This window comes from Erpetoichthys calabaricus, chromosome 14, assembly GCF_900747795.2.
Source record: "Erpetoichthys calabaricus chromosome 14, fErpCal1.3, whole genome shotgun sequence".
Lineage (NCBI taxonomy): Eukaryota > Metazoa > Chordata > Cladistia > Polypteriformes > Polypteridae > Erpetoichthys > Erpetoichthys calabaricus.
This window is the reverse complement of record NC_041407.2, coordinates 111589181-111641500: the sequence shown is the minus strand read 5'-3', so window position 1 is coordinate 111641500 and position 52320 is coordinate 111589181. Positions and strand designations below refer to the sequence as shown.

At 49.9% G+C, this 52320-nt stretch overlaps 3 protein-coding genes across 3 annotated transcripts; 2 read left to right on the top strand and 1 right to left on the bottom strand.

Annotated features, from left to right (window-relative positions):
- The first annotated feature begins 9825 nt into the window (after positions 1 to 9825).
- Positions 9826 to 30800, top strand: moto (minamoto). The gene is made up of 8 exons (XM_028818488.2): positions 9826 to 9963; positions 12170 to 12277; positions 12759 to 12907; positions 26404 to 26508; positions 26592 to 28338; positions 29603 to 29737; positions 30199 to 30379; positions 30580 to 30800. Exons 1-8 carry the CDS (start codon positions 9958 to 9960, stop codon positions 30798 to 30800), a joined length of 2652 nt encoding a protein of 883 aa, XP_028674321.2. The 5' UTR covers positions 9826 to 9957.
- A 1348-nt stretch (positions 30801 to 32148) lies between these two features.
- ccdc43 (coiled-coil domain containing 43) lies at positions 32149 to 36288 on the bottom strand. The gene is made up of 6 exons (XM_051936221.1): positions 36109 to 36288; positions 35290 to 35383; positions 34725 to 34970; positions 34565 to 34623; positions 33113 to 33380; positions 32149 to 32586 (listed from the first exon to the last, which is right to left on the bottom strand). The coding sequence occupies exons 1-6, from the start codon at positions 36286 to 36288 to the stop codon at positions 32399 to 32401; spliced, it is 1035 nt and encodes a 344-aa protein (XP_051792181.1). The 3' UTR covers positions 32149 to 32398.
- dcakd (dephospho-CoA kinase domain containing) lies at positions 36239 to 41388 on the top strand. The gene is made up of 5 exons (XM_028818533.2): positions 36239 to 36373; positions 38502 to 38618; positions 39946 to 40149; positions 40354 to 40441; positions 40902 to 41388. The coding sequence occupies exons 2-5, from the start codon at positions 38507 to 38509 to the stop codon at positions 41185 to 41187; spliced, it is 690 nt and encodes a 229-aa protein (XP_028674366.1). The 5' UTR covers positions 36239 to 36373; positions 38502 to 38506; the 3' UTR covers positions 41188 to 41388.
- Positions 41389 to 52320: the final 10932 nt, after the last annotated feature.

The window sequence follows — 52320 nt, the reverse complement described above, 5'->3', positions numbered from 1 at the left end:
TGAACCATGTCTCATAAATGGTTATGTATTATCTTAGAATTTATATCTACAGTCATCTGAAACAGTTTGGGACCCCCTCTCAGCCTGCATAATAATTGACTCAACTCTCAACACAAAGATAACGTTGGTATGTCTGTCATTTCCTAGGAGTACTGCGGTGTTTTCCAAACAAAAATATTTTTAGTGCCGCAGTATTTAGTTGTATGAAATTAAATCAAATGTGAAAAACTGGCTGTGCACAAATGTGGGTCCCCTTGTCATTGTGCTGATTTGAATGCCTGTCACTGCTCAATGCTGATTGGTTGGTTGATGAGCTCGTTAAGCCTTCATAGACAGGTGTGTCCAATCATGAGATATAAAGGGATTTAAGGCGGTCAATTACAAGTTGTGCTTCCTTCCCTTTGACTCTCCTCTGACGAGTGACAGCATGGGATCCTCAAAGCAACTCTCCAAAGATCTGAAAACAAAGATTGTTGAGTCTCCTGGTTTAGGGGAAGGCTACAAAAAGCCATCTCAGAGGTTTAAACTGTCCGTTTCTGTAACTGTAAGTAATGGAATCAGGAAATGGAAGGCCACAGGCACAGTTGCTGTTAAACCCAGCAGGTCTGACAGGCCAAGAAAAATACAGGAGTGGCATATGGGCAGGATAGTGAGAATGGTGACAGACAACCCACAGATCATCTCCAAAGACCTGCAAGAACATCTGGCTGCAGATGGTGTATCTGGACATCGTTCTACAATTCAGCGCAATTTGCACAAAGAACAGGGTGATGAGAAAGAAGCCCTTTCTGCACTCACACCACAAACAGAGTCGCTTGTTGTATGCCAATGCTCATTTAGACAAGTCAGATTCATTTGGGAATAAAGTGCTTTGGACTGATGAGACACTAATGGAGTTATTTGGTCAGAACAAAAAGCACTTCGCATGGAGGAAGAAGAATACGGCATTCCATGACAAACGCCTGCTACCTACTGTCACATTTGATGGAGGTTCCATTACACTGTGGGGCTGTGTGGCCAGTTCAGGGACTGGGGCCCTTGTTAAAGTTGAGGGTCTGATGAATTCAACCCAATATCAACAATCTCTTCAGGGTAATGTTCAAGTATTAGTCACAAAGTTGAAGTTACACTGGGGTTGGATATTCCAACAAGACAACGAGCCAAAACACAGTTGGAAATCTACAAAGGCATTCATGCAGAGAGAGAAGTACAATGTTCTGGAATGGCCGTCACAGTCGCCTGATTTGAATATCATCGAAAATCTAGGGGATGATTTGAAGCAGGGTGTCCATCAAATTGAACTGAACTGGAGAGATTTTATATTGAAGAATAGTCAACAAGACCTCCATCCAGAATCAGACACTCATCAGAGACTATAGGTGGCTCAACTAAGTATTAATGTCATATTTCTGCTGGGGGGCCCAAATGTATACACCTGTCTAATGTTGTGATGATGCATATTGCATATTTTCTGTTAATCCAATAAACTTAATGTCCCTGCTGAAATCCTACTGTTTCCATAAGGCATGTCATACAGTTAGGTCCATTAATATTTGGACAGAGACAACTTTTTTCTCATTTTGGTTCTGTACATCACCACAATGAATTTGAAATGAAACAACTGATGCAGTTGAAGTGCAGACTTTCAGCTTTAATTCAGTGGGTGAACAAAACGATTACATAAAAATGTGAGGCAACTAAAGCATTTTTTGAACACAATCCCTTCATTTCAGGGGCTGAAAAGTAATTGGACAATTGACTCAAAGGCTATTTCATGGGCAGGTGTGGTCAAGTTCGTCATTATGTCATTATCAATTAAGCAGATAAAAGGCCTGGAGTTGATTTGAGGTGTGGTGCTTGCATGTGGAAGATTTTGCTGTGAACAGACAACATGCGGTCAAAGGAGCTCTCCATGCAGGTGAAAGAAGCCATCCTTAAGCTGCGAAAACAGAAAAAACCCATCAGAGAAATTGCTACAATATTACGAGTGTCAAAATCTACAGTTTGGTACATCCTGAGAAAGAAAGCAAGCACTGGTGAACTCAGCAATGCAAAAAGACCTGGACGTCTACAGAAGACAACAGTGGTGGATGATCGCAGAATCATTTCCATGGCTTCACAACAGCCAACAAAGTGAACAACACTCTCCAGCGGGTAGGCATATCGATATCCAAGTCTACCATAAAGAGAAGACTGCATGAAGGTAAATACAGAGGGTGCACTGCAAGGTGCAAGCCACTCATAAGCCTCAAGAATAGAAAGGCTAGATTGGACTTTGCTAAAGAACATCTAAAAAAGCCAGCACAGTTCTGGAAAAACATTCTTTGGACAGATGAAACCAAGATCAACCTCTACCAGAATGATGGCAAGAAAAAAGGATGGAGAAGGCGTGGAACAGCTCATTATCCAAAGCATAGCACATCATCTGTAAAACACGGTGGAGGGAGGCAGTGTGATGGCTTGGGCGTGCATGGCTGCCAGTGGCACTGGGACACTCGTGTTTATTGATGATGTGACACAGGACAGAAGCAGCCAAATGAATTCTGAGGTGTTCAGAGACATACTGTCTGCTCAAATCCAGCTAAATACAGCAGTCAAATTGATTCATGATACAGATGGACAATGACCCACAACATACAGCCAAAGCAACCCAGGAGTTTATTAAAGCAAAGAAGTGGATAATTCTTGAATGGCCAAGTCAGTCACCTGATCTTAACCCAACTGAGCAGGCATTTCACTTGTTGAAGACTAAACTTCAGACAGAAAGGCCCACAAACAAACGGCAACAGAAAGCCGCTGCAGTAAATGCCTGGCAGAGCATTCAAAAGGAGGAAACCCAACATCTGGTGATGTCCAGGAGTTCAAGACTTCAGGCTGTCATTGCCAGCAAAGGGTTTTCAACCAAGTGTTAGAAATGAACATTTGATTTCCAGTTATTTAATTTGTCCAATTACTTTTGAGCCCCTGAAATGAAGGGATTGTGTTCAAAAAATGCTTTAGTTGCCTCACATTTTTATGTAATCATTTTGTTCACCCCACTGAATTAAAGCTGACAGTTTGCACTTCAACTGCATCGGAGTTGTTTCATTTAAAATTCATTGTGGTAATTACAGAACCAAAATGAGAAAAAAGTTGTCTCTGTCCAAATATTGATGGACCTAACTGTGTATTAAAAGGAAGTTGCTACTTTGAAAGCTCAGCCAATGAGAAACAAAAAGCCAAACAATTAAGAGGGGGGTCCCAAACTTTTTCATTTGACTGTATATATACTGGGGGGGGGTAGAATATCTGCAAATGTACAAAAGAAAAATTATTCTTTATTGGCGTCAAAATCACAAAATTCTATAAATATGTATAAGAAAAATAAATTATTAAAAATCACAAAATGAGAGTAAAATCTTTCCTCTCTTACCGATTGGAGTATTCCCGTTAAACTGAGGTCCGCTATGCTCGATGACTAAATAAACGATCCACTCGTTTTAACTGACATTCTTCTACATAAAAAAATGACTCATTTAAATAACAGGAAGAATCACTAAAGTGGTGTGCAGTGTGTCATCGTAACTCGACCCTCAGCGGACTGAATCACCGACATACAAACGTTGGTGTTCTGAAGAGATCTTTTTTATTTTTTAATAGTTTGTTCCTGTAAAAGAACGTTTACTCGATCAAAAATAAAAACCACGACTTTCTTGATATTTTAGTTTATAATTTAAAAATGGAATAAGAATCTGAAAATCTAACAACATTTCATTAAAGTTTGATAAATTCTGAAACGAGTGATACCAAACATATAGATGTAGGTTTTAAAATAAGCCTGATTTTAAAGCGTGACATAAAACTGTCACATAAAATTGTTGCACTTTTAGGCTTAGGATTTTAAATCTAGAGAGAGAGAGAGTAGATGTGTGTACAGGGTGAGTCACAATGATGTTAACGCTGATGGATTCTTTCCAGTGGGTTGGCACCCTGCCCAGGATTGTTTCCTGCCTTGTGCCCTGTGTTGGCTGGGATTGGCTCCAGCAGACCCCCGTGACCCTGTGTTCGGATTCAGCGGGTTAGAAAATGGATGGATGGATTCTTTCCAGGTGGTGGTGGGCATTGCCCCCGATTTGACAGCCTGTGACTTCTGGCCACGGCATACGGTGAAGGAGCTCGCGTACAGCAGGAAGGTTCAATGAGCTGAAGGACAGAATACGGACTGTGGTATCGTCTAGTCCTTGTGAAATGGGTGTCCGCCCTTTAAATGGCGCCGTGTGTGCTGAACAGGATGGCAGACAGGTTGAGACATTCCTGTCAATCCTCTTGCACATATGAAGTAGTTTTGTGAGTGAATTGTTTCCGCCATTCAAATGTTGACATCATTTTAGCCCACCCTGCATGTACACAAATACAAAAACGCTTGATGTCACTCTAAAGTAACAAGTAAACAGCCTGTGAGTAGCTCCTATAACCATGTACTCTTTAAAAGCTTTACTCTCAAAGTGATTGTTCATTCCAGTCCTTAAAACAAACTGGTTAAGCGGAGGAAGCTGGTGCTTGATTGGGTTTTGGTGCTGCAGTTCAGCCATCTTCTCCCGGCTTCTTTTGTCAGTTGCCCAACAGCAGTCACTTTATGGCAGTGTGGCTCAGAGGTTAAGGCTTTGGACTTCACACCCTGGGGTTATGGGTTCAAATCCTGCCACTGTGTGACCCTGAGGACGTCACTTGACCTGCCTGCGCTCCAACTGGAAAGCCCAAAAAGAAATGGAACCAATTGGATCAGAAACACTGTAAGTCGCTGTCGGCCAAATAAATATGTGTATGGATTTGTCTTATTGTTGTTGCTTTTTTCTTCAGTTTCAGGTCTGGAATAAGCAAAGTACATACACAGACGTTCATACCAGCTTCTGCTGGTTCATGGGGTGGAGACAAGGTCTTTGCTCATAGCCCTGTGCACAGAGCAGGAAACGGGCAGCCGTAGCACAGGGCAAGTCCCTCGGACGCGGACACCTAAACCAGGGCTTCTCTTCCACTTCTGAGTCACAGATGCGACTCAATCGGAGAGGAGATGCACATGAAACTTCAAGAGGCACAAGTACCACATAACAGTGGCTCACCGGTACCCTGCCTGTACTCCGAGCTGAAACTGAAAGAGTAAACTGACAGCCTCTGTCTATGGAGTAACGTGTAGCTGTCAAGCTGCACTCCATGACCCCTCAAAGTTGTACGAAGCAGCACTTACAAATCAAGCACAGCCTCGAGGCCTTCATCAAACATGTCATTCTCAATAAAATCAAAATCTGACTCGAGCTTTGCGTGGACGGTGATGTTTAAAGGCGCACTGTTACACGTACAATATATTTGTTGCTGTCTGCGCACAGCTGTGACATGTAGTACTAATGACCAATCAGAGACAGCTACACCTCATTACAATAATCGGACCCTCAGCTATCCCTGTAGGCGGCTCGATGTAGGAGGGATGTTTGATAAGAGCAGATCAGCTCAGCTGTGACATGCTGCTCGGCTTAGGGGTATACAGGTACGTGTGCAAGTCACAAACATGAATGATGAAAGAGAGCAGACAATGTGGAATCATATCATTTATTTCAAAGAAGACCCCTTTGTGAATCTAAAAATATGGGTATTGCTTTTGATTGACGTGTAGGTTTATTGCATCACACACAAACGACTTAGACAGATGGTGGTGTCCTGCCGGCGGCTCACCCTGTGCTTAAGCAGTTAAATATAATTTGCAGCTTTTTTTTCGCTGTTGCTGCTCCATTGATCCAACAAGCACTGGTTGAACCTCAGGGCAGGGCCACACTCATTCATCTATCAGCCTTTGATAACCAAGTTCAGGAACCAGTGGCGAGCCTAGAATTTGAAATGCGAAATTAAAATACACCTAATTAAAGATTGACTACCAGCAATGAGATGTGTCAAGCCCATCTGCTACATCCAAAAGGCCAAAAGTCATAATTCAACTTTATGGAGTTGAGGGAAACACCATTACCTCTTCATTCTAATGTCAGGTAAGCAAACACATTAATATTAATAATAAATAATAATATGAAACCACAACAATGCAGTCACCATTGGACCTGGTGCATCTGACCAGGAGCACTGCCTATTGGTACACCACTGTCAGGACCTCTTACAGTACCCGAGGTTGCAGCTGTGGGTGGGATGCCAGTCCATCCACCAGCAACCTCACCCAGACCCCCACAGGAGGACAATGAAACCTTTAATTTCTGGAAGTATTCAGACCCTTTGCTGAGACACTCCACATGTTGTGCACATGTGCCTCATTCTGGACATGTGTGTAGAACTTGTTTGGAGTCCACCTGTGGCCAAGTGAATCGAATGGACATTGTTTAGAAGGGCACACACATACCTACTGTATATATTTATAAAGTGCTCCAAAAAATGAAAGGAACACTTTGAAAACACATCAGATCTCAATGAGGGAAAAAAAAATCCTGCTGGCCATCTCTGCTAATCTGAACTGATATGGTGACGTGAGGAACAAAAGGATGGATCAACCAACAGAGAGAGACCTGAATTCAAAGACAAAGGGAAAAAATGAGGTGGCAGCAGGCAAGTCCATTTGGCTGAAATGTCATTGCAGCAACTCCAAATCATACTCAGTAGTTTGTATGTCCCCTACCCGGCTTCCTCCAGATGAGATGACAGATGGTGTCCTGGGGGATCTCCTCCCAGATCTGGACCAGGGCATCACTGAGCTCCTAGACAGGCTGAGGCGTCGGATGGACCAAAACATAATGTCCCACCCAGAGGTGTCAGGCAAGTGAGTGTGGGTGGAGGACCAGTCAGTGGTGTCAAGTCCTTCATCCTCTTGTTACATGAGGCTAGGCATTGTCGGGCACCAGGAGGAACCAGCATAAGGTCTGTCAGTGGGTCCAAGGATTTCCTCCCATTACCCAATGGCAGTCAAGGTGCCCACCGTTGTCTTGCCTGTAGAGGTCTGTGTGTCCCCCCCATGGATATGCCTCCCCAGATATACCATCACTGACCCCCCACCAAACCGGTCATGCTGAACGATGTTACAGGCAGCATAACACTCTCCACGGCTTCTCCAGACCCTTTCATGACTGTCACACATGTTCAGTGAACCTGCTCTCATCTGTGAAAAGCACTGTGTGCCAATTCTGGTATTCTATGGCAAATGCCAATTGAGCTCTACAGTGCCCACTAGAGGACATCGGCCCCTCAGACCACCCTCATGAGGTCTGTTTCTGATTGTTTGAGATGTCAGAGACATTCACACCAGTGGCCTGCCGGAGGTCATTTTGTAAGCTCTGCCAGTGCTCATCCTGTTCCTCCTTGCCCAAAGGAGCAGATGGCAGTGGGTCCTGCTGATGGGTTAAAGACCTTCTACGAGGGGCCCTGTCCAGCTCTCCTAGAGGAACTGCCTGTCTGTCCCCTGGAATCTCCTCCATGCCCTTGAGACTGTGCTGGGAGACACAGCAAACCTTCTGGCAATGGCACATGGTATTGATGGAGAACTTGGACTAGCTGTGCCAGCTCTGTAGGGTCCAGGTATCGCCTGCCTCATGCTACCAGTAGTGACACTGACCACAGCCAAATGCAAAACGAGTGACAAAACAGATAAGGGGGGAAAAATGTCAGTGGCCTCCCTCCACCTGTTAAAACTGTTCATTCCTGTTTTGGGGGTCTTATCATTGTTGCCCCACCCCCCCCCCCCCTCTAGTGCACCAAAGCAGCTGAAACTGATGAACAAGCCCCTCTGCTATTTAAATGAGCAGATCAATAGCCCAGAAGTTTCATTGACTTGATGCTATACTCGGATTCAAAAGTGTTCCTTTGATTTTTTTGACCAGTTTATATATACTGTATATATATATGGAAGAGAAGGTCTGTGATACAGTTTGCATATTTGCAGCTGGAGATCCACAAAGGGAGAAAAATGAATCACGTATCATAAAGTAGTTTTTATTCCTGAGCTTTCAACCCCTGCCAGGGGTCTTCATTATCCTCTGATGAAGACCCCTGGCAGGGGTTGAAAGCTCAGGAATAAAAACTACTTTATGATACGTGATTCATTTTTCTCCCTTTGTGGATCTCCAGCTGCAAATATATATATATATATATAAAAGGTCCTAGAGTTCTTGAACTGTATGTCAGGACAAAAGCCAAGCCATGAAGTCCAAAGAACTCTCTGAAGACCTTCACAGCCAAACTGAGTTGAGTGTTCCCAAAAGTCCAGTAGCCCTCTACTTCTTAGAGTTAACTACCATCAGGCCAAACTGAGTAACCAGGCAAGAAGGGCCTTGGCCAATGAGGTGACCAAAGCCACAATGGTCTCTGCTGTGACGGGACAGCCTGTCGGAAGGACAGCTACTGTTATCTCATCAGCGCTCTGTCCATCAGGTATCAATGGTGGAGTGGCCAGGCCGAAGCCACTCTTGAGTAAAACGCATACGAGAGCCAACTTGGGCTCTGAAAGCTTGAGGACATACTGTAGATTCTCTTGTCTAGAAGACAAAAGTTGAACTCTTTGGGCTGAACTCCAAACACTATGTCCGGCCAAGACCAAACACTTCTCATCACCTGCCTAATCCCATCCCCATGGTGAAGCAGGGTGGTGGCAGCATCGTGCTAGGGGGGGTGCAGGGACAGGGTCAGAACTGAGCAAAAGATAAATGTGGCCAAATACTGAGAGGTCCTTGAAGAAAACCTGTCTGAGAGAGCATGTCACCTCAGGGTGGAGCGGCGGCTCACCGTCCATCACAACCAGGACCCAAACCTAGAGCCAAGTTAACGCTGGAGTGGCTTTGGGACAAGACTCCGAGTGTCCCTGAATGACCCGGCCAAAGCCCAGGCTTAAACCCCACCGAATGTCTGGGCAGACAGACGCTTCCCCTGCAGTTGAACTGAACTGGAGAGATCGGCGAGGGAAAGTGCCCGAATCCAGGGGTGCAAAGCTTGTAGGGACTGACCAAGAAGACTACAAAAGGGGCTTCTACAAACTGCTGAATACTTTTACGATGGAGAGATTTCAGTTTGAATTTTTAATAAATTTGCAAGTTTTGACTTTGTCATTATGAGTTATTAAGTGTAGATTGTGGAGAACATTTGAAAATAAATCCACAACACAACAAAGTGTGAATATGTCCTGTGTCTGCTGTCTGTATAATGTAATGCTATACTGGGAGATACATGCAACTCACCGATCAGGTCAAGCGATGTGGCAGACATCGGCTGGTCTCCAGTCTTCAGATCACCGTTGGGCAGGCTAACGTGGTGCCCACCCACATTCACCAAGAGGGGGCCTTTCTACAAGTCCCTTCCAAATGGTTTGCTCACTTGAAGTCACTGCCCCGCTTATTCAGCTTCCCTTATATGCACTTAGAAATCAGACGTAACACTGTGGCCATCTGATCCTTGGTTAAAGGCCACGCAAGCGGCCATCTTTGTCCATAAAGACACTTCGGCAAGATGGCCTGGGCCACGCGGTACGGAGAAGCTGTAGCTTAGCACGTCGCCATCGTTGGCATTGCGCCTGCCGTCCGTCTAAGCTTCGATGGCAGCTTGTCGGGGTGAGCGCCTGCGTCGTGGTGCTGCGGTAGTCGCGCGCCGGAGGGGCATCCTGTCACTTCGTCCCGCTATAAGCCGCCTTCTGGCTTAGACATCGCGGAGTGAAAAGTGCGCACCAGCCGCCCAAACTCCTCCTCGCGTCACCAGGCGCGAAGCTGCGGCCCGCGCGCGATATGGCCGCCAGGAGGGCGCCGCTTGCTCCCGCCTCACTCCCCCACCCCACCCCCCCGCCTTTTCTTGGCGTGGACCAATCACGAGGTGGGGGGCGGGCTTGAGCGGGGCAGTAAGCGGCGAGGGCACGAATCGAGCTGACCGCCGTCGCCTCCTGCCTGTTTACAGAGAGGATGGCACGCTGGTTTCGCTGACCCAGGAAAAGCGCTGTCGGCAGTCGGTACCATGGAGGTAGGTGTTGCGGTTATCGCTGTGCTACGAGTTCCGTTCGTTTTTTTTTCTTGTTGCTGCCCATGGAACATGGGAATTCGAAGGTGACGTGTAGACGCTGTTGGCCACGATCATTCTGATTATCCATGGGAGTTACGGGCCCTCTCGCACTCAAAGTTGTGTTTGTTCCGGGTGTTAACAGTTATGTCCCTCAGAGTTAAAGACAGTCGGGGCAACGAAGGACTCGGGTAAGAAACGATGAGCGACTTTTACGTCCCGATTTCGCGGAGAATTGTGTATCCCGTGTTAAGGGACCATCTTGGTCGGTTTTGCGTCGTGGTAGTCTGGGCGGATTAGCTTTTGGCCATACATGAACAAACACCAGCCGTTCTGGGGGCTGGAACGGCAAAATAAATGCGGCGTGAGTGATGATGGACCTGGTCAGTGGTGTACGAAGTGGTGTCTTAGAACCGAAAAACCTGAAAGGCGCGCATTCCTCGTTCGCCCGTTAGGACTGGGCACTACCATCCGGCAGAAGGGCCGGGGCAGGCACCTGCAACATGGGTGCCCGCTGCGGTTTGCCACATCTGTCTGTTACAAAACCCACTGGTTCTGTCGAGTCTTCTTTGATCGGAAGCGAGGGCCTTGAGTGAGCGCCGCTGTCGCAAGAAAAGCACACGTCTTGAGGTGAGCTCGAAGCGTTTGAAGGGCCAGCGGCTCAGAATAAATCTGGATGTTCTGCTGAAGCCGCCGCCAGTCCGAATTAAGTGAGGCGTTCTCCACCACTCCGAAGACGAAACACAGAGATAGATAAACAGATGGATGTTACTTTGTTTGTGTTGCACATTCATAAACATTCTCTTTATTCTCATGTTTCTTAATTTTTCTTTAATTTTAAAGGTTTTATTTTCTGTGAGAAAATGTTTGCAAAAGCCTTTCTCCGTATCTGCCCGTGTCATTCGTACAGTTGTCTGCCATTGGCATTCTTGGCATTCTCCTTGGGCAGCCATTTGAGCAGTTACTTGTACGATGTGATGCGGCTTATTTTTAGTGAATCTTCACTTTTACGCACAGCCTTGACACAGCGTTGCACCACGTCAGATCGTCTTTTTCCATGTCTTTTTAACGGGTTCCCTTTCCTGCCTCGACAAATTGAAGTTCAGTGCCACTGTCTGGTGCTGTGGAGGAAGCCAGCACACTTGTGAAAAGTCGAAAGAGGTCATTGACATTTTTTCCTTTTTCTACTGGTAATCCTATAAGAGCAGCTGCAGTACGGGCACTGTACTGTCTTGATTGACAGCCGATGGACTGCTTTGATGAGGGGCAGCAAGTTTAGGTTCAAGACGCAGAGAAAGATATATAAGAATGCTAATAAAATTAACTTGGATTAGTGACCTAATGAGAAAAGTTGTGTATTGACAAGCGTGGTGGAGTTCGTAATTGCTTTACTTGAATCTTAATTAATGTGATATACAATATTTGTTTATATGAACAAAAAAAATATGACTAACATTTTTTCTTTTAATATGAATGTGTTTTTGAACAGATAAATGATGTACATTTGGAGTGAGTTCAATATTTTATAAGCGTTTTGTTTTCATTTTGATCATTTTAAGAAGATTAAAAATGAAAGGGGTGGGGTTTCAGTTGCTGGTCTGGATAGTGTCAGTGTGGACTTTACACATTCTGCTCATGTCTGCTTGGCTTTTCTCGGGGTGTGCTCGTTTCTTAAAGGCGTGCAATGTAGTTTGATTTATTAATTCAAACAGACTTGGTGTAAATGAATTTGTGTGGTTATGCAAGTGTAAGTGCGCCCTGGCCCTGAACTGGCATCATTTACAGGGTTGGATTCCGCTTTACATCTGCTGCAGACGATATCAGCCCTGACCACCCGAGGCCGTGAACTGGAATAACCATTCTGGGAAAATAAATGAAGCAAATAAAACTTCCCTTTGTAATTTGTCAGAATAAATTGGTGCAGTGGCTGGAAAAAATATTTTTTGTTTAGAGAAAATTCTATTATATTTTTAATTGTATCTATCTGTTTTGTTCTAAAATGTCCACTGTACTCTCTGCAATTATATATCTTAATTTATCAATTTGTAGAATTCTAATTGAAATGTGTCTTATTTTTATCACAGCACCTGCTTCATCAGTTTGACGTGTCCTGCTATCTGGAACGTCGGAGGGTCTTAAATACATTTTTTTTTTTTTTTTCTTTTATCAGGCTGGCCCAGACGGTTACTATGCTGGTGTAAACATCGGAGGGATGTCTTTTGATATGTTTAATAATGGGGTCTCAAATTCAGACTTGTACTTCTCAAATTATAAGCAGGTAAGAGCATTTCATTGAAGCGTATACTTTGTGATATTTTAGTTTTCAGACACACTGCTGCCATAATTCAAGTTTAATTAAGACTGTGCAAGTACAAAGGTGGTAAGCACAACAGGAAGAAATGAGTGAGGGAAACATGGGGGTGTAAAGATTTTAACTACCAACACTTTAGACTTCAATGTGGACAAACTGTGGTGCAGTGCACAAGGGCGACAGGATTTTATTATGGGTGTTAGGGATTGATAGGGATGCTGGCCGTTTTACTCCACTATTCCTAAAATTACTCAGAAGGCCTTGCAAAGTAATACATTCTTCATTAGATTTTGTGTATGTCATCATTTTATTTGCTCCCCTTCCTTTCTTATTTGTAGATGTGTTGTAAATTAACTACTGTATTAGCCAGTGCAGCCATGTTTGACTTTGCTCCACTCAAGCAGACTCTTTTCACTGTTGGGTGAATCTGTGAAGCTTTTCTTTCCAGGTAAAGCAAGCAGGAGATAACACAGAGCCATGCCAGATCTACACATCTACCTTTGCTTCAGATCATTTCTCAGGCGCTTGTACTTCTTGGTCAACACATGAAGAAGAATCTCCCGAATATGCGTGTTTACAAAGCACTGTGAAGGACAGGTATTCTGTAGTCAATGCAGTTGTACTGATTGTATGTGCACGTGATAATGATACAAACAGTTAAGACACTTCACAAGCGATTCTCCGTACAGGGACTGGGATGTCTAGGTGAGTCGCAGGACTGACCTACTAAGTTTGTAGTAAAATGTATTTTTATAACACGTTTTCATACACAGGATGTAGCTCCTGCGGTGAGATGGCACCCTGCCCAGGATCGGTTCCTGCCTTGTGTGCCCTTTGTTGGCGGGGATTGGCTCCAGCAGACCTCCGTGACCCTTGTGTTCAGATTCAGCGGGCTGGAAAATAAATGGATGGATGGATGTAGCTCAAAGTGCTTTACATGATGTCAAAGCAATTGTTGCAAGAAAAGAAAAATAAACACAATTAACAAAAATAATTGAATGGAGACTTATATAAAATAGATACATAATTGGTAAGAAGTGTCACTCCTGATAGCAAATATGTTTATTATATTATTTCGGTACAAAAGAGGACAGTGCTTGTCTATATTTAGACATTCTTGAGTTTATAGCATATGATGATCCACTCGTCTATCCATCTCCTGACCCCCTTAATCTACTAGAGGGTCAGTGGTGCCCAGAGCCTGTTCTGACAGAATTGGCAACACGGCGGTGACCAACCCTGGGGGGAGAACAAGTCCATCGCTGCCTCACAACACTTGAACTCCACTTCAGTCACTGACTGGGGTAGCATCTGTGTGGCACTGGCGTGTGCTCCCAATCTTCATGTGCCATTCCATTGGTGAGTCCATTTAAAATAATAATACTAAACCGTGTACAAGATGTCCCGGACACAGACAGATGTCCACGACACACACGTTTATTTCTCTTTTCTGCAACACAGCACTCGCAATACACAAACCAGCACAATGGTGGCTCAGTTCTTGTCTCTGTCTTTTCTTCACCGCCTCCACTCCTCTCCTGCAACCTCCATCCTCTTCCACCCGACTCCGGCTCCTTGAGTGGAGTGTGGCAGCGTCCTTTATGCTGCGCCCGGGAGTGCTTCCTGATTAACATCCGGCAGTGGAAGTGATGCATGCCAAGGCTCCGGAGCTGCCCAGTAGTGCTGGGCGGTATGACCAAAATTCTATATCACGGTATTTTTCAAAATGATCCCGGTTTCACGGTATTGGACGGTATTTTTTTCCCATGCATGAGTGGATGTTACTCCGGGTGCTCCGGTTTCCTCCCACAGTCCAAAGACATGCAGGTTAGGTGGATTGGCGATTCTAAATTGTCCCTAGTGTGTGCTTGGTGTGTGGGTGTGTTTGTGTGTGTCCTGCGGTGGGTTGGCACCCTGCCCGGGATTGGTTCCTGCCTTGTGCCCTGTGTTGGCTGAGATTGGCTCCAGCAGACCCCCGTGACCCTGTGTTCGGATTCAGTGGGTTGGAAAATGGATGGATGGAGTGGATGTTAACCACATTTTCCACTGCAATTACTGGCTAAGAATGACCTGTGCCACTGTCATGAGAATCGTACATTTTAATGTGCACACAAGTATTAGTGCAGGTTTGCATGGCCGCATGAAGTGATGGGGTGGCACTAATGAAGAGAAGGATTCACACTACATGACAGATGCAGTCAAAATATAGATCCTTTTTATTGAACAAAGTTTGCAAACAACTTAAACTAAAATTTTGACAACATATAGAGGCATTTAGACTTAGTCAAATATCCAGAGGTGCTTGTCAAAAGTTGTATTGCACTGAACACTAGTAAATATAACAATACAATAAATAATAGTGCAACTTCCAGTAATAATAGTATTACTTCAAGACTTCAAAGCCCAGGTGCATTACACAGTATTCACCAAATAAAAATAAAATAAAACAAAACAAGTGCAACTTGGTGATGACGTCTTTACCAAATGAACCATCATTAAGGCAGACTGCACTAATATGGACCTTACTTCAAGCTAAGCCATATACATAAATAATAAAACTGCAACTTGCACTTCTATTTGTGGTGTAGCCCTACGGAATCGTATTAGGGCCACGGTGAAGAAGAAAAAAAACTATATGTCGAGAATAAAGTTGGCATGTTGACTTTATTCTCGACATTTCCACTTTATTCTCGCTGTTTATGTCGAGATTAAAGTCGACATTTCCACCTTATTCTTGTAGTTTATTTTGTCATTAAAGTAGAATGTCATAAACTAAACTTCATCCTAAAATCAATGTTTAATTTCCTAGATTTTCTCCAACCCAAGTTAAAAATCAAAGTTATGTAGCACATTAAACGCTTTGTGTTAAGTGTTCCCCGAGCCAGTTGTTAATCGCTACGCGTTTCTTAAGTTGACTTCCTCCGCACTAAGAGGAGGCGCCAGCAGCGATTGCCGCTTAGAATCCATTCACTTCATGATATTCCTGCTCTCTGAAAATGTAGAATGCTAAGATAAATTTTCAGGATGAAATGCATTAAAGCAGGTATTAAACATGCACGGTGGTGCTGCTCCCTCGCAGTGAGGGGTCCCCCAGGTCTACGTTCAGTGTAGAGAACTTTATGGCAGGTGTGACGAGGCTCCAAATAACTGGATGTATGAATGGGTATCGCACAGGTTTAACTGAAATTTTGTGTAAGTGTGGGGTTTGTGATCTGGTGGTCGGAGACACAAACACAGAATTCAGTGGATGTTCTTCTGAGCGGACTTTCTTTATTGCATGCATGCTGTCTCTGTCTGACATACCAAACCCCCAGTTCCTATCCTTACTTTTTCTTTCTCCACATAACCAATCACCACACGATAAACGTCTTTGTGAAATTAAACGTAGTTATAAACTTAGACCACGGAGTGTTCAGAACTTTAAAAAAATCTTTGTTATACATGTTTAATTATGCCATCCATTCAGGGTTGCGCTCATCCCAGTAAGCATTGTCTGCAAGGCAGGAGCAAATCCTGAACGTGGCACCAGCACATCGCAGGGTGAATACGAGCAACACACACACTAGCAGGGTTAATATAGCAGAACAAAACCCCACTGCCTACATGACTTTGAAAGAAAACTGAAGCACGCCGAGTAAACCCACCAGAAAAACATGCAAATTCAAAGCGGGGAACACCCAGGACCCCATTGCCGTGAGGCAGCAGTGCAACCTCCACGCCACTGTGCCCCCACTTGATTAATACATGCTTTAATGCATTTCATCATGAAAATGATATCAAGTATTTATCGTAGCATTCTAAATGTTCATGGAGCAGGAATGTCATGAAGTGAATGTGTTCTGTGAGCCTCTTAGTGCAGAGGACGTCAGTTTAAGAAGCGTGTAGCGATTAACAACTGGGCTCGTGGAACACTTAACACAAAGCATTTAATGTACTACATAACTGATGATGGGGTTTGAGAAGATCGAGTAAATTAAATATTCATTTTAAGATGAAGTTTAGTTTACGATTTTCTACTTTAATAACAAATTATGAGAATAAAGTCGACATGTCGTCACACTGTTACACAGTACCCAGGTACATTACACAGTATTGATAAAAATCAATGAAACAAGTACAACTTGGCTTGCAGTATTATCCAGTAGTATAGAAACAGTATTCACACATTTGAACATAATGGTCCACATCTGACCTTTAAATCCAAAGTACCTCCAGACAAGAAACGTGACTCCTTTTTTCCAGCAGAAGTTCTTCTGTGTCATCATGTTCAACTTTATCGTCTGCTACAGCTTCAGTATCGGAGTGTCAGTTCTCTGTCCATTTTCACCGCTCAGTACCTCCACTAATGCATGTACTCCGTTGCACGTGTTTAGCGGTATAGCAGTGAAAAAGGTCCCCCCTTAAACAGTTTCCCGCTGCGCCACGTTCTGAACGTTGTTTAGGCAATTTAAACCGGTGTTGCGGTATAAAAAAATCCATATCATAACAAAAATAAAAAACAGTTTTCAGTATGAACCGGTATGCCGCCCAGCACTACTGCCCAGGCACATCCTGGTGGTGGCCACAGACTCCAACAGGCTTTGGCTTCAAAGCCCCATGCCCATGGCCCCGATGCCACCCAGGGTGGCTGTCCTTTGACGTCCCCGAGAATGGCTTGCCCTTTTCTTGGTCCAGGCACGATCCCTGGCCATCCATCACAACAGGTATAAGGTGACATTTCATCTGGGCAGGCCCAGTGTCTCTCTCAGTAAAAGAATGTAAGAAATTGGGTAACTGGTCAGATAAACGGATGTTTTACAGAACATAAATACGCTGGAGTGCACATGCTGTGAGGTGGCAGTAATGCTTGTTGCATTTTGGACTGTGTAGGCCCAAATCATTTACCTTGTTAGAAAATAACAATTCTCAATTGCTTTGTGGAATTGTAAAAGAATATTAAATATTGTAAAGTTACATGTAAAGAAAACAAAACATGTTTGTGAGGATTTTAATATTTTTGTCTTTTTCAATTTGCAGAAGTAGTTCTGGCTAAGGTGCTTTTCTCAAAACCCTCAGTTTTCAAATGTATGAGCACAGCGTTACCCTCTGTGTAATAAACTGAGACTTTGGCAGCAAAGCCAGTGTTAGTGTAGAAATAATGATCAGGAAAACTGAGCAGTATCGTCAACTAGACTAGTTTTACTGTAAAATGGTGTTAGTGAGGGTCAGCGTCGGTGGGCCTCCTCAAACGTTAAAGGTTATTCCAGGTAAGAGTCCCAGTGTTTGGGCTGCATAGCCTTCATCAGGTTTTAAAATGTACTGTGCAAAGTACAAATGAATTGACAACACCTTTGTGTGTGTGTGCGTGAGAGAGAGAGTGAGTGAGTGAGTGAGTGGGGTTTGTAATGAAGTGGGGACCTTTCAAAGCTGCTTCCTGCCTTGTGTCCTGTGTTGCTGGGATAGGCTTGTGACCCCAGCAACCCTGAAGTGGGTTTAAGAATGTCAAGAACCATGTGGCAGCCTGTTACTGTACTTAACCGTATCACTTTTATTTCAGTTCTCTTGAGGCATCGTCTCGTAGTGGCTTGATTATAACGCCAGTTGTAGAGAATGTGCTGGTGGCCCCGAGCTTATAAAGTGCACTGAGGTGATGTTCTCAGCAGAAAGGAAATCCAATTACCAGCCTTGTGTTCATTCGCAGGCTCAGTATGTCCCATTTTGGTCCAATGTGCATTCTAAGGTGTCCTTGTGTGTTTGTGAGGTGGCGATTTGAAAAGACATTTGTGGTGTACAAACTGGTAGGAAGTAAGCCGAAAACAGTAAAGGACGTTTAATATCTATCTTACTAAACCACAGTTAATTTATGCACGGCGGACGCACCGAGGCGCATGCGTACTGCGCCGTGGTGCCCGCCCCAGAGTCAAACACAGCAGCTTCCCAAAACGCGGTGGCTTCCCAGAGTCAGTAGATCGCGCCCAAACGATACAACCTGTAGGGTCAAATGCAGCGGCTTCCCAAAACACGCAAACAACACATCCTGTAAGCGCCCAAACAACACCACCTGTAAAAAAGCCTTCCCAAAATGCGGCGGCTTCCCAGAGTCAGTAGGTGGTGCCCAAACAACACAATGTACTGCGCCATGGCACCCGCCCCAGAGTCAAACGCAGTGGCTTCCCAACATGCGGCGGCTTCCCAGAGTCAGTAGGTGGCACCCAAACAACACAACCTGTAGAGTCAAACATATCAAGCCACCACCTGGGAATGGCCGATACTGCTTTCGCGTGTGTGGACAAATATTGCATCGGATTGGAGCAGTGCACCCTCAGCCAAATCAACAACGCAAATTTGCCCAAATGTACGTGTTAGATTTAGATGACGCAGTTTATCAACGAATGCACCTTCCTGAAAACTAGCAATGCACAGAGCTCATAATGAGAAACGTGGCTGAAGTCATAAACAATCACCCATTAGCAAACTCTATAAAGATGCTACACGAGCTTGAAAAAGAAGCCAATACAAAAGCATTACTTTGAGAAACTAACCTTACTACAGAACATGCGGTGTGCTGATCCAGCATATACCAATTGGTTGTTGCAACTAGGAAATGGAAACCTTACCAATGTATCTCAGGTTCATCCAGATATTATTCAAATTCCTCACGCCTTTTTCTGCGACGACTTGGTAACGGAGGTATTTGGTGAATCCATATCATTAGACCAGATACCACATTTGACGCACCGAGCTATATTATGTCCAAAGAATAATGACTTAGACCACATAAATAACCAAGTGATTGCAGTACTTCCTGGAGAAACACACGTCTTCCTAAGTACTGACAGTATTGATTCTGACAATGAAACTGAGCATCTTCATTTCCCATTACAATATGTAAACAGTATTAACCCGGCCGGATTACCACAACACAATCTTAACCTTAAAGTGGGAACAATAGTCACGCTATTAAGAAACCTTAATACTAAACAAGGTTTATGCAATGGTACACGGTTAGTCGTAAACACCATGACAGAACATGTTATCGAGACACAGGTACTAACTGGATCCCATACTTCCAATACTGCTTTGATTCCCACAATTGACCTTACAAGTTCTGACCTGGAATTACCCCTTAAACTTAAACGACGGCAATTTCCCGTTAAGGCTGCATTTGCCATGACCATCAACAAATCCCAAGGACAAACTATGGACAGAGTAGGCATTTACCTTTCTGAGCCTGTATTTGCACATGGACAACTTTATGTTGCCTTTTCAAGAGTTCGTCGTTAGTGTGACGTTAAAGTAAAGGTTGTAACTACTCCATACCAGGGACAACTACTTCAAAAACAGCAAGCCATCTTTACTCAAAATGTTGTTTATAAAGAGATATTTGATTAAGTTTAGGAATGTTTACTTTCCAGAATACTTCATGTAAACCTTTCCACTCCGATATTGGTTTTACTTATAAGGGCAACAACTCAAACACATTTTCGACTTACATAATGTTACAATTACAATTCCATTTTTGATTTAATAAATTGGTTAATGTTAGTACAAATGTCTACATTTAATTCAATAAAAACTTTACCAGGACGCTCCCACCCACCATCGCTTTTCATTCCGGACGCACCGTGGCGCATGCGCACAGCCCCTCACCGCCCCAAACTCAAACCCAGCGGCTTCCCAGACTCAGTGGATGGCACACGAACAACACAGCCTATAAACTAAACTTGCTCTGCTCCACTCTACCAGCGATCGGCATCACGAAAGGCAAAGGAATCACGACTCCACAAAACAAAACCGCTTTAGTACAGATGTGCTTATTTAATTAAATGACATTTCCCCGGACGTACCCACGCTCCATGATATTTCATCCTTCCAGAGATCGGAGGAAACAGAAACTGATTGCCATTCTTAGATTTACGATTCTTTACAGAATCGCGGGCTTACTGGTTATACAATAAAAAGAACAACATCAGATCTTTGCGTGTGTTTGTTTCTTAGCAATAAAAGTATGGAGCATTAACAATGTTCTAATTAAGGAAGAAGACAATAGGATGACACAGCTGACCCCCACGGCCTGAGTTCAACCAAGCGGAGTAATGTAAGAGACAGCATAACTGAGTGTTAGCAGAAGGATTGTGAACGTGAAGCAGAGCAGCGGCATTTGTTATGTTAAAGGTGCCTGCTTCCCCTGAAATATTCTTTGTCAGCAGAGTGTAAAAACGGAACATGAAGCCTAACCTAACATTCTCAAGCTACCTCATCCCACTTCGGTTTGTGTAGAGCTATCCAGGCAACACTGGGCTCAACAGTGAAACGGACCCACTGACATGCACCCAGGGCTTATTGAGAGCTGACCTGCAGGGGCCTGGGAATGTGGGAGAACAACTCCAGAAACGTCAAGTAGACAACAAACGGGCCGAGGATTAGAAGCTCGGGCACTGGAATCATGAAACAGCAGGGCTGCCCCCTTGGATTAAGCTGCTGTTAGGGCGTCTCAAGAGAGATTTGCCATTTGTTGACTTCTTTCAGTGGATCAGGTGAAGTGTGGCAGATTTCGGGTAGTTAGTTTTTGATACCCATTTGGCGCGTCTCCTCGCTGCTTTAACATGACACTTGTGACTTCAGCAGCTTGTTATTTTGCATTTCTTTTGAGTTACGGTCACTTTCAGTATCTTTTGCTCTGCTGCCTTCAGTGTTGTGTTAACAGAGCCCCCTTTACGTAGTCTTTGTGTTTCTTATACCCACCCCCCCCCCAATCCTTGTATTCCCACCCAGCCCCAATGGTTTAAATGAAACATTTTTCTTTACCATCCGTCAGGAATATGCATATAAATGTGAGCCACCCCTCATCATCATCATGAAGAGGAAACAGCTTCTCTTTTCAGTGCTCGCCCATCATTCACCTCCTAAATGAAGTTCTTCCCACTGACCTTAAGACCTGATCATGTGCCTTGACATGGGCTTTTCATTCTCAGAGGGTTACTCTGCACCTTAATCAAAGGAGATAGAAGAAAAGTTGGAATGAACTTGACTTGAAGGTAAATCATTGAAACGGGTACGTCCAGTTAGAAGACAAAGATACAAATTGAAGGTACTTCGTCCATTCGGCCCTCCTTACCTGTTAATTGTGTCACAGTTTCAGGGAGGCAGACTCTAGTGCTCGAAATAATAACATCACTTTGTAGGGCTTGTTCTTGATTATCCTTTTGATTTCGTTAAGAGTAATGTTCCAGATCTGTCCACATTCTGCCAGGTTTTCTCAGGTTTTATGATGGGTCCCTTCATAGGGGCACAGCGTGGATCTGGACTGGTAGAGCGACGAGGTTCACAGCAGTGTTTGCTTTGTGCTGTACAGGTGGCTGACTGTGGCATTGTTTTATATTGTTTCCTTTTTTTAATTGATAAACTAGGGGGCTTCACCCCCTGCTTGCCAACCCCCCCGGCCTGCGTTACACGTCAGCCACTTCACGTCTCTGCTGCTCACATCTGTGGATTTCACTTTCAGCAAATAACAAATCATTTACTTCTCACAGATACGCCACTTCATTGGGAAGAAATACTACTTTTTTTTTTCCCTGATGGCAACACGAATTAGACGGAGACTTGCAGATCGTAAACTTCAAATCTGAACAATATAGTCGATCTCTTTTCGCTGTTTTCACCGTGTAATCATTTCCGTTTGTTTGCGCTCATGCAATCTTTATTATCCTTTTTTTGAGACTTTTGAATTTTCGTACTTCCATTATCTCTGACCTGCTTTGCATATGTATCACACCAATGTTTTTGAATTCTTTACAACGTTCTACTTTGTTGTCTACTCTTTGTCTTTTATTCTCTTGGCACAAAGTCTCGTCTCGCGTGACATGAAAGTGTCTCTCTGAAAAAGTCTCGTCTCGTCCCAGGATTTTTTTATTATAATAGAGAGATATGTTAAGTGGGTGGCACTGTGGCGCAGTGGTAGCGCTGCTGCCTCGCAGTTAGGAGACCCGGGTTCGCTTCCCGGGTCCTCCCTGCGTGGAGTTTGCATGTTCTCCCCGTGTCTGCGTGGGTTTCCTCCCACAGACATGCAGGTTAGGTGGATTGGCGATTCTAAATTGGTCCTAGTGTGTGCTTGGTGTGTGGGTGTGTTTGTGTGTGTCCTGCGGTGGGTTGGCACCCTGCCCGGGATTGGTTCCTGCCTTGTGCCCTGTGTTGGCTGGGATTGGCTCCAGCAGACTCCCGTGACCCTGTGTTTGGATTCAGCGGGTTGGAAAATGGATGGATGTGTTAAGTGAGATTTTCTGCCCTGATATATAACAATGTTGTGAAAACAGTAGAAACCAGTCCATTAATGGTTAGGTTATATGACACCAAGTGGTTTGTTTAATACACAGCAGTGAGCATCAGGAAATGACAAGATACAATGAGACACTGGCCTTTGACGTGTGCAGACGCGCAGAACGATGAAGTAATGAATGGAGTGAATGTAGAGAGTCAGCGTAGCCAGTGTGAGGGACACCAGAGACAGAAGGGGCCGCTGACAGTGCAGGAGACATGAAGGCTGAAGTAGAATTAAGCTGCTTGAGTTTCTGGAGTTGAGCTGAAGAGTTCAGATGAAACTGTTTGGTGTTGTTAGTGCCGAGCTGGGAGCTGTCGTCTCCTTATTCACACCACATACACCATGAATGTATTCTGTCAGGACAAGGAGAGTTTTCTTCTTTTTGTTTCCCAGTTAAACCTAGATCTACGAAACAATGATGCAGGCAGGCTGAGACCGTTCAGGCTTCATTTGTGTTTAATAACATGTGAAACGGGACCCTGACTTGGTGTGTTACATGTGTGACAAGCTAAAGTAGCAGTGCCATTTGTGCATTAGGCTTCATTAAGAACAAGCTACTTACAATTACTGGTCTCTTCCATCTTGGTGTTCTGGTGCCCAGCTTGTGCCTAATGCAGGCACAGTTTGTGTGACACTAGGGTAACTGGTTGAAATGGTGCAAATGGGCCAGGAAGTGCGCTGGAAATTCTGATGTCTTCATGTCAAAGTCGAAAGCAGTCTGTAAGGGGTCTTCTTTATTTGGGTGAGGTAATAAAGACCCAGAAAAGGTAACTGCACTGGCACAGGGGGTAATCTTAAAAAGTGTAAGCTTTAGTCCTGGTTAAATGACTCTGTCTTGGCATCCTAAATCACAGCCATGTACAAGGATGATGGGACAAGAGCTGAGTCTGTGGTTTAGGTCCCTGGGGAGAATTGCAGAGAAGGCTTCAGTACCCTGCTGCTCGAGGATGTGAGCGTGAGCATGGTTATCTGGTATCCATGGATTCAAAGGCTAGCAGTCATTTCCAAGACTTCACTAGCCAAAGGTTTGGCAAATAGAAAACAACAATGTGAGTGTTGGCAGCAAGGACAGCGGCCCCCATTTCCAGCAAGACAGTAAAATCCGCAAGTCTTCGGAAATGCAAGGCCAGGTCCACAGGCACATGCAGAATATGGGGCTGTAAGATGAAAGAAAGGGTTTGTGAGTAAAGCTGTGAGAGCTGTTGAGGGAGGTAGGGCAGACGTAAGCCATGAAATGGGAGAAAGAGGTGTGTAACTAGAGAGCGGTAGCAGTAAGCTGTTTCAGTGCCATTTGCACAACTGGATCCTCAAACTGGAAGGCAGAAGAACAAACACAAGGCTTAGCTAAAGAGAGGAGACCACTCAGTCCGCCACACCCGTTTGTTTCGCTAATAGTTGTCCCGCTGTGTCACCCAGGCACTTTTCAGAAGCTCTCTAGGTGTCCCCTTCAGCTCCATGACAGTGAAGTTAGTTGCAGATTCTCAGGACCCCCTTTGTGAGGTAGTGCTGCCTGGTGCCAACAGAGTGTAATCGCAGACCACAATAGCTACAGTCATGGCCGAAATTATCAGCACCACTGGAATTTTCCCAGAAAAAGCACCATTTCTCCCAGAAAATGATTGCAATTACAAATGTTTTGGTATCCACACATTTATTTCCTTTATGTGCATTGGAACAACGCAAAAAAACAGAAAAAAAGCCAAATCTGACATCATGTCACACAGAACTCCAAAAATGGGCCAGACAAAATTATTGGCACCCTTTCAAAATTGTAGGTAAATCGTTTTATTTCAAGCATATGATGCTCGTTTGAACTCACCTGTGGCAAGAAACAGCTGCTGGCACTACAGCAATCACACCTGAAGGCAGTTAAAATGGAGACAAGTTGACTCCACCTTTCTGTTGTGTGTCTGAGTGTGCCACACTAAGCATGGAGAACAGAAAGAAGAGCAGAGAATTGTCTGAGGACTTCAGAACAAAAATTGTGGAAAAATATCAACAACGTGAAGGCTACAAGTCCATCTCCAGAGATCTTCATGTTCCTTTGTCCACTGTGCACAACATAATCAAGAAGTTCACAACACCTGGCTAACACTGTAGCTAATCTCCCTGGACGTGGACGGAAGAGAAAAATTGATAAAAGACTGCAATGAAGGATAGTCCGCATGGTGGATAAACAACCCCAATCAACTTCAAAACATATTCAAGCTCTTCTGCAGACTCGGGGTGCAACAGTGTCAGCTCGAACTATCCGTCGACATCTGAACAAAATGAAACACTATGGCAGGAGAGCCAGGAGGACCCCACTGCTGACACAGAAACATAAAAAAGCCAGACTGGAGTTTGCCAAAATGTACTTGAGGAAGCCAAAATCCTTCTGGGTGAACGTCTTGTGGACAGATGAGACCAAGGTAGAGCTTTTTGGTAAAGCTCATCATTGTACTGTTTACAGAAAACGGAATGAGGCCTATGAAGAAAAGAACACAATACCTACAGTCAAACATGGTGGAGGTTCTAAGATGTTTTGGGGATGTTTAGCTACCTCTGGCACTGGATGCCTTGACTGTGTGCAAGGCATCATGAAATCTGAAGACTACCAAAAGATATTAGGGTGCAATGTAGGGCCCAGTGTCAGAAAGCTGGGTCTGCGTCAGAGGTCATGGGTGTTCCAGCAGGACAATCACCCCAAACATACCTCTAAAAGCACCCAGAAATGGTTGAAGACAAAGCTCTGGAGAGTTCTGAAGTGGCCAGCAATGAGTCCGGATCTAAATCCGACTGAACACTTATGGAGAGATCTCAAAATGGCTGTTGGGAGAAGGCGCCTTTCAAATCTGAGAGACCTTGAGCAGTTTGCAAAAGAAGAGTGGTCGGAAATTCCCGTTGAGAGGTGTAACAAGCTTGTTGATGGTTATAGGAAGCGCTTGATTTCAGTTATTTGTTCCAAAGGGCGTGCAACCAAATATTAAGTAGAGGGTGCCAATAATTTTGTCCAGCCCGGTTTTGGAGTTTTGTGTGACATGATGTCAGATTTGGCTTTTTTTCTGTTTTTTTTGTGTTGTTCCAATGCACATAAAGGAAATAAATGTGTGGATACCAAAACATTTGTAATTGCAATCATTTTCTGGGAGAAACGGTGCATTTTCTGGGAAAATTCCAGGGGTGCTGATAATTTTGGCCATTACTGTATGAGGTCAGTCATGTAACGCCCCAGCATAACGAAACGCCCATCATGTTAGACTGTGATTAATGTTAGGGCGCCGTTACACTGTGGTTAAGATTAGGGTTGTAGGAGGGCATCGCAGTCATAGGCCGTTGTGGGCATTACCTGATCTATGGCCTAGGTATTGCAAGCTAGACCCTTCTCCCTTGTGCCAGTCTTACTTCCACAAGGTGACTTGGTGAACGTGGTGAACTCAACCCTAGGTCATGTAATCGGTGCCTTGGAGGTCTCCGTGTTGCCTTCTCTGATCCCGACTCCAGAGGCTCAGGTCCCTCCTAAGGAGTGTAAGAGAGGAGTGATTGGCTAGAGCCGGGGCAGCCAGCAGTTATTGTGCTGTGCCGTGTCTCCATCTGAATAAACGTAATGGAGGAAAACTGCATAAAAAGAAGCCAGGAGAGCAGCAGCAATGCTTGATTCCCACACCAGTGTATGGCAGCAGGACTCTTCACTGTCTTTTGCAGACACGACACGTTTGACTTTGACTCACAATTGCGTGTCGGCTGGCTGTGGAGAAGACGATTTTAAACTGAGAACAGAAAGTTCCCTTTCATTTTTGTAATGCTTTGTGTTTAGGGGTCTTGTGGAGGGAAACGAGGGTGACAGTGAAGCTGATCTCTATGGTTTGGTGTCGGACATATTAGAAGAGCCTGACAAAACGGAGTCCATTTTTCCTGAGGGGTGAGGTCTTCACTTGTGCTTCCTTGTGAGCCCTTTGGCGTTATCGGCACACTGTTTTAAAGTCTTTTGCTCTGTGTTTGCAGGACTGCCGCCTCCAGTTTAAAATCAATATGGTCTTCAAACCTAAAGAGAGAGGTCTATCAGCAAATGTTTCATTCCGACCACAACAAAACTTCTCTGCACGGCTCCTACCTGCAGCCCTCGGTGTGCCCGGATGCGTACAACCGGAGTCGGAGACAGTACTTCAATGACGAGTCTGCAGCGGCCCAGCTGAAGGCAGAAGAGCTCTACCAGAGGTTTGGCGCCTTTGATGTCAACGATTACTGGCTTTGCCCCAATGGGAACAGCAGCTACTACCCTTTTAAGGACCTGGAGATGTCTGCCGTTCAGTCTGCGGATGCCTCCTATGCGGACAGCGTTTTCACTCCACCTCAGATCAAGCCGCTGCCTGCTGCAATGAGAGGCTTACAGGGACCCAGCATGTCCAGCTACGCGATGGAAGGCTTGTTTGATTGTGCCGACGCACAGCCTGTTGACTCCACCGAGGCAATCTCAGGTGGCTTCATGCCCCCCAAACTTAACAATGCCTATTGTGCTCCCTACCCAGACTTTTATCAGTACAATAGAATGAATGACAATTTCATGCAATTCCCCATGCAAGAAGGAAAAGCGATAACAAGTAACCTGCCGCCGGCACTGCACATGCAGCTCGACGCCAACAAAGGGTTTCAAGAGAAGCAGGAGCTGAGCAAACAATACGAAGAGCACTTGAGTGATCAGCAGAACTTGAAATACGTCCGGGCAACTGCTGCCGACATTCAGAAGAAGCTGTTCAAGAAGGAGATGATGCTAAGCGGGGATTTTAATGTGAGAAACATTCCTGACTGTCAGATCAAGGCACCACACCTAGTAGGCGACTACGGGAAGAAGCAATTAGCAGCACTCGGTGCCCAGCACGCCGATCACCTGAAAGCCCCGACGAGCGCCTCGTGCTCTGTATATTCAGATAGCCTGTTTCAGAATGCCACCGCCTGGTCAAACGTGCCCAAGTCGTCACTTTATCAGACTCCCGGGAAGCAGTTTGAGGGCAGCCACCCAGAGGGGCACAGCCAGGCGCCCGGCATGTCAAAGATGATGGCACACCCAGTGCCAGAGTTTGCAGCACCCGTTCAGCAGACTGGCAGGAGTTCCTTGTACTTCACCGAGTCCGGCTCAGACGACAGCTCCAGGTTTTACTGTCCAGAATTTGTTTATAAAAGCCCACACCAAAACCCCCCGAAAGTGGGGGAGGCAAAGAGCAAAGCGGCAGAAGGAAGCGAATACGAGATTTCAGCCGATAAAAGGTCCAAGCCCGAAAGTCTCGTCTGTGAGGCTCTCTGCGCTCCGCACTTTGGGCCCAGCGATATCAACGAGAAGCAGAACCGTCAAAAGAAAAACGCCAGTAACAGTAAGAAGGTTAGAGACTTGCTGCAGCATCCCTACCTGGAGCTGTGCCACGGCTCAAAAAGAGGAGGCGGCATGCCCGCTCAAGCAAAACTACTATGCCCCAGGTATGCGGGCACATCAGGGAACGCTCGGAGCTCAAACAGCCTGCCGGCCACCTCGGGTTTGCCCGTGGACCTCTTTGAACTCCTGCCAAGTGATGAACTGCACCCTTTACACCCGTATTTTACCGATTTACTTTGTGGCGATGTACCCCTGGCATTGCCTCCGTCTCTTCAGATTCCCAGGCTGCTGAAGAGCCGGAGCGCCGGACCTGCTAATGAGCTTCACACCCAACTGGAGGAGTGCTACGAGCAATGGAGACTGCTGGAGAAAGAACGAAAGAAGGTAATAAATACCTGGCGGGTCGTTTCAAAAACGATCGGCCATCTTGAGTGTCGGTCGCTGCTCAGTGGGCCTCATGGGTCGTTGTTAGCAGCTTCATGGCGTTTGACGTGGCGGCTGTGTGAGGGGGGCCTGCAGTAGTGCAGGCTGTCCATTCTACCAACTTGCTCATCATAGCTATTGTCTTCTCATTTGTGTTTGGCATGTTTGTACATTCAGGAACCCCTTTTAGTCTCCCTGTACAGCGACTGGCATGTTGGCACAGTAATGAGCCCCACAGCCTGTGTATGAACCCTGGTCAGCGTGCTGCCCATGAGGGCGCTGCTCATTCTCCCTGTGTCTGTCTTCTTCAGTATGTTAACTAACAGCTCAGAACTGGCAGTGTGTGTGTGTGTGTGTGTAAGTGAGTGCACCCTGGACTGGCACAGCCACTCACCTGGGTGAAGCGGCTTTGGTAAGGGATGGATGGCATTAGTAGCAGTGGGATCAGGTCACGTTTGGACTTGAATGGCCACCCAAGCAGGACAATTTAGTAAAGCAGGAAGGGGTCAGTTGTTACGAAGGGTTCTGCCGAGTGAGGACATGGCCGTCAAACCTGCGGCTCCGGTCCCGTACAAGATGCCAGACTCAGGATAAGTCCAGTGAAGTGAACTAAACAGCTAAAGAGAGAGTACATAAAGTAAAGGAAGCCTCCTGGTCAGTACTGGGATGGCAGGGGCTCGAGTGGGCAGCACACTGGGCTCATTTGAAAGTGTTTGAATGACCTTTGACCCCACATCCCTCCAGTTTGAAGGGGCCTTGGGCTTCAAAGTGACCACCGACATCGTATGTCGTGCAGCTGAATGTAGGATGGGTCAGGTTGTAGTATTGCAAGAAAATGGCAGCACCTGGCATTTGGGGAGTACCACATTGTCCCAAGAAAGGAAAAGAACAAACAAATACGAAAAGTGAAAGTGGGCCGCCATGCCCCGAGCTAGACAGGCGCTCCGATTTCTCTGCGATGATGGGTGCCGATTTCTTGTGGGTTACTTTCTTTTCAGTTCATCCTGTGCCAGCTGCCGTGATCGGCCTACCTGCACCACATCCATGTACCTGTTAGCAGTCATTTTCAGTTTTGAGCCTCTCTCTAAGCATGTGGTGGGCAAGTTGTGGTCAGCTGGACAGAGCAGACTGTGCCAGTCTGATTTGTGAACTGTGACGCTCCTTGGCTTCTCTTTCCTGCTGTCTCAGTGCCAACTGTAACTGATCAATGGGTGCTTCTCTGCAGGCTGAGATTATTCTGGCCAAGATCCATCCTGGCAAGAGAATTGCAAGTGGCAACAGCAACTCCACCCCGAGACTGCCCCCTAACCCCTCCAGAGTGGACCACCTCATTGTTGAACAGCTACGTGGCCATGCCAAGGTAAGAGCGGCTTGTTTGCTTAGGTCCTAGCTAAGGTGTCCCGATATGCCAGCCAGACCTAAACTGGCTCAAGTGACTCTGACGGAGTGATGTTAGGTTCTGAAAGTGCTGGCGTAAGTGTGACGTGTTTCACGTCTGTCTGAGGTCCCATCCCTGGTGACAACAGGCCTTCCGTCATAAGTGTGACGTGTTTCACGTCGGTCTAAGGTCCCAACCCTGGTGACAACAGGCCTTCTGTCATTGTCAGAAGGTACGTCAGCTTGGCTTACAGAGCGTCACATCAAATCGCTGCCCCTTAATTGTTGCACTTTGTCTTTCTGTGGGACTGTGAACGTGCTGCCCGTCTGTCTGCTGCGAGGGGCCACACGTGTATCTGCAGCCTGGCATCGGCGCACATCTCGCAGTCAGAGTTGGCCGCTGGCTTTGTTACATGTCGGGTTTCTTTTATCTTTTTTTATCAGATTTTAAACTTGCTTGGGAAAATGGAGCATCTGCGCTGCTTTTCTCTTCACTCGAAGATCTACATGGCACTTGATCAGTACTTGAAGTCCATCTACATCACACAAGCACGGCGGAAAGACGAAATAATCAACATTTCCAGTCGTCAGTGCCAAGCGGCATCGAGATATCAAGAAGATCGAGGTAATGAACATATTGAAATGCAGAAGTGTGGAATTAATCCTTAATGCCGTCTGCTGCTTCAAAGGCAGCCCTAATAGAAGTAGTAAGACGTTTGTGTAAGCGGGCAGTTGGAGCCACGAGTCGCCTCGACAGCCCGTAAGTAAACGCAAACGCTGCTGTGGCCTCCTCTCTTTGTATCTCATCCATCTTCTTCTCCTCAGATATCCTGGTCCTGGCTGCAGCCGTGAAGGAGATGAGCGTCGCGACCAGGAAGGCTCGGACCGTGCTGTGGTGTGCCCTGCAGATGACCCTCCCGAAGGGGGCCGCGGCTGCCGGCGAGGGACAGGAGGACCCGCCCAGAGTGTTAGCGGACTTGGGAGGCTTCAAGGAGGAAAGTGTCGAGTATAAGAGCGCCCAGCATGAGGGCAGTCCGAGTGTGTGATTGGCACAGGCTAGGCAGACCTTAGCGCAGCGTAAGACTGGTAAGCGTTTCTGTTTGCGTTCACGGCCTCGACAGTCTTACAAGTTGTGTCAGGTGGCACTGCCAAGGGCGTGTGACCAGCAGCCGTATTAAGGAGGCCGCGTTGTTCTCGGGTTCACTCTGGAATTCCGTACGTTTTTTTTTTTTTTGTCCGCTCCCACAAGGCCTCCCAGAAGCCCTGAACCTGCCATATTGGGCGAGGGAAGAGGCGGCGAGCCTGTGGGGCACAATGTGACATCGAGAGTGCGGAGCAGCAGGTGCGTTAGGTTTGGTGACCAGACATTCACAAGTGTGGCACAGCATCTCCTGCATCATTTATATGAAATTTGCTCTTTTAACGCATCACGAATTTGAAAAGGTTACATGTCTTACTGTTACTATGAACTGTCACTATCACAGATTTCACCCTCGTTTTAAGTGGGAACGTGGAAGAAACAAGATTCGCTTTTTTACTTCTGAAATGAGCATTCCCAGCTCCTGCCAAGACACATGAAATGATACAAACATCTAGTTGAGAGACTGTGACCGGCCAGGTGAATTTGAGCGGAGGGCCGACGTCTGTTTAGCGTTTCGAGTTGTGCCAAGTGGCGAGTGTTCAAGTGTTTGTGCCGCTCCTCTCTGCCTGGGTGTGTAAACCGGAGTGCCGCATTGGCATCCCCCCCACTTTGTATTCCTGAGTTCAATAAATTCTGTTTGGCACTTTGAGTGGCACAGCCGTCTTGTGGAGTTTTGTATTTCAGAAAAGCCAAACCAAAGCTGCTCGACCCCCGGGTCTCATCTTCTTCAGCACTTAAAGTGACTATGATGGGAGGGAGGAAGGACACGAGGGGTGCCATGAAATGTGCCCAGCGGCGTTACTCAAAATAGCTGATTTATTACATCATTACAGACAGCGGCACAAGTTGAGGACGCGGTGACATAGCTCTGACCCCCCGCTACACGCGTCTCGGTGACCTGCAAAGTGACGCCCCTGTGCCACACAAATGCAGAGAGGCACAACTTCCACATCGGCCTCCGTTTGTCATTCAAAATCCCAAAGGCTGGCAGCCCAGTCCGACTGCGAGTGTGTGCCACTTCTGAACTGCACACTTTGTACCTTCTACTGCCCAACGGCTGCACCAGTAGACCCAAAAAAAAAAAAAAAAAAAGGTTACAATTCATGGCACAACGCCAGCTTTCCGCTAAAGTCAGTGCCACTCCAGAGTGATACGGGTCTGTCCATATGGCACCCCTGCACCAGCAGCTCGGGGGGGTCTTTAGAGTGGCACAGCAGAACCACCACCAACCGTCTTATGATATGCCACAACAACAAGTCAGTCAGGCCACAGCTGCCCATTTCAGGGGGCTGATGTACCCACCTGAGGTGCCAGCCAGTCCAGCAGCTCTTTACTACTTGAAAAAAAAAAAAAAAGAGAAAACAATCAAAAAGCCCTGCAAGTGTAAGTGAGCCATCCGATGCCAGGAGACGGGCCGCTGCCAAGTGCTGCATTGGCACCCCGTCCTCCCAATGACGTCAGAAGACCACCTGAAATAGACGAGTGTCCCAAAGAGCCCTCCCTTTATCGTCTGCGCTCTCCCTTCTGTGTCCGCTTCTTCTCCTTGTCCTTTCTCTCCTGCCGGGCCACCTTGTCCTTGTCCCTCTGCATCTTGTCCTGTTCCTTCTTCTTCTGAGACTCCCCTCGCGCCTTCTCCCTTTCCAGCTTCTTGGCATTCAGGACGTCTTCCATGTTGGTGTTTTTGAAGAGAGCTGACGTGAAGTTAAAGGAAGACAATGGGGCAATCTGGGAATTACACACACACACACACTCCTCGTGCTTTAATGGACCGCCGGGGGCCCTCGCCAGGCTGTGCCCTGGCATCGGGACACTTACCACCTCCTCGCTCTTTTCTGACCCTCATCACATAAACAGGAATCTCAATTTGTTTTGTCCCACACTGTCACCTTATAACAATCACGTAAGGTGCAGGGAGTTTGTTTCACACGAGTTTATCGGTTTTAACCAAATTGTGACAAATAAGACCACGTGTGACAAGTGTCACAAAGCCACCTGAGGCAACACGCATGGGCCTGACGTCTTAAGGCAAAATCCCTGAGCTGGGTGTGATGCCCAGTGACGCGTTTTATAAAATCTCCTCTACAGAGCCAAGGCAGGGGATAACCCCCCCCCCCCCCCACTAGGTAAGTGACATTAACAAACGGGTGACACGTGCCAAAGCCAACCACTGCTCACACGAGGGTCCGCAGTGACCGACACTAAAGACTTAAAGGATACACTTGCTGCCGTCGTAGGCCGCTGGCGCTGCCGCCGCCCCGCTCTCCTCCGGGTCCTCCTCTTCAGTGCCAGGGTTAAAGAAGACAATGGCAGAAGTGACTGATGAGTGGGGCGAGCACATCAAGTCTGGCCCAGGGTTACCCGACGAGGGGCTTCCATCTCCAGAACAGATCAACACAATCCGCTCCCACCCCTCTGGCCCAGTCAGGGCAGTGCCCCCTCCCAGAAGCCCACCTGCTGAGCCATCATGCCCTGGGCTGGACCTTCGCTACACAAGGACTGCAAGACAAACACAGAAGGGACGAGCGACAAGATGGCGATTGGGGCCCAGAAATGAAACCCTTCGATGACGAGTACACCACGCCGAGCAGGGCACGGCCCACCGTCACACAAGGCCAGGCTCGGGGGGGGGGCAGCACCACCTCTTCGCTGTGGTCAAGGCTGAGACAGCCAGTAGCAGGAGTGACCTTCACCGAAGAGCGCCCACCCAACAGCAGCCATCCAGCTCCACTGCAGAGGCTGAATGGAGCGCCACTCAGAAATGACCTTCTTTGTGCCCGTTGGTGGGCTGGCAGAGGTAAAACGAATCCCATGTTTTCACGAGAACACAGATAACAAAAGTCCTGAGGACCCTAACTGAACAACATGTCCATGGAAAAAAAAATTGTCACATTGTATAATCTAAATGTCAGGTGCCCGGTCGTATGCCCACATTGTCCCAAAATGTGCCCCGTGCCCAAGATATTGTTAAAGCACTTCTGGAAAACCCTCTTGTTCACCACAGTGGGGAGCTCAAACGACACTGTGCTTTTCAACTGAAGACGACCCCATGCCATCCTACTCAATGACCACCCTGATGCCCCCTCACTCCTCTACCATTTCTGAAGTCACCCGGTGCCACCTCACACAATTTAAACTTGTGGCAACTGTCACAAAGCTGTCGTGGGGCCGTGGTGACACAACTGCCATTAGATTACAATTTTCAGTGGCAGGGAAAACAAAATGAAAAGCTGGATAAACGGGTGGTCCATCGGCAGAGTCGTCCAAGTGGGGGTCCCAAATGCTTGCGACTGCAACGAGGCCCGACACTCGAGGAAGAGGAACGCAGCAGGAGCGTGGGAGGCCGTCATGGACATGCGACTGGACAGGCGCCCCCAAAGGTCAGCCTTCTGCTATGGCTGCCGTTCTAGATGTGTGTGCCCCCTGCTGGGCACATCTCTGAAAATACAAGCGGGGCAAGTAACAAAACACAAAAATAAGGGGGGGGGGCACTCAAGACCCTGGACAGGCTGGGTGCTGAAACGGAGCCGAGGACGCGGCCCCTCACTGAACTCCAAGGGTCACGTTTTGAAATGTTCAGTCAAATGAAGTGACGCCGATTTGTCTACGGCGCTAGAGCAGCGGGGTGAAGAGTAAAGGGACGCCCATCGCCAGGGACTCGCCTCGGGCCACCCGAAAATGTGACATCACTAAGGCTCGGCCCACCGCCGGCAGAACTGGCGAAGCACCAACTGAACGGCAGCATAAAAACCAAAACAGGCCGAGTCAGAGAGCACCTGCCCGCCATGCCCTCCTACACGGGACAGCGGTGACCACAAAGTCCACCCTTAACTAAGTGGCACTACACCCAGCGATGGCACACGGTCTGGAGCTGGAACAGACCACCACAAGCGGGTCCTCAGACCTACACCCACCACCAGCTCAGGAAGTCTTAAAGGATATTCCTCGTCATCCGTCACGTTGGCATACTGGGCAAGCAGGGCCGCCTTCCTCAATTTCTCCTCTTCGGAGGCCTCCTTCTGCTTCACCACGATCTGCGCCTGCTTCTCGATCAAACTGGCAATGGCCTGCACTTCAGCTGCAATCAGACAGATGGCACAAGTTAGGAGTGCAAGCAGGGACCATCGGGCCAAAGAAGAACTGCCAGTGGGCACACGCAGGACAGGATCAGCCGACCCAGGGGTGAGGACTACAAAGCATCCAAGGCATGGTGGCCTGTGAGCGGGGTAGGCAGCTCTGCAATCTGCCAGGCCTGCTGTGAGGTCAAACGATATGTTTGGCCAGTCGGCCACGGGGGCTCAAACTGCACAGCGTCCGAGCGTCTCAGGGTCCAAGGAGCGGACCCTAACCCTAATTTGAGAACTTGTGAGAACGTGGATGAAGCGCACAAGACATACCGTCCTTCTCGTCACTCTTGGCGGTCCCGTGGGCGCTGCTTAAGGCCCACTGGTTGATGATTTCTTTGCAGACGTCTTCCAGGGCATCTTCCTCCTGAAAAGACAAAGACGTTAGTCATGGAGGCTCCATCAAAAGTCGCCCGGGGCAGGAGCGGTCAGATGGCCGAGGGGCTCACACTGCACCCTCACGGGGGGCCGGGTCTGTGATGAACTGTCACTCATCTTCTCTGGGAGCCCCTCGCCCAACCGTTGTGTTTCCAGTAAGAACCGCTTAAAGGTCCTCAACGTTCAGGCCACTCAGCCCAGTAAGGCTCGCCAGTCTGACCCCCCCAGGCTTTATAAATCACATCAAATCGACTTATGAGAGCCCCTCAAGCCCACCACACTACTTGCTCACTTGTTCCAATGGGGCCCCGGTGGTCTTGTTGACCCCCTTTAAAGTCACGGCCACGACCTGCTGGTCCCACTCCTCCAGAATTGTGAAGGCTCCATCCAGCCGGGGCTCCTCTAACCTGAACATCCCGGTAGCCCCCCCCCCACCAGTGCTTCTGGCCACTGCGGACCACCCGTCCTTCTCCCGGGGGTCCTTGCCAATCTCAGCAGTGCCCGCCCTCTCCCCGGGCAGCTCCATGTTTGGTGTTGAAGCCCCTCGCACTGCCTCGGCCGCCCTCCGCGTGCCCCTCGAAAACATGCCACGCCACGCCACTCGTGCCACCCGAGGAGCGAAAAAGACCCAACAACACACCCGGGCGGCCTGCGGGTGCGAAGCTCGGGCCAGACTCTGAGCGGCTGACACGCGCCGAGCCCCCCGACACTCACCAGGAACGGCGACAGGATGTCCCGCAGCGCACTCGCCGTGTCCCCGTCGTCATCATCGTCGTCCTCCTCCTCCTCTTCCCGCAGGACGCCCAGTATGTAAGCCGCATACACGTCGCCATCCACGTCCAGCGAGTCGAGCCTCCGCACCAGCCAGCCGTCGAAGTCGCCGGGCGCGGCCATCTTGGCTCTGCGGGGTCCTCGGAGGCGGCGCGTGCCGGTGGCGGCTGTCTGCGGCGAGCGCCTGTCTGCAGAGAAGAGCGCGGCGGTAAGTAGCGGGACACGCCCCTGAACTGGGGCTTCAAAACGGGGGTCTTTGGAGGGAGAGGGGGTGTCCGGCGCGATTGGTGGCTTCTTGGGGACGCTAGAATGGCATCCGAGTGCCACTGCCACCCAGGCGGGATGCTTTCCGCTCCCCTTGATGCGACGCGGCGCTTGAGTTCAGCAGCCCGCTGACTGACGACAAGCCGCCGCCCGACCCCCCGCCTTCAGCGACATTTCTAGTAGGAAGGAGCCGGGCGCCCGGGTTCAAATCCGCCATTGACTCGGTAGGGTGGCCTGGAGCCCACCAAGTGTGACGTGGGCCTTGGAGCAAAGAGCGCTGGGAAGAGAAAGTGAATGGCCGGTGGGCAAGGGGGTCTCGGGGGAAAAAGGGGGCCGTCAGGCGAGGGTGGAGTGGAGGAGGCAGAGCGACCTCCCCCCAAATAAAGTGGAAAGCGCTTTGGCAGAACAAGAATTGATCTCCTTGTTTACTTAGGTGGTCGTTTGCCCCCCAACTTCACTTTCCTTGGAGATTTCCTTTGAAGTGAAATTCAGAGCTCGTCGTGTTTTTTAAACGCCTCGCCCATCACCTGTACCCCAATGAGAGACCCTGTGAAGTATGGGGCAGCACTGGGACCCCTTACTGGTCAGCGGTCTGGGCTGTGGCACACGTCTGCCTTTGACTCAGTCCGGTGTCCTGCAGGGAGGGCCCGAGTCAAAGAGACGTGCCACCCAGGGTGCCAGTGACCGAATGGCGCGTTCCCAGGACTTGTCCCATTGGCAGTTCCTGATACTTTTTGTAGCTCCTCCCCCAGGGTGTGTACGTTTCACTATTGTGGGTGGGGCTCAGGCGCTGGATTGGGCAGATTGGCTGACCTCAGGCACTGGTGCCATCTTACAGATCTGTTGGTGGTCTGGACTTTGGAGAGTTAGTTGTGAGGATGGTGTGCCACGCCATATGCCACATCGAAGTACTAAGTGGGGCTCCCCGTGAACCCCCGAACCCACATTGCATATCTTGAATAACTGCCACAGTTACCACAGTGTGGTGGGAACACCGGTGGGCCAGTGGGCTTCTCAAGTGGTCAAGTACAGTGTAGCCCTGTGGCCCCTAGTGGCATCTGTGGCAAACAGGGTCACTCCTGAGTCATGTGACCTGCCAGTGCTCTCACCCTTGAGGGGCTGTGTGGCACTTTGGGACCACGTTTACTTTTTAGAAATTCCAGGTTTGTCACTTCAGCTCCCAGATGTGTGACAAGCGAGATGAGGACATTTGGCCCATCAGTGTCGTTCTGGCTGGCTAATGAGCTTGGCTGTGGGTCTGAGCGGGTCACGCCACCCGCCAGCGCTCACACTCAAATCGAGACCACCTGAATGTCTGCAGTGCCATTTCAGAGACAAGTGCGGCTTAAGAAAGAGAAAACAGAAAAGGCGCAGGTACAGAACAGAGAGGGCACAAATGGAAGAGTAGCCACCATCCCACTGCCAGTGCAGGGTGGCAAACACCCAGAGCCACCATCAAGCACAAAGCAGTGAGCAGCCCTTGAGCCCCCCATGCCAGGTATGTAAATCTGTGTAGATGTGGCACCTTTCGTGTGGGCCTGTGTGTCCTTTGCTACAGGGTGAGTTGTTCAGATGCCAGTTACTTGTCACAGAGTGCTAGGTGGGATGCCACACTGCTGAGTAGTGGCATCATCTGGAAGGGAGGGTGGGATGACTGCTGTGTCTCGGAGGGTGAGGGTACAGTGGCAATGCTGGTTTCTAGTGCCCTTCACTCTGCCCAAGTGTTGCCCAGTCCGGCTGGCAGTGTGGTGACCAGCCTTGGCATTTTCTTCTAACAAATCCCTCATAAGAAGCATCAGACTGGGCTGCTGCCAACATATTGGCTGAAACGCAGAGTGCATCAACATCGCGTTTCTCATTTTTATGCCACTAATATTTCATGGGACAGCTGGGAGGGCACCACAAGAAAGGCACTGAGATGTGAAGTAAAGGTCAGGAGGGGCGGGCAGTGCCCATGGGTAGGTTCAGTCGAGCAAGCAGGCAGAGCAAGTCTCATAGCCAGCCGCCTGCATTTTCATTACCAGTGACTGGGGGCCACCACACTGACCCCCTCTCACCTCCTGTTCTTACAGGCACCATGTTCCTGGTGGGGCTGACTGGGGGCATCGGCTCCGGGAAGAGCACTGTGTCAGCCATGCTGCGCCAGCTGGGATGCCCAATTATTGATGCAGACCTCATTGCCAGGGAAGGTATGTAAGTTACGCTGCAATCTGTCAACATGGGACTGACCACTGGAGTTAAAGTGGGCCGGGGGTCCTAAGGGGCCTGAGTTCACTGGTTGTGGTTTAGAAGGCGTCACTTCTACAAAGACGGCACTTGGACGTCCCAGGTGGAGTAGAATTGGTACAGGGGGCTGAGGGCCTGTGCCCATCGATGTCCCAAGTGTTTGACCCATTGTCGTCCTGAGCCCGCCGTACCCACAGTTCTTGTTGAACTCCTGATTTGGGACATGCTGGACGTTTCTGAAAGTTTGACCATGAACAGCACCCTGAGGTAATGGTCTGTGTGTCAGATGGATGGCATCATGGCCAGCCACTATTCAGGGTGGCGTTGGGCTGCTTACTGTCACTTGAAATGATGTCACATGACTTCACTGTGTCTTCCTTTTTTGTTTCAAATGCTTTTTACTTGGCGCAGTCCTTGGCATCACCTTTGGCTTTTTGCTCCTGTGCCCTTCCTATCATCGTCGGGTCCAAATCCTTAGCATTATGCTGGCATGAGAGTCAGTGCCATGTTGTCATTTTGTGGCTGGCCATGGCTGTCGTGCAATTCCAGAAATTAAAAATTGAACTGCTTGGCAGAAAATTGTAGGGAATGGGCATGATCTGGGCAAATGCCATAAAGTCCTAGTTGGTGGACCTGAACAAGGTGTAACCGGGGCATGGGCTGCAGTGACCCGCTTTGAGTGCTAGTTGGCACACACTTCCTGCCAGTCACTCTTTTAATCTTTCATTCCTTGGGTACCAGGCCCTGGTTTATTTCTTGCCCTTTGGCATTTTGAACTTGTGTTGCCTCTGTCATGTTGGCCAATGCATAGTTAGTGCCAGTCACTGCTGTCAGGAATCTTTTATACCAGCCTGCCACTCTCTTTACTGGCCAGGGGGCACTGTCTCAGTCCCCGTCAGACTAAGTTGCCAGCAGTTGGCATTGATGGTGATGTTTTGTGGTCACTGTCCGTCTGTTCACCCACCCGCCTGTCCTGCCCTCAGTCTTTCAGTTGTCTGTCCATCTGTGTGCCCGCCTGTCTCCCAGCACCGTTATTTGCTGTTTTTTCTCTCCTGTCTGAGGTGTGGCACTGTGCCACATTGGCTAATGCTACTGGATCACAGATGAAGTGCCCCGGGTTCAAGTCTTGGAACACAGTTTTCCCCTTGTACTCTACAGGTGGGGTGTGCTGTGGCATACTGGCACCCCATCCAGTGTTGGTTCCTGTCTTGCCACCCTGGACTGGCTTACATGCCATCTTTTGCACCCGCGCTGCCCCTTTAACCCCACTCTTGTTGTTTTTCCTGCCAGTGGTCCTGCCCGGCAGAGCTGCCCACACCCTCATTGTGCAGCACTTTGGCACCGAATTCCTTCTGCCCACTGGTGAGATCAACCGGGAGATGCTGGGTAGCCTGATCTTCTCAAACCCAGAAAAGTGCCGCCTGCTCAACTCCATCACCCATCCTGAGATCCGGAAGGCCATGCTGTGGCAGATCTTCAAGTACTTCCTCCTGGGTAAGCTGACCTGCTGTCTCTCTGTGCCCGGGCACCCTCACTGCCACTTCACGGTCAGTAGGGGGTGTCACACCCAGGCGCAGCACACCACATGGGCGTTGACTGAGGTTATTCGGGCCGCTCGCCCCCTGGCACAAGGAGACATGTGCCCGTGGTATGGTGGGCAGACTGGCACACTGACGCTGCCTCTCTTCTGTGTTGTAGGCCACCGCTACATCATCCTGGATGTGCCCCTGCTCTTTGAGACCCGGGGGCTGACGCGTTTCCTCAAGCACATCGTGGTGGTCTACAGGTGATTGCACTTCTTTGGCTCTGAGTCATCCCTTGGGGTCCTTGGTAAGCAACAGATGCCTGGCACAGTTAGGAAGGTGGTGGGCATTTGAAGGGAACAGCACACATAGAGTTGGCACCTTGGAGATGCCAGGCAGGCTTCATGTCTTTAGGTGGTAGAAGTATAAGAAATGCCAACTCGTTAAAAGGTTTAAGCTTAGCAAGCGAACCCCCCAATCCCCCTTGGTACCCACAAATGCCATAGACACAAGGAGGAGCTACTGATCAGCATGCCAGCCCTCGGACTCCTCCTCTGCCAGCTAACCTTGAACATGCTGCCATCTCTCTGCAGTCAAAGGGCCTCAAACTCGAGGGTAGTAAATAGCCCGGGTGTCATTTGGATAAGGAGGGGGTGCCAACGCACGTGTGCCAGGGAGCACGCAAGGGGTGACCTGCTGACTCTGTGCTCTTATTGTCCACAGCGACCCGGACACGCAGCTCTCACGACTCATGAAGAGGGATGGCATCACACGGGCACAGGCTGAGCAGCGCATTGCTGCCCAGCTGCCACTCAAGGACAAGCGACGCCTGGCAGACCACGTGATTGAGAACTCAGGCGGGCGTGATGACACCCAGCGGCAGGTCCTGCGTCTACATGCCCAGCTCGAGCGCTCCTGGGACTTCCTGGCACTGCGGGCAGTGGTCCTGGCCGTGGTCACGGGGCTGGGTGGGCTACTCGTGCTCCTTGTGAAGCAGATGGCACGCTGAGGCATGCATCCTCTTTGGACAGTCGAAGGCCTGATGCCTGGCAGGGTGAGGGTACAGTGCCCACTCTGTTTGAGTCTCTGCCAGTGTTTTGAACTGGCACACTGCCGGGCATCTGGAGGCCTCGTATGATTTTTAACTGGCGTCGCGCTCTTTTTATCAGTTTTTAAACCGAGTGACGTTAATAAAGTGCAGCACTCTGGGCATCGCCGTGGTCTCTGGTGGTCAGTCGTTAGCAGCCAGGCAGTGCCACAAGGTCTGTGGGCTGTGGCATCTTCATCAGGGAGACACCTTTGCTCCAGTGCCCTTGGCACTGATGCCATTTTCCACTTCTCCCAGCATTCCTACCTAACCTGACCTGTGACTCCCTATTGTCGTGACTGTGAACCTTTGGGCAGCCTGGTGCCATCTGAATGAGGCCAACGCTGCCCTGATGTGGACCACAAGATGCACCTTTGGTTGTGTGAATTGTGAGATGCCAGTGCTGAGGTGGGCCACAGACCAAGCGCCAGGACTGATGGGCAGAACTTCAAGCTGGTTATTGACGGAAGGGGGATATGATGTGCCAGGAAAAAAAAGTCAAAATGGCAAAAAGTGACATCTGCCAAGTAGGTGCACTCGGGGTCCCAGCCATGCCCCCTGCCTAGTGCTACTGGAAGAGTGGCATAAAGACATGACCAGAAGGGTGCCCTACCCTGTCAGCAGAGGTCAGCCTCTAATGTATGTGGCCTTGACCACCAGCAGGTGGCACTGGGCTAAGCAGTCCCCTCCACGTGGGCACCCAGCAATTAGCAGCATGAAGAACCTCAATTCTTTAGCATCCTGCATTCTCTTTGTCACCAGCAGGGGGCAGCCTCGACCCACACAAAGAACACCTTAGCACAGCACCTCCGTTAAAAAAGGGTGATCACCCCCCAGCAGAGGGCACAGCGCCCTTCACCCCACAAGCGGGCAGTACGTCCATCTGTCCACCTCCAAACCGGGGGACCTTCCCTGGGAGCCATTGACAGATTGGCAGGGCCACTTTGCAGTCACCATGTCGAGCACACACACCGTGTGGGCAGCGCTGTGATGAATGACAGCAGTGACCCCATAAGCCCCCTGTGTTATCAGATAATATACAGTTATGTATTGGGGGCTTGGAGTGGCCAGCAGGGGGCAGCATCTCCACAGCAACGGAGCATGTGTTGGCAAGAAGTCCTGCCCAAAAGCTCTGCCATCCCACCCACTAATATGTAGGCTTCTGATCGGCCAGAACACCTTGTCACAAAGTTCTCTGCCTGGCACCCCACACTCGCCAGCAGAGGGCATCACACCCACCGTACACACAGCCCAGCAGGGTCAGTTCGTCTATCTGTCCACTCCCAAACCTACTTGATCAAACTGAGGACAGCCTACCCAGGCAGCCTTTGGTGCATGCCAGGAGCCAGCACCGGGTAGGCAGAGTGGGCACACTCCATCATCAAACCAGTGTAAAATCAGCAGGGCTGGTAAAACGCCATTTGAGGATGGAATACCCAGAGAGACGGCCAAGCAGGGGCACGGAGAACATGCAGACGCCACGCAGGCAGGCTGGGCAGGGCAGTAAATGACAAATCCGGTATGATGTGCCAGCAGAGGCCACCATCACCAAGTAAAGGTGCCTGAACTCCCTAAGCCCACCGCACAAAGCCTGACAGAAAAGCCTGGCACAGAGCGGCAATAAAGTATCTATCTATCTATTATATAGTGCCTTTTCTATCTAACTGACCCGCCAGCCTGCAGGCTCCTGATGCGCCAGCAGAGGGCAGCATCCTCCCGCTCGTCCTCGTCCTCGCCAGTAGCTCAGGACTCCCAGCAGGGGGCGACATGTCCGCAGTAACGACTGACCGCCCGCCGGCCGCTTCATTACCGTGATGGACGTGGGCTGTAAAGGTCAGCCGAGAGGGGCCAGTAAATTAGACAGCGCGCTGCTTTCGGACAGGCGCACGCTTGGATGATGAGAAGTAATGGCTGTCGCGGCCCCCCCAACCGTCCTCTAGACTGCTGGGCCGCGCGCGCGCGGGCACGCACACATCGCTGAGTCGGCGTCCGTGGCGGGTCAGGGACCTCCAGTGACTCACCGGTGCGAGGGGGCGACATGAGACTCTCAAGGTGAGTCACTTTATTGGAGATGGCAGCTTCTGGCTCGGGTCATTTGAAGGGACGGCCGCACATCCGCAGGCAACACTGGGACAAGGCAGGAGCCAACCCTGAAAGGGGCACCACGTGGGCTCCCAGGGTTTGAGCCTGGCACAGTAAGGGCCCGCTTCACCTTCGGCACGTAAAAACAATGAGAAAGCAAAGCGCGTCGGTGAATGGCGCTATATGAGGGAGACGGCAAGGCGCCGATCAAAGCGCACGTGAGCAGCCGGCCTGTGAAGGCGCTAGAAAGACGAAGTGCTCGGAGGAGCAGCCTGCGCTGCACTCAGACGGCCTATAGATGGCAGCACAGGTTCGCGTGTCGCGGACCCAGCCGAGAGAACCGCCTTGTATGGCCAGCGTGCTTGAACCCAAAATCTCCAGGAGTCACACGCCACACCTCTCAGGTGGTCCAGTGGCTGAGACAGGGAACTCGACAGACTGGCATGAAAGACCACCTACTGTGTGCGCCTGCGTGTCCCTGTGTATCCCTCTGTGTACCCAGGTGTTCCTCAGTGTGTCCCTCAGTGTGTCCCTTTGTGTCCCCGGGTATACTGACAGACCCCTTCAGTGCTCGCTCCTCTGCATGTGCGTCTGCGAGTGAGCACATGGGTGTGTCCTTATGAATGCCCCAGGTGTCTCTGTGCCCGCTGGCAGTGCCCAGTGGGTCAGAACCTTTGTCATTAGTGCAGTTGCCTGCTGTCCCAAAGCGAGGTGCCCCCTGGTGGTCACTCTATCTTCTTTTTTTTTTTTTCTTGCTGTCCTAAATCCTAGTTCACGGGGGTCAGGTTCTGTTCGTGTGACTTCTCCAGGGGAGTTCATGATCTGCTAAGGAGTGGCGGCTGGATGGTGCGCGCCAAGGCTTGGCTCACCAGGGGTTAAAGTGTCTGTTTGTGGGGTGGCACATCCGCTCGCGCTGCCTCTTGCTGCGGGTCGCCAGTCCTATTTTTATCGGACGCTGGCAGATTGATGTGATGTGACTGTCGCCAGGAGGCAGGAAGGGGCGGGCAGTGGCAGGCAGGCCTGGCGTCTTGTCTTCTCTTTCCTAAGCCCAGGGCTTCAAGTGCCAACGTCCTCCTCCCACAGTCAACATGCCCACTTCAAAGGCTTGCCAAGCTTGAACTCTTCTTGGGCTTCTGCTCGGCTTGCCAGGCTCCAGGGGGTCTGTGGGGGGCCTGTCACCCGATCTGTAAGGCACTATATGAAGTGGCACTTTGTCTGTCCCCTAGGTGAGTGACAGGCCACAGCGCATCGGTGGTGCTTGTGCGCCGTGATTAATGCACAGGGGGCTCTCGTCCTTCGGCGCCCTGTCACAACTCTCCTGCCTGCCGTTTTAATCTGCCGTCCTCAGCGGCCTGAAATGAGAAACGTGACCCTGAATACAGAGAGCCGCAATCATGAGGGGGCCGCGGCATGGTGATGGATGGAGGGAGAGAGAGAGAGTGCCATCTGCTGGCAGGCCGGGGCCGCCTGCCCCCCCGCCTTGGGGTATCGATGTTGTGCAGCCGGTGCTCCCCCTTACTCAATGTGCTGGACGTTGGCACCTTCCCTGTCATGATGAGCGGGTACTCACAGCATTATGTAGTGCCTTTCCTAACTCTTAGTGGGCCTTTGGCACAGTGGCATTGGCATGTGCTGTGTGGCACATTTTGTGACTAGTCATTTCTTTAGGTTTGACCTTTGCACTTCTCAGGCAGCCCCCATCACTGCAGCACAAGTTCCACCGGTGTCCACTGGGGTGCGCCCTGGATCTTCCTTCAATGGTGGCCATTCAGCTGGCCGAGATGAATATGGATGGCGCGGGCGCTTGGCGCTGTTCTGATGCCTATCTCTCTGCCGCTCTCACACTCAGTCTCTCCAAGAGCGGCGAGCAAAATGTCAACGATAAGATCCTGAGCGAGATTTTGACAGACACGGCGGACAAAAGCGGCGGGCACAATGCCGCCGCAGTGAGAGCCACCCTGGGCTCTGGCGGCTCGCGACTCTGTCAGTGGTAGGGAGGGTCACAGGGAGCGCCCACCACAGGAGAGAGCGTCCGAGTGGAAGGCCCTCGGTTCTGTGCCAGCTAAGACGCACTGACCACCACTTGATTCGGTGGGGTCATCAGTGGGACGCGTCAGCTGATCTGACGGACACCCACCGCACTCTCCTGCACTTTCGGTGGGGTCTCGTCCTTGGGGTCTCACAGCATTTCCTATTATTCCTTGTTTGCAGATTCCTTGAAGGGCTGCCGTGCAGCTCAGCAAGAGGCAATTTGTTTCACATGGTCAGTGGCAAAATGGGCATCAAGGGGCATCACGCTTTAACATTTGACATGGTAATGGGGGCCACAATAGCACCCCCTAGTGATGGCACCTGCATGGTAACACCCCAGGACAAGGCGGTGCAGCTCTGTGTGTGTGTGTGTGATTAGACACCTGTGCCCAGCAGGAGGTGCCACACTTGTGCTTGGCATGTGTCCTATAGGAGGTGCACTTGTACCCAGTGTATGTCCAGCAGGCAGCTCACTTGTACCCAGTAAGTGCCACACCTGCGCCAAGCATGTCTTCAATAGGTGCCCCATTTGTACCCAACTTGTATCCAGTAGACAGCGCACTAGTGCCAATTATGTGTTGAATAAGTGCCCAGTAGGTGTTCAGTGTGCCCATTATGTATCCAGTAGTGGTTTAGTAAGTGGTGCACTTGTGCCCAGGATTTGTCCAGTATGCCCACTTGTACAGACTAGGAGGTTCACCTCTGCCCAATGTGTATCCAGTCAGTGGCACACTTGTACCCAGTATGTGCCTGCTGCCCTTGGCTCTGAGGATTAGGTGCCCACCACAGTGACTTGCAGAGCCTGTAAAACTCACTTTGACATTGGCGCGTCGTAATGAAACGACTGGCATGTTTAGGTAGTGCTGAAGGAAATCGGCTCAGCGTCCATCGAGCGCCCGGCTAATTGGCTTTGTGGTCAACTTAAAAGCCAATTTCCATGTTCCCTACAAAGCCGGCTGTCTAATTAGGAGGAATTAAGACAAATGTCTGCGCCCGCGCGATCAATGGCCGTCCAATAGCTGCCACGTCCCTGTAAACTCTGCTCTTTCGCCAGCGCCGTTGGCATCGATTCTCTCCTAACAATGGAGACCTCGGTGAAAGTGACGTCTGTGGGTGTTTGTGGTCCTTCTGCCGCAGTTTGGGGTGCCACGCCGGCCTCTGGCCATGGTGCCCAGCCAGCCTGTGCCTCTAGGGGGCGGCGTGAGTGGGTCGATGAGCACTTGCCAGTCGAGTCACGTAGTGCGGCGCCCAGCCCTCGTGTTTGCTTAGTCGATGAGTGTGAGACAGAAAAGAGGAAGGCTCTGAGGGACCAGCTGGCAAGGGCACCCAGAGCTGGCCGAGAAAGGCACTATATGCGGGACTGACAGACCAACGCTGGCGCTTGTCGTCAGGCGTTGTTTGTTTTCAGATGTTGTCCATCTGTTCGTTTTCTGCAATTTACCAAAATCTAATTTCAAGTCACCCCCTGCCAATCCCAGCACAGCTGAGCAAACAGAAGCTTCTGGCGCAGGGACGCCCTGCAGGACGAGCCTCGGCGCCCGCCGCTCCCGAGTAAGCAGCTGGAGGGTCTTTATTACGCCAGCCGAGGCCGAGATGAAGCCGGCTGAGGGACAGGCAGACTGACAGACGGACAGACAACGGCAGCGGGCGAGTGCCCAATGGCAGCACCAACTCTGACGATGACATGATGACAACGAAGCCAGCAGAGCAAGGGAGTGGCCTGCAGTGACCCGGTCAGCACTGGGGTGACCCTGCCAGGACCAAAGTCCATGAGGCCTTCAGAACGTGGCATTGTGCCAACTTACTTGGGTGGCACCTGATCCTGTCAGCACAGTACGGCCAGTGGATCTTGCTGATCCGTGAATTCCAAACATCCCTGGACCTGCCTGTTGTGCCCTGATGTCCAGCGCAGGGTCTGCTCCTGCCAGCATCGAGGGTCCAGCCTCACGCCGAGCCTGTAAAGCCCAAGCAGCCCTTGGGTTTGCCCACCTGGCCTGCAGCAATGCCAAGACGCAGTCTTCTCCTGTCACTCCCACGTGTCCTCTGGCTTGACTACTTTCAACGGCTCACTACACTCAGATCCAGAGGCGCCTGTTCCTGCCAGGACTGCCCACCCACCTGCCCCCCAATGCCAGTCTGACCCCTCCAGACCCCAATTCTCCGTAGGTCACCGTGCTCAGAGTCCAAGGCCTTCGGGACGCCTGATCCTGTCATGGACTAACGGCCTTCAGCTCCAGCGCCAGGTGGCACTCTCACGACTTGGTACCCTGCCACATTACCTTGTAGTGCCCGCTCCTGTCAGCACTGTATGGCCCGATGTTCCTAACGCTAGACCGAAGGCCCACATGTTCCTGTGGTTGCCCCCTGCAGACGGCCTGATCCTGCGCCATCTTTTAAAGCCCAACGTCCTTCCACCTCGTCTCCTGGTTGCAGGCTGCACCTGCCATCTTTAGATGCCCTGCCCTGCACCCTCTGGCACACTTTTGAGATTTTTGTTGCTGCTCCAGAAGGTTGCCCCCATCTGCACTGTGGTTTGATTGGTGACCCCCTGTGCTGGAAAGACTTGCCTGCAGGCTCCACCTTAACTCCTGGGCCGCCTGGTATCGGAGTGGGCAGCAGCAGCCACTGGGTCCAGGCGGGCAGAGCAGTGCATTGTGTCTTTATCATCCTCCTCCTCCTCCTCCTCTCCCTGACTCCCTCTGCCTCTCGACCCCTCTGCCAAGTGCGCCATGGACCCCGTGGCACAGCTGTTCCGCTCAGGCCCGGCTCCCCCGCTGCCGTTTTCTTTAACCGCCGCGTGACGCCCTCCACTTGACCCGATTCTTCCGGGGTCGTGCAGCCTGATTTCTTTTCTTCTCGATGCCCACTTTCTCCACCGGAGACCTTGTGGCCCGCGCAGCTGAGCGTGAGACATTCCATTGTGCCAGCTGACCGCGTTGACCGCCTTTCTGTTTCCGACCGAACAAGGCAACGAAATGAGGATTCGGTGACCTCTGACCCCCTAATGACAGCTGCCTGGCTGTGGATGAGGAGCTATCGTGGCATTCCAGAAGTTTCGGAGAGCAGCTATTGGCGCACTGGGAGACGGGCTCATTCTGCCACTTTGGACTAAGCTGGCAGGAGAAGGGCACGGCGTGGGAGGGACAGGCGGAATCGGATTGGAGTCCCGGCTTTCGTCTCGCCTCTCTTTTTGTAGAAGTTTGCCGTTTTGCGGCTCGTTGCCTTTGTTGTCTTGTCACCGGCATAGGGACTCGTCACTCGTGGGCGCGATCCTCAGTTAAGCTCTTTAGAGAGGTGCAAATCTCCTCAGGCGGCCGTAAGCCGCTTGCTGGGATCCGAGTGCGAGGCTGGCAGCAAATCTGCTTGAAGCGATTAAGCCAGGTGGACGGAGCCAAAGTGAGCTGCGCCTCCCCCGCGCCCCCCCTTTGCTCGCACTGCTTTGAACCCTGAACCCGAGCGCCAGCCAAGACCCAGAGCTGCAGAGTCGGGAGGTGCCCTGCTGCACCAGCCTGGTCTCACCTGGACTCCGGTTCGAGCTTTAATTTGTCCCTCCTGTGCCAGGTCTGGGAAGATGGCAACTGGTGGGCAGCCTTGAAGTGCGCCGCCTGCCACTCTGACCACCTGTTTGTCAATCTCCATAAAACAGAAACTCTGGGGGCTCTGCAGCACAACTCGGCTCTTTCCTCAAATGCTGAATCCCACCGACTACGCCATCACTCCCGATTGGCATCAGGGCACCTTCCTAAGTGCCATGCGCTCATTCGGATGCTGCTGTTGTGCCACCCACACCGTCCACCATCTTTCTGCTGCACAATGACGTGAACCTCGCCAGGCAGGGGGCCTGCTGTGGCACTGGTGGTCTCCTCGCAATCCTCCCTCCCTCCCTCCTACCCTTTCGGCCGGCCCTGTGGTGAGTCTTGTGCACAGACCAACTTGCTCGGCAGGAGAAGGACGAGAACATGTCTGTGACAGGCCCCGGAGCCGTGTGGTGGCTGCGGTCCGCTCTCTCCTGCTCGCTCTTCTCGTTTACAAGTCGGCCTTGACCCCGAGGGCCCGCAGGCCTCATCCCCACCGGTCAGCGTCTCCGCGCTTCACTGCGTCCCCAGATGTGACACCGAGCCGCAGCGCCTCCGTGTTCTCTGCAAGCAGCGTTGTCACATGTCAGCGCTGACAGGAGGAATGACGAGCGGGCCGGGCGCCGGGGCACTGAGCAGCAGGCTGCTGCTGACCCCTGGAAGTCCATGGAGGGGGGGGGGGCGCTTTGTCATTATAGCACCTTGTTGAGTCTGGACCCCTCCAGTCAGCCCGATGAGGAGCAGGTGGTCTTTGCTGATTTAAACACAAGACCCCCTCATCTGCTTGTCCTCTTGCCGATGTACACATACTGGTTTATATAGCGCCTTTCACTACCAGCAAGGCTTGTTATGTTCATTTATGTTCAAGCAGTAGCACGGAGTCCAATCAAAGAGACCCCCAGGTGGAGGGTCCAGCAGCACCGTTAAGGGATTGTTGACCACTTCTGGAACATTCTTGAGCTGTTCCTCATTTTTGCCCCCCAGTCTGAGATGATTTAAGACGTCACTTTCCCAAAGGACTTCTGGGAGGCAGCTGACAGGTCAAGTAGTGTTAAGGAGCCCGAAAGGCGGAGGTGCGTGACAGGCGCCCAGTAAGACGAGAGTGGACGAGGCGCTGACCACCTTGAACACTCGCAGATCCTGCCGACTACACCAGTGCTTCACCACGCATAGCGCAGGTTACTTTGTACTCGACGTCTGGGCACCTTCTGCTGCAGTCCGTCGTGGACGGGCACACCTCACTGACCCTTCATGCCCCCCCATCATAGACTACTGCAACGTCAGCTGACTGTCTAAGTGGCTACAAAAGCCATCAGTGGAATGTGCCAACCGATATGCCATCCACTCCCGACTTCTCTCAGCAGACCTGCGCCCTGTCAACTCGCAGACTCCTCCTCTGAACTTGTCCATCGCCGCAGGTCTGCACTCCTCTTGTTGACTCCCACTTGCTGCTCTGGCACCTTTCCGGGCAGACATTTGTCAGGTGAGCCCCCCACTGCACTCTTCTTGTCGAGGCTCGTCCAGGTCCCCAATCCTCACTGAGGTGCTGGACGTAAACTCGGGGCTCCTCTCTTTCACAAATCAGCTGATGCCAAGTGAACTCGTCCCCACACTCCTCTTGTTGAGTGTCACTCCGTCCTGCGACTCCTCTATAGTGGTATGCCCAACGAGCCCCCCGCTGCACTCCTCTCATTTCAGGTCTCTGTAGACCCTCAGGCCTGTCAGATGTGAACTCCACGCCACATTCCTCTTGTTGGTCCTCCTCCTCCTCCTCCTCCTATGCACCCCATGCAGACTCCTCTTGTTGAGCCTATGAGTCTGTCAGTGGCATAGGTGGACATACCACAGTGCAAGTGGGCTTCTCACTGTGCCACTCACAAGGTGGCAACACTCCATAGTCAGGCCAAAAAGGAGAAGAAGCAGGTGCCCCACAATTCAGAACTCCATCACATGGTAGAGAATGCCAATGGTGATCTCAGGCTGCAAGGCGCTATATAACTTGGAGTCATGTGGTCTGGAGGTGCTAAGGAAATGTCACATATGAGCACAGGAGAAAGTTCTCAGCTCCTGCTAGTGGTGCCAGCCGAGAGAGCTGGGAGAGATCCTTAGCGCGCCCGGCCAAGTTGTGTGGCCTCATTATTCATCTGTTTGATGCCAGTGTCTTGATAAATGTGAGGCTGCCAATTAATTTGAGTCTGCAGAGGATAAGGAGAGCGCCGGCCAGCGCTGGTCACTTCTCAGACACAGCAGTCCACATGTGACAGTGCTGTGCAGCTCCTTCACCCCCTGGGGGCGCTCCCAGGAATGAGGAAGAGTCACAGCTGGCCCAACCGCTGGGGATGGCACGATGCCCCATGTGCTGGCTCTCCTGGACACTCCTTGTCCACTTCTGGAGCTCCGTGCTGCGTTCAGTTGCACTGATGTCACAAAACCAGGAAATGGACAGGGGCTGTCCAATCAATAAGGTCAGTGAGGAAAGGGGTGAAGACCGCCAGCTTAAGCAGATGAGTGGCTGGCAACTGGCATCTCTTCCAGAGTTGGCCCTGCCTTGTACTGGGCACTGCCACCATGAATCTCTTCAGATAATGGATGGTTGCTGAAATGCCCACTAGATGGCACCCATGATGAAAACTTGTGGGGTTTGGCATTAATCAGAGGTATTCAAAAAAAGGGCACATCTGGACATGGCAGGGCACACACAGCCTCTGCCAGTCTCAGGTACTGCAGCATCAGGGAGCCTTCTTATAGAGTGCCCATCACAGCCATTTTAATCTTTCTCCAGGGTCTAAGCCCTTTTTATTTGTCCACCACAGGACAGAATGAGGAGGTGCCAGTCACGATGCCATCTTATTGAACTTCAGCACCAGTGCCCGCTGAGTAAAGACTGCCCAGGCCGTAGAAAAGCAGCAAGTGAACGCCTGTGCGTCCGGCCCTCAAGTCAATGACAAGCTGGAAGTGGACACACTGCCATGTCACCTGATGGCTCACCTGATGGCTCACCTGTGACCTTGTGCAGATGTCGAGGCCCTGTGACCAGGGCAGGTCCCAGGACACGGCAGGCAGGCATACAGGAGACATCTGGCACAAACGATAAAAGCCGCAACAGAAAACCGAGCAGTGAATCGACTGAACGACAGCAGCAGCCCCCCGAGTCGGGCGGCTGAAGTGTGAAAGTCTAAAAGCTTTTCTTTGTCCGCGTAGACAGAGCCCCCCGTCCCAGGCGGGTAAGCCACTCACCAAGAGCCTCTGACGGCTGAATGGCCGGCACACACAACTCACCTTGGCAGGCGGGTGGGCAGCATTGAGACCTCACACCCCCAAGACAGGAAGGAGCCTGGCTCAGATCGCACTGGCAGTCAGTGTCACC

Bases quoted from the DNA above. Each gene is read 5' to 3' on its own strand.
- ccdc43 (XM_051936221.1), bottom strand. From the start codon at position 36,288: ATGGCCGCGCCCGGCGACTTCGACGGCTGGCTGGTGCGGAGGCTCGAC. The intron at 34,624-34,724 runs GTTAAGGGTGGA...GCTGCCGTTCAG, and splicing joins GCTGGGTGTAGTGCCACTTA to TTGGTGCTTCGCCAGTTCTG. The intron at 32,587-33,112 runs GTATCCTTTAAG...ACTTCACGTCAG, and splicing joins GGCCTACGACGGCAGCAAGT to CTCTCTTCAAAAACACCAAC.
- dcakd (XM_028818533.2), top strand. From the start codon at position 38,507: ATGTTCCTGGTGGGGCTGACTGGGGGCATCGGCTCCGGGAAGAGCACT. The intron at 38,619-39,945 runs GTATGTAAGTTA...TTTTCCTGCCAG, and splicing joins AGACCTCATTGCCAGGGAAG to TGGTCCTGCCCGGCAGAGCT. The intron at 40,150-40,353 runs GTAAGCTGACCT...TCTGTGTTGTAG, and splicing joins CTTCAAGTACTTCCTCCTGG to GCCACCGCTACATCATCCTG.
- moto (XM_028818488.2), top strand. The intron at 28,339-29,602 runs GTAATAAATACC...GCTTCTCTGCAG, and splicing joins TGGAGAAAGAACGAAAGAAG to GCTGAGATTATTCTGGCCAA. The intron at 29,738-30,198 runs GTAAGAGCGGCT...TTTTTTTATCAG, and splicing joins AGCTACGTGGCCATGCCAAG to ATTTTAAACTTGCTTGGGAA.